The sequence below is a fragment of the Conger conger genome, chromosome 12 (genome assembly GCF_963514075.1).
Source record: "Conger conger chromosome 12, fConCon1.1, whole genome shotgun sequence".
NCBI lineage: Eukaryota > Metazoa > Chordata > Actinopteri > Anguilliformes > Congridae > Conger > Conger conger.
This window is the reverse complement of record NC_083771.1, coordinates 24411007-24469526: the sequence shown is the minus strand read 5'-3', so window position 1 is coordinate 24469526 and position 58520 is coordinate 24411007. Positions and strand designations below refer to the sequence as shown.

General features: G+C 42.7%; 1 protein-coding gene across 3 annotated transcripts; it reads right to left on the bottom strand.

Moving 5' to 3' along the window:
- Positions 1-5639: 5639 nt before the first annotated feature.
- Positions 5640-49774, bottom strand: il11ra (interleukin 11 receptor subunit alpha). Of its 3 annotated transcripts, XR_009710173.1 has the most exons (13): positions 49549-49774; positions 27520-27616; positions 25591-25657; positions 25200-25366; positions 22905-23019; positions 22151-22317; positions 21771-21934; positions 20032-20173; positions 18589-18684; positions 17165-17267; positions 15674-15753; positions 10940-11042; positions 5640-10628 (listed from the first exon to the last, which is right to left on the bottom strand). XR_009710173.1 is itself a non-coding variant. In XM_061263509.1 (12 exons), exons 2-11 carry the CDS (start codon positions 27614-27616, stop codon positions 15675-15677), a joined length of 1197 nt encoding a protein of 398 aa, XP_061119493.1. In that variant the 5' UTR covers positions 49549-49773; the 3' UTR covers positions 5640-10628; position 15674. The 3 variants fall into 3 exon arrangements, 2 of the variants coding, with proteins under 2 accessions (XP_061119493.1, XP_061119494.1); XM_061263509.1 differs by lacking the exon at positions 10940-11042 and having other exon boundaries at positions 49549-49773; XM_061263510.1 differs by lacking the exons at positions 5640-10628; positions 10940-11042 and adding an exon at positions 11062-11342.
- Between the last annotated feature and the right edge of the window lie 8746 nt (positions 49775-58520).

Below are 58520 nucleotides of genomic sequence, written 5' to 3'. Positions count from 1 at the left end.
GGTCACAAGCTTGATGCAGTTATTGCAAGCTAGGGATGTGCTGCCAAATATGAAGTGTTATTTACTTTCATTTACTTAAATATTCTCTGTTCCAATACTTTTGCTCACCAAACAATTGGGTGGTCTGATACCAAAGGTGATATGTAAACCCCAATGGGTTACCTTTCAGAAGAGATTAGGATTATGCCTGTCGTCAAAAGGGTTCTAGATTTTATTTTGGGCAAGTCATTTTCAAGCGTGTCAAGAAAAGATACTTAAGGGGTTAAGGACTTGAACTACCTACCTTGCCAGGTGGCATGTTTAAGCAGCCACACCCCATGTTGTCTCAGAGATTAAACTCAGGGGAGCAGTATTGTGTAAAACACAATGGCACAGTCTAGGACCAATGCGTGTTTCCCTGACTGCAAGTCAGGGCAAGTACCAAGCAGCTGTGAACACTAACCCAAGCAATAATTTCACCTGAAAATGACTGATGCATGACTAACTAGTACAGTTTGGAAATGTAAACCAGGGAGGGGGTAGGGGTGGGGTTTTCACATTATTTTAACATAACCGGCGGTGGAGTTTAAACCCAGAGGTGGGTAGCCACATGCATTTTGGGGGGAGTTTAAAAGCAGAGGTGGGTAGCCACATGCATTCTGGGGGGAGTTTGGACAATGTTCTCGCTCCACATGGCTGGGGGTTCAGTTCCTCTGCACTGTGACCTTCTCTGTGGACCCGCTTGCTCACGAAACAAAAGACAAATAATCACAAGGCTTTATGACAGGGACCATCAAATCACGGTCCTTGAGGTCCAAGAACTGCTGGATTTCCACCCTCCCTTTACCCAGGGGTCAGGTGCGGCACTAATTGTTCAGATAATTACCTGGGGAAAACCAGGGCTGGATTTTAATTTGGATTCTAGGTCCAGATTTGATGATTGCTGCTTCATGAGAATTTCTCAGTGTGGTGCTTACATTTTCCATTAGAGGGCAGTGTATCATCATTAATACGGTGATGGAACATAGATCTGTGGTATATACACAGATCACCAACAGTTCTCTTCAGAAAGAGGTGCCTGGCAAAGCTGCCCACTTCGTGTCATCCTGTCAGCAGTTCCCTCAGAACCCATTCCAGCTCGAAACATTTCCAAACCATTTAAGTGCCGAGTAAAAACAAAACCTAGGACACCCTGCAGCTCTCCAGGACCAGGAGTGAGGATCACTGATTTAACTCATTTCATTAAGGGCTGTTTCTTATATATTTCTTTATATGCTAGCAGCATCATTTATTTTTCTGCAGTTTCCAGGTAATTTCCCCTGACAAATGTTGACGATGTTACGACAGAAGTTACATTCACCCTGCATGGAGGGAACTCTTTCCCCTCTCCCAAATTCTGAGGCGAGAGTGATGCAATATGCAGAAAACACTAATTTCACTTGAAAGACCAGTTTTAACATAATTCAGGCAAACTACAGGTTGAGCAACCCGTGGTTCATTTAAAACGTGTTGAAGCCATTTAACACGAGTTGGAAGCAAATGTAGGGCATTTTACATAAGTGTGCCTCTGTAGACTCCCAAAAGGAAACAGACTGTGTTGACCATGTTGACACAGGGTCAGCAAGGTTTGATGAAAAGACAGTGCTCGTCAATACATGACTATTGCTCCTATCATTGTGCTATTCTGCAACCTCAGTGGAATGCTCCCAGAACTGTTGAGGTGAAATAGTACTGTATAGATCATGGGCTTTCCACATACAGTGTTTGGTGTCTTTAGATAGCTCGTGTTGTAGGAAATAGTTTGGTGTCATTGGTGGTGTAGTACACTGGTTGCTGAATAAAGATCTTGTAGGAATAAACCACAGGTAATGCAAGTTACCCGTGAGTCAGCATCCAGCTGTGATACAAAGGTTAACCAGGTTTGTTGGACGTACAGAGATAACATCAGCAGGACCATTGTTGTTACCGCCATCTTTATTTGATGATTTGTTGTTTTTCCTGAAAACCCTGGGTATTGTAGAGCGAAATGTGGAATGGTTTGAGGAGGCTCGCTAATACGATCTCCTGCGCACCATTCACGCATAGCCATTCATATTACACCTTGTAATTCTTATAACACATTGTCATTCTATTTCTGCAATGCACATTGTTTAATAAATTGTATTCATCCTCTTGACTCGCACCACTATACACTTAGCAGTTTAGAGTCCTCACAGACATAGACAATCTAGGATACCTGCACCCCATAGTCACTCGCCTATACACCAGTGCCGTCACAAGATACATACTAAGTGTATCATTGTAGGCTATACAGGCCACAGGCACGTCCGCATCTATACAAATAGATAGCGATCATATAGAGCCACACTATTGGCGGACATTTGCAGTTCCTTTTGGTGAACTGTTAGAATAGAGGGGCAGTTGAACTTATCTTTCGGAGTCAGATAAAAGAGAACAAAATTAAATGAACCCTGTTCCAGTAGCATTGGTCAGACTACACGGGTTTCCTTCCCCTCTCAAATACTTCCGCCTTTTGATGTATTTGGGGGGTTTCTTACACAAACCACTAAAAAAAGTTTTTACCCATCATCACCCATTTCCAGTACCGATTGTAGACACAGCTATGGTAATTTGTAATGCTTCAGGTACACATCCCTGATCTTCATGGCTCTCTGATTTCAGTGTTTGTAAACAGATAAGAACAGAGTGTAGAGGCATTATCACACACATCACACAGTTTAGCTGTATTCCTAGGGGAACTGGAATATAAAGCACTCTACTCCTTTAGTTGACAGTCCTCAAGTTTAACCAGTTTAACCAAATGTTTAGGTTTACCATTTCACTTTACTGAGTTATAGGTATACTGGTTACACAGTGCAATGTAAGTTAGTCATGTCCAGTGATAATTAACAGAGCACAACTCTATTTAACACTGAACATTTCACTGTGTACAGACAACACAATCTGTATCCATTCAACATAGTCATTTATCTGTATTTGTGTCCAGTGTGAGGGAAGGGGGATTTGTTTGTCTAGCACCATTATCTAATTAATAAATGCATTTGTCTAATGTAATATTGTAACAAGCAATTTCCATTGCTTAATTGAGTTTAATTTGATGCAAGCTCACTTTTTCCAGTGGTCTCATTTCCTGAGTATCATAGGGAGACTTCTGGAACAATAACATGACTGTGCAACACATTATTGTACACTTCAAATGAGGGAATTTTGGTTTGGAAACACCCCAACGATATTTAGCTGTTTGCTGGGCACCGCTCTTCAGGGTGGTTAAATTCGGATCTATCATGTGGATTAGGAAGCGTATTTTCAACTCAGAAAACTACACACATTTTTCCCAATTAATTGGTCCAAATGGAAGGGCCTTCAAAAACAGAGATCGCATGCCATTTATCTGCACAGCTGGATTAATTTCCCAAATCAGCAAATTACATATGGTCTAGAATGCTGTTATTTCTATTTAATATTATGTACAGTCCCCTCCAAAAGTATTGGAACAGCAAGGCAAATTCCTTTGTTTTTGCAATACACTGAATGCATTTGGAGTCGAGATAAAAAGATGAACACGAGACAGTTCTGAACTTCAGCTTTTATTTCCTGGTAGATTTCCTAGATGTGTTAAACTACTTAGCACCGTTGGTATCAGACCACCCAATTCTTTGGTGAGCAAAAGTATTATAACAGAGAGTATTTAGGTAAATGAAAGTAACACTTATTTTGGTAGCATATCCCTTGCTTGTAATAACTGCATCAAGCCTGCAACCCACTGATATCACCAACTGTTGCATTCTTCTTTTGTGATGCTTTTCCATGCTTTTACTGCAGCCTCTTTCAGTTCCCTTCAATCTCTTCTTCAGGAGGTGAAATGCATGCTCAATGGGGTTAAGGTCTGATGATTGACTTGGCCAGTCTAAAACCTTCCACCTTTTCACTCTAATTAAGTCCTTTGTGTTGTGTTGGAAGTGTGTTTTGGGTCATTGTCTTGCTGCATGATGAAGTTCCTCCCAATTAGTTTGGACACATTTCTCCATAGGAAGGCAGACAGAATGTTTTTGTAGACTTCATCCTGCTGCTACCATCATGAGTTAAATCATCAATACAGCTTAGTGAGCCCACTCCAGAAGCAGCCATGCAAGCCCAAGTCATGATACTTCCTCCACCATGCTTGACTGATCAGCTTGTATGTTTTGGATCATGAGAAGATCCCTTCTTTCTCCACACTTTGGCCTTTCTATCACTTTGGTAGAGCTTAATCTTGGTCTCATCAGTCTTTGTTTCTCACAAATGCTCTGTTTGCAGGGTGCAGGCCTACTTGTTATTCCTAGAATAACTAAAAGTACCATAGGTGGCGTGCTCATTTCCTATGGAACAAAATGCCTTCTCATGTTCGTGGGGCAGATAACTTATTTAAAGCTAGGCTAAAAATGTGTCTCTTTAGTCTGTCCTATAGTTGAGGGGCAGGAGTGGGTGGCTGGCATAAGCTATAGAGTCTCTGGTGGACTTAGCAGTCAGTGTTGTCAGTGGATCATTGTTGGTAGAGCTGTTAAGCTGAACCAATCGTGGTCTGGTGGTGACTGTATCAAGCCTGCCCTCATGGCTGTGTTGGCCACTGCCTCTGTTTCCCTTAGCCTTATACGCAGGCGCCTGGGCACCTGCCCGGAGCTCTAGCTCAACTTTTCTTGAGCACCCCCTCCTGGCCCGGAGCTCCAGCCCAAGATCAGCAGTGCAAGACAAGCAGTGCACATCCCTCCTGCCACTGCGGATTCAGCTGTAGCACCAAGCCTGTCCCCTTGCCTGACAGTGCCACCCATTGGTGTTCCTGCCATCCCTCTACCTCATATCTGCTTCAACTTTTTAATTGGACATTTAGGTACTTTTATTCATGTTTGTATTTAAAACCATTCTTCCAACAAACTAACCAGTTTTTCCTTGCCACTGTTGCTGCTCTTGGGGACCGGTTTCTCTGTAAAGCTGCTTTGTGACAAAGGCCCTTTGTTAAAAGTGCGATACAAATAAAAATTGATTGATTTGTTCCCGAACTTTTCTGGCTCATCGCTGTACTTCTTTGAAAATTGTCTCGCTTTCCAATTCTTACAACTGATGAGCGGTTTGCATCTTGTGGTATAGCCTCTATATTTCCACCTTCAATAAGTCTTCTTCGAACAGTTGATTGAGATAACTTCACCCCTGCCCTGTGGAGATTGTTTGTGATGTCACTAACTGATGTTTTGGGGGTTTTATTCACAGCTCTCACAATATTTCTGTCATCAACTGCTGTTGTTTTCCTTGGTTGACCTGTTCAATGTCTGTTGCTCAGTACACCAGTGGTTTCTTTTTTCAGGACATTCTTAGTTGTTTTTCCCTCTTTTCTTCAAAATGGCTTGCTTTTCCCCCAAAGACAGCTCTCTGGTCTTCATGTTGCATAAGCAGCAGGCCTATAATTAATCGTTGGACTGCATGGTACGGAGTTTAATTATGAGGTATCAAAATATTAAAAACTTAATGTATCGTCAAACTACAAGTCATATGGCCATGCTATAGCTGCCATCAGAACTGATCACAGACTGCAGTAGTCAGTAGACAATCATGTTTACAGTTTAAATGAAATTAAATGTACAAAAAAAACCCAATTTACAAGTACATGATAAAATAGCATTTATTTCACATAAGTACAAACACAGATAATTATAAAAGAGCTTATTTCTTATATAGTCGTACACACATAGTAAGCATACTTATTGTCATTTAATATGGGCTCATTTTCAGCTCCATTTATGAAAATAAAATGTTTCGTGCCAAAGACACACAACCAAGGGCTACCAATCATATGGAACTGATGAACTACCAGCAAAATATTCTCACAACATTACTGGAATGTTCTGCATCAACATTGTGAGAATGTTTTGTCTTAGGCTGGGTAGCTACACAATAAGATACATTTTCCTGAATTATTTATACAGCACAGACAACTGGGGGATTTTCCTTATCGGTAGTATGGATAAAATTTTATAGTAGCCCAACAAAAACTATTCAATTGAAATGAATGAAATGTATAATCCTAAAAAGAAATTTTATATATACACTGTTGACAAAACCTCTTGACCCAGTTCAAAAGACCAGACACAGCAACACACTTTTGTTCTCTCATTTCCTACTTTTAGTGTTTGGAGTGTTTATCATTCAATAACAAAGGTGAATTCTCAGTCTGACTTACTTATATTAGGTTTCTACGTGTAGTATCATTGTCAGGATAACCTGAGTGTGTTTCTTCCCTTGAGCCTTTGGCTTTGAAATCAGTTCCAACAGAAATGAAAATGGCCACCCAGAGTAACCACAGCAACCATGCCTTGCTGAGTCTGGTTCTGTACAAACAAGAGAACGTACGCAATCCGACCATTGTGGTGACTGAGTCACCTACTAGAGAGAGCTCGACACATCACAAAGAAACACGCGGCAGAAAAGGGAAAAGATCGCGTTTGTTTTGGAATTTCTCTCTGTAGTGTGTGGTATGGGCAAGCGTTTTTTCACCAAGTCGCTGCCGCTACGGAAAACGGGACGACAGCATAAACGCTATCTCTACGCGCTCCGCTGCACCACAGTCAACAGCAGCATGCCTGCACCGGCTCAACACGACCACCACAAGCGGTGTCTATTCATGGAAATTTTTTGAATAATCGCGCATTAAAACACGACTACCACGTGTCATAAATAGCACGTACTGTATCAGTCCAACACAAATTCAATGGGAAAGTTCAAGCAGAAACTCACATACCTATGCACTATGCTTAAAAACAATGTCCGTCAATTCCACAGTTATTGGCAGGTGGTTTATTCACAATTCCTTCCAAAGCTAGTTCTGACAAATTAAACGGTTGTTTCTGCTGAAATTTGAAGTGGGTGTAGCTGCCCCAGAATACCATTTTAAAACCTGAATCTTCACATTCTCCATCCTTCAACAACAACAGAAAACCCTCAAGCAACTTCTCCAGTCTAATAGCAATCAAAAGCACTTTAATGCTTAACATACACCTGCCTTAAAATATCACTGTTTGTACAAGAAATGTTCTGGACGCAAATTCTAATAACATGCAAGCATGACATGTTGCCTCAATTTCTAACAACATTGCCATTGGATAAGAAAAACAGCCGAGATAAATAGTTTAAACTTGTTGAATGTTTACATTTAATGTCCATGTTTCCAGACATTTTCCGGTAATTTATATGCAACTGTTAATGGCTTGGCAGCCTATATTTAACTCAAACTGACATTTGATACCATTGTATACCTTTAACTAAATCGAGTACTGTCGTTCTAATAGAAAATGCATCGGTTCATTTGGTGGGTATCAAAAACTTGCGCTTGCAAAGTGATACATGAATTCTATCAGTTGATTCCAAATTACAAAACAAAAGAGAAAACCCGACTCAATGGCAGCAAAAACTGAACTACAAGAAACTTCAGTGTTAAGAAACTCAACTTTCTTTTCACTGTTCTGACATGAAGTGTCAGAACCCAGGAGACTCACCAACCCAAGCACTTTCAATCATTATGCAAACTGGATTTATAATCTCAAACTTTGTTATCCAATCAGAAAGGGCAATAAAAAGCAAGCGTACACAGCGTGAGGTATGCTGAGGTGAGGCAAGCTTCAATGCTGGTTCATCCCTCCAGGAGACCACAGTCAAATGAGTTTACAGAGAATACATGTTCACAACTGCAGCTTTATCAAACATGTATGACTATATGAAAACACCTCATCAAACAAACCTTTGGGCTACTTAAATAATTAAAAGAGTACAGCATTTTACACAACCTTGCTCTACAATTTCAGAGTGAAACCATTTTTTACATTAATCTAAAATGTATTTGTTGGTATTCTTCAAAAATGCTTTTAGAAGCTCCCTGTGCACCATAAAAAACAAATGGACAAGGTGCTTCTTTCTGCGGCTAATATGAGCAGAGTCCTCAGCTAAAAATGATACTCAAGCACATTAACAAGTCATTACATTATATCTGCTATAGGGCTCTTATGCGGTCCTCACAAACCTACAAGCTCCAGAAACAGCAGGCCCACGTATTAAACTGTGTATGCTGGTCAAAATTAAATCTAGCGAGTGAAAGACGTGTTGTGTATTCATGAACCGGGAGCACATTTTATTCGCGGCTATTTGTGCCACCAATGGCATGAGTCCTGAACAGTATTTTCAGGCAACCAACTCAAAAATAAAGTTTCTTTACTTGGTTTTAAATTATTTTTTCTGCTAATATGCACAGGTTTCTATTCTGTACTTTCTTTAAATCAGAAACATGTCCAAATTAGTTTTTAAGCACAGTACATGTTTCTTAGTTCCTATTACTGATATATTTACCACATTTATCAATTTAACTTCTATCTGGGAGTTCCTAAAAGGTGGGTGCCAATCTTTCACTCGAGGGTCTTGGGTGTCGGTCATACATGGCTAGTCTAAAGATCTTCTAGGGGGCAAAAGATAGGAAAATACATTTTGAAAAGAAAGTCCTAATGGAAGAATTGCATGGTCATAAGGAAACAGCAAGAAATCATATTAGTCTTCCATTTTCTAAACTTCCTATATGTAAATTCCTAAAGCCTTATTGGCTGGTTTGATGTTTTTTTCCAATTTGAAAATAAAAGAAATGGCAGCGCTAATGCTATATAAATGGGGCAAAAAGTATTGTAAGCTTAACATTACTGCATGTGTACATGTCACAGAAGTTATATGGGGTCATCTATTCAACAGATCAGTCATTTTACACCAACAGAGAAAAAATATATACAGATATATATGTATACAAACTAAAATAACTTTTCATTTGTAGGTTAATATAATATACATAGTAAAGTTTAAAGTGATTATCATACCTATGTCTGGATGGAGAGCTCTGGCAGGAGAAACTTAATATGCTGGTTCATTTACAATGCAATAGGTATCTTTTAATGTTACAGCACCTCACTGTTTAGAGGAACTTGTAATTATTATGCCAAATTAAATGCCTATTCCATTTCAAAATGTGAATATGTCCAAATATTTTACTACAATGATCTTGATTTTATACTTTCTGGAGTTGAAATGCACCCTCTTAATTTAAGAGACGTATGCAGAGATTCTGAAGAACAGGTCAGCACCTGGGAGGAAGACGAAGCAGTTGAACCTGCGGCAGCCATTTTAGAGTAGCTGGCTGTTGGGTCTCACTGCTCGCCTGTAATTTCCCACCACTGAAAATCAGATAGGCATTACAAAAATGCAAGGCATCATGTTTTTTGTATTGACACAAACAATGAAACAATCCCAATTACATTTTTCCCTTCACAACTTCACAATTGCGTTCTCTTGCAGAAGCATGATTGTTTTTTTCCCCCCAACAGTAATGTGATGACAGGCCCTTTGGGAATCAACTTAATGTGACCTCATCTGATCATGTGACCCTTCTCATGAGTCATACATCCAAGAGACAGTTTTGAAATGGAATCACATTCCTCTTAGTCCCTTTGTAAAAAGTCTGAATCACTCAAGTCAATGTTCAACCGAAGAACTGAAAATGAAGTTCCTGGTTTTGATGCAATGTGAAATGAACAGGAAGGCCCACGGTGACGTGTTCTCTCCCCTATCCTACGGTCAAGCAGTCCATTGGGGCGGAAAGACGATGAGCTTCACTTCATCCAAACTGGGGCTTCCACAAGCCAGGACGGAAGGAGCACAAGGAGGTAGAGAAAAAAAAGACTTCCCCAACCCAACCCAACCTTCCGTCAGTCACACAAGCTACATCCATGTGGGGGGTTAAGGTAACCCAACCCAATCCAACCCAACCCAACTTTCCGTCAGTCGCACAAACTACATCCATGTGGGGGGTTAGGGTAACCCAACCCAATCCAACCCAACCTTCCATCTGTAACACAAACTACATCCATGTGGGGGGTCAGGGTTAGGGTAACCCAACCCAACCTTCCATGGGTTGGCATGCGTGTAGGGGTTAAGGTGTCCTGTGGCACATTAAAATCAGCCCTGGTTCTGCTTGCGCATGCACCATGGTGACGCTGACAGCACACCTCCTCTCTCCATAACAGATAGCAGCAGCCTCCCGGCAAGCATTCTTCTCCATCCATCTTCTCTTTTTACTCCGATACAAAAATAAAAGTGTGTCAGTCAGTAATGCCCAAAACACTGCTCTCCGTTGACAGAGTGAACTTCATCCTTTCTCAGCGGTCCACTAGGACCACAAGCAGGACCAGTAGTCACAAAGCTGAAATGCCAAACAAACCTTTTTCTATAAATGTGTATTCAGATAAAAAATAATAATAAAGATACAAAAAATAATCGAGAACCAAGAGCGATATTCTTTTTTTTTTGGTTCAGGTCAGTTTGTGAAGTGAATCCATGAATGTGATCATTTTCCTTATCGGCTGTTTGTGCTAAAGAGGTTGTACAAGTTAAAAGTTCACAGTAAAAAAAAAAATCCACTGGAAGGACGTGGACCCAGGAATAGCAGCCAGAAGGCACAGGAGCCAGGTGGGTTGTGGGTAATGTCTGCCCTGATTGCTGGCAGTGGTAGCGCTCCCCTTTCAGGACACCCAAAGGGGGGGCTTGCGTTGGGAGTGCACCAATCCGGCCATCTGGGAGGAGGAGAAGAAAAGGTATAAATCATTGTTAATTACAACCTGCGGCCGGCAGAGGAAGATTACAGACTCACAGACAGTTGGAAGGATTCAGAAACATGGCCTGCACATCCTACTCTGGCACAAACTCAAACAGAGTTTATATCCTTGGGCTGTTCCTATTGGCCAAGGAATGGCTACTCCCTGGCCACTGGCAATCGCCCCAAACTCCCTGTCTGCAGTTGATGAGTAGCATGAGTTAAGTTAAACAGCACATGACATAAAATGGCGGACGATAGGAATCTGGTTTGTGTCCAAACAATTCCCACCTAATCATCGGCGTGAGGAATGTGAGGAAAACGGCCAAACCCGTCTGGGAATGACCTCAGAGCTCAGGCTCCCTCATTGGCCAAGGCATGGCACGAAAATAAACTGCAATCAAAGAAAATGAAAAGGGGAGCCCATGAAAAACAGGGCGACGGCGACCACATGCGCCCCCGGGATTAAAGCGAGCGAGCGGTTCGTTCTGGGCTCTGAGAACGGCGTCGCGACCTCTGACCCCCAGGCCCGGTGCGTGTCGCCGGAGCAACTGAAGAAGAAAAGGTTGAAGGTGCTCCCGCCGGCTGTGGGACTGAGAGCTGCCACCGCTCCGGCGAACATGAGTCATCGAAATGCCATCCCAGATCCAGAGGGTCAAAGGCCGATGTGACGGGGGACGGCCAGAAACCTGATCTATGGGACACACAAAGAGCTCATCTGAATACCAGCTCTGAGTCAGACTGTGCCCCCCGAGACTTCCACAGAGACAGCTGATGTAGCCTTGCTGAGGAAACACTAAAGCTTTACACATGAAAGACATGAGAAACCACCCAGGGGACAAAAAGACTTGCGATTAAGTGACCATCTGTGAACTGTGAGGAAAATGCGTGCGGCGTGCGCTATGCAGTGTAAAAGGCCACCTTGGTAGTGAGCAGCCTGGTCTGACTGAAGATGGAGGCTGTGTTAAATCACTGTGTACAACACAGGGTTAAAGCACTGTGTACATCACAGGGGTAAAGCGCAGTGTACAACACAGGGGTAAAGCACAGTGTACAACACAGGGGTAAAGCACTGTGTACATCACAGGGTTAAAGCACTGTGTACATCACAGGGTTAAAGCACTGTGTACAACACAGGGGTAAAGAACAGTGTACATCACAGGGGTAAAGCACTGTGTACATCACAGGGTTAAATCACTGTGTACACATCACAGGGTTAAATCACTGTGTACATATCACAGGGTTAAAGCACAGGGTACTCATCACAGGGTTAAATTACTGTGTACATATCACAGGGTTAAATCACTGTGTACATATCACAGGGTTAAATCACTGTGTACACATCACAAGGGTAGAGCACTGTGTGCATCACAGGGGTAAAGCACTGTGTACAACACAGGGGTAAAGCACTGTGTACAACACAGGGTTAAAGCACTGTGTACAACACAGGGGTAAAGCACTGTGTATACATCACAGGGGTAAAGCACTGTGTACAACACAGGGGTAAAGCACTGTGTACAACACAGGGGTAAAGCACTGTGTATACATCACAGGGGTAAAGCACTGTGTACAACACAGGGGTAAAGCACTGTGTACAACACAGGGGTAAAGCACTGTGTACACATCACAGGGGTCAAGCACTGTGTACACATCACAGGGGTCAAGCACTGTGTACACATCACAGGGGTAAAGCACTAGACCTCGGTTGTTATAACTACCCGGTAGGAGGGAGGCCAGAAACTCCCCAGTGACCAGTGTAAACAGCAGCATAGCAGCCACCGTCAGCTGCACAGAGACTAAACACGCCGAGCAAGGGGAGAAAAACACCCAGCTGCACCCAGCTCACTAATGTCTACGCTCCGGCACCAGAGGGAGCAGAGCAGCCCAAACAGGGCCTTCCTGGCAGGAGCTCATTTCTCAGACAGCTCACAGGCACATCAGCAGAGGGGCGTTCAGACTTTTTTTGGGTTTCTCAGACAGAGGCACATCAGTGAGGCGGTATGAGTAATCAAACCTTCACAGTGTTGGCACCCTTGCTGTTAAAATGGAGCCATCATCAAGCTAGCACCTTGTAGTGGAACATCGAGTGAGAGTTTTATCAGCGAGGCTTTTTTTCAGTTGTGTGCTCAGTGGCTCGCCCCCGGGACGCCGTTTCCAGGAAGCTGGACGGCTCAGGTGCGACTCCGCGGTCACATGGGTTCCACAGGCGAGGGGGGGGGGGGGGGGGGGGGGGGGACTTTTCCTGGACGCTAATGGTTCCCCAAGGGGTCGTCTAATTATTTAAGGAAGGGCCAGGATGACACATGGCCGTTTCGCCTGCCCTAGCTACAGTCCCGCACGGACAGCAGGTCACTCGCTGGTCAAATGCCACGGCTGAGGAATGAACCTACGGATGCAGGAGGAGCCCAGGGAACCCCACAGGGCCACAATCTAAGCATGGACCCACCCAGGGAACCCCACAGGGCCACAATCTCAGCATGGACCCACCCAGGGAACCCCACAGGGCCACAATCTCAGCATGGACCCACCCAGGGAACCCCACAGGGCCACAATCTCAGCATGGACCCACCCAGGGAAACCCACAGGGCCACAATCTCAGCATGGACCCATCCAGGGAACCCCACAGGGCCACAATCTCAGCATGGACCCACCCAGGGAACCCCACAGGACCACAATCTTAGCATGGACCCACCCAGGGAACCCCACAGGGTTAAAATATCAGTACGGCTCCTCAGATTCAGAAAAAAAGAAAACTGCAATTTTGCAACAGCAGAAAGGGGAGGGAACTGGCTCTTAATGAGCGGATTGGGGGAAGGCCCCCCTGTACACACAAACATCCACTGGCTGGCTCTCCAGAGAGAGGGAGGGAGGAGAGGAGAGGAAGCAGAACAGAGGGTCCAATGGGGAGAAAGGAGTATAGTGCCCCAAACGCTGAGCATTGCTGCTACAGCAAGCCTCTATTCAGGGGGCAAGCTACGTTACTGACCACAGAGCAATCAGCAGAGAGAGAAACTGTAGGCCTCATCCCAAACTTAGCACTTAGCCAACAGCCTCCTGTTCCAAACTTGTCTTTGCCAAGGTTGCATTGAAAACAACAATCCTCACATTTCAACACAGTACAAAAACAGCACAAGACACAACATAACAGTGCTTCAAGTACACCAATCACCAAAATGCAGAAGGGGGCTAGAGATTAATAGGTTCAGAGTTGGTAAGGGAAATTGTATGCAGGATAAAATAATGCCTATTGTGGCCCATGAATACTCTACATTTACATTTTATTAAACATTTTCTTTACAGGACTGTGATATGGAAACAAGGCGTGACGTGGATATGACAGATTTCATTCAGCTCCAACCACACACCATCACATCAAGAACGACTTTGTGAAACCTTTTATATATTTATTATTCTGGATAAAAGGCAGACAGCTGATGAGTGGCCAGAAAGGGAGGATATTAAAAGCATATTAATTTTGTGTAGAAGAATCCCCTGGCAGGGTTTTAAGGGTTTTTAAGGCTGTGCTTCCAGCCTCCTGCAGTTGGGCGGCCGCCTGGATGATCCTGTGGCTCTGCTTGCAGCTTGGTGTTTTTCTTTTGCGTTGGGGCTTTGAGCATGGTGGAAAGGAATGACTATATTCCACCCAGATTAAATTCTTTGGTATGAATATCATGAACAGTTTCATGATATAGGACTGCCGCACACGCTTGGCTTCAGCGTTCCGCGGTAAGAGGAACGTATATTTTTCTGTCCGATTCCGCCAACGCTGCGAGTTTCACTGCCGACCTTTCATTGCAGACCTTTTCAAAGTGACATTTTTCCTCTCTAGCAATCAAACAATCAGCAATAAAAGCTATTTTAGACAGTAGTCCTTTTTTAACATAAAAAAGAATACTCTAAAAATGCTCTCTAATAATGGACATGTCTGTCAGCAAAGCTTTGAGTCATTGAGAGAGAGTGTTAGTGGCTATTATGTCACTGTGGTAAGGAAATGTACGTGTCAGACCGGCAACACGTTTGTCAATCTGCAGTGAATAAATGATTGTAATCACAGCGTGGCATATTAGCTACCTGCTCCAATGGATTCTGCACTAGGTTTAACAATAATGCTGTAATAAAATGTGTAAGCACATGTCTCTCTGATTAAAACAACCCACCAGAAGCAGCAGTAGAAGTGTAATCATATAAAACTTATCTCTAGAATAAGACCAAGCCCTTTTTGCCCGGTTACTCAGTTTGGCCAGACGGCCAACTCTAGGAAGAGTCCTGGAGGTCCCAAATTATTTCCATTTCACAATTATTGAGGCCACTGTGCTCCTCATAGGTTATCAAGTGTAGATTGATGGGCAAAAATGGCAATTGTATCCATTTAAAATTAAAATCTACAACTCAAAGTGTGCAAAAAGTGCATGGGTCTGAATACTTTTTGAAGTACATATACATTTCTTGGCAAGTTGTTGGATGATTTTTCCACAGTTCAGTAATAAGAAATAATGTCCTGAAGGACACATGTTTGTGCCCGCGGCGCACCAGCTAGCCTCACACCCCTGGCCAGGAGGTATATCTGGGTATCTTGGTATTTGATCCACTGGCACAACTTTGGGGAGCACTGTGATGATTGTAATTTCCCCTTAAACTGGATCATCAACCCATGCTGATATTTCTAATTCCAATAAATAGCTAGCTGACCGAGAATAACCAGGGGGAAATTGTGTGTGAATATTCTTTGATCAAATTTAAAAATAAATATAATTTGTCTTTATGGTTCAGCTGGTTCCAAACGTGATGAACTGTGGGAACTAACTGGAACTAAAGTACATGAACTCTACACTGGAACTGAACCATGCACTCAGTTCAGAAACCTTCCCGTCATCTGTAATCATCAATCACAAACTGTAATCATTTAAACTTCTAGAACTCTCTAGAAGTTCAATACACTCAGAACACTGCACTCATAGCACTCATACAGAGCCCTGAGCCAGAACCACACAACACTTACTGAACAGAGAAACAGGCCTCACTCACCTTATAACGGCAGGGACTTCATCTTCACCATTGAGGTCAGTTCTTGCTTTGTTATCCCACCCCGTTGCCTCTGCCTAACCCTGTATTTACAGAAAGAAAGTCCTGGTTTTAAACTGTGCTCAAAATAAAGAGTTACACAGTAATTAATAAGCATGTCATCACAGCCCTCAGAATACTAAAACAGAATTAAACAATGCACAACTGGAAACGACAGTGGATCTGGGGCTCGTTTGATGAAAGTTGGGAGCTGAGATCTGCCAGAAGCGACTGATTTCTCCAGCACATTTTAGAGTGCTTCAGGTAAAAATCGCAAGCCTCAAACGCATGTCGCAAACGCGTTCATGTAGGCATTCAGTAAATGGGCTACCCTTCTCATCCGCCTGCTTCCTTTTGCTTTTCTATCAAGGTTTTGCATTTGTGCACAGCATTAGCCCTCCTCAGCAAAGCGGGCTGGCCGTGTCAGACGCCGATAAAGGCTATCCAAAGGGTGGGGACCAATCAGATAAAAAAATTATCAAAGTTATTTCAACGGTTTGTTTGTTTTATGTGAACAACTACGTCTACCTGGTTCAGCTAATATCATATAGCCCACACTTTATAGTAACGTTAGGTATTTTTAAAATTTGTAATATCGAATGTAAACCCAAGATTGTCACCTAGACGCTATCCATCATAACATCTCCTGTGACGAATCGGTGACCCAAATCACAGTTGTTTCAACAGTAGCTGATGTGTGTTTTCCCAGTTTATTAACCGTAGCATCTAATACTCTGTGAGAGGCATCACATAGGCTACGACTTCTTACCGATTTTTACAGAGTGGTAGCCTCTCCATTTCTACACACACCCAGGTGTGCATTCTCAATCAGTGCATTGATGGGAATTTGTAAACTACCATTTGCACAAACTGAATCACCTTTATACATGTTGGCGTTTTACGGATGCATCTGGACAGAAGGTGCTTACTCCATAGTCTGAAAATCCCCCAAAAACTCGCAGCAGTCACCGGTTGCTTGGTGGGAGTGTAAGAGGGGGTGGAGCAGGAGGTGGGAGTGTAAGGGGGGTGGAGCAGGAGGTGTGAGTGTAAGGCGGGTGGAGCAGGAGGTGGGAGTGTAAGGGGGGTGGAGCAGGAGTTGTGTGAGTGTAAGGCGGGTGGAGCAGGAGGTGGGAGTGTAAGGGGGGTGGAGCAGGAGGTGGGAGTGTAAGGGGGGTGGAGCAGGAGGTGTGAGTGTAAGGGGGGTGGAGCAGGAGGTGGGAGTGTAAGGGGGGTGGAGCAGGAGTTGTGTGAGTGTAAGGGGGGTGGAGCAGGAGTTATGTGAGTGTAAGGGGGGTGGAGCAGGAGGTGTGAGTGTAAGGGGGGTGGAGCAGGAGGTGGGAGTGTAAGGGGGGCGGAGCAGGAGTTGTGTGAGTGTAAGGGGGGTGGAGCAGGAGTTGTGTGAGTGTAAGGGGGGTGAAGGTGTGTTTAAATCAGCCGACAGGCGGAGGTCCTCACCAGAGAAAGACGATGAGAGCGGAGAGGATGGACAGGAAGACCCCCGCAAACAGGCCGAGAGAGATGAGCACCCCGAGGCTCCTGTACGCCACTCCGTCTGCGTCTGTCAACAGGAAGAGGGGTCATATAGCAGCTGCAGGAGTCAGAGCGTGGGATCAAATCCGCAACCCTTACCTGAGCCAGTGTCTCCCCATTAAGACACACACAAACATAATGCACAGGTAGTAGGAGACCACAACAGCAAACCACAGTAGGATCAAGAATCTCTTTCATAGACATAACACTTCAATTGTAACTGTGCATGGTATACTTGTATTTATTTTACTAGCCTATCCATATTCTTTTCCCAATTTGCAACATTCAACTAAAGTATATAAAACAACTAAAACACACAGATAGCAAATAATTATTAATGAATAGTAGCTTAAAGAACAAATGGAAATATTAATGGTATCCATGGCATGACTTCGGGCTACACGATATGAGGAAAATATGCAATAACATTGTTGAATATTGCGATGAAGATATGGCTTGCAATAAATAAACAAATGTGTGGACAGTTCTAATGACTTTCTGGTATAGTTACACTGCTCACATACACCCCAGACAATGAATAGCCTATGCCCACTGAATAAAAAAAAAATAAAAAAATTATTTCCAACATTGGAAATTGCACATGAACAACTATTTGTTGCTGTTCAAGCAGTCTTTTGCGATGTGTTTATCTCATATGCTCGTATCTTGTTGACGATAAATATACGATATATCGTGCAGCCCAAGCATAAATCCTCAACAGAAATATTTCACCAAAAAATATCCCTTACATTTAAAAACGACAGGCCGTCAGCTAGACAGCCAAACTGTGGGAAGGAACTTAAATGGATGTGATGCTTTAACTTGTGGAAGAACCTATGCACTTGTAAGTTGCTTTGGATTAAAAGCATCTGCCAAATGACTAAAATGTAAATGTAAATGTAAAGGAAAGCATAGCAGTGGGTCGCTGATCCTTATTATCAGTTATCTCTACCTTGTCCTAGTACACTGATCTTCCGGTACAGGCACAAATTAGCTTCCTGAGTGCACACTCTAACAAATACCATTCACTTTAGATCCCCCAGTAACAAGAGTAAGCTTGCCACAGTGCTATATGCAGTATATAACCAACACCCAACACTTTGATTTGCTGCAGTTTGTTTCAGTTTGTTTCAAAACCCTGAACTTTCTGGACACATCTAAACAGGATATATAAAACATACTCCTTAACCCAATCAAGTCCTTGTCTCATGCCGAGCTGCTGCTTTCACCGAGGGGCTGGAGTTGTGTATAGTACACCTGGCAGCCCGGCACACTGTTGTGTGTTGTTGTGTCAGCACCAGCGGTAACTACGGTTCCCCCTGTACTGGTGAATAACACATTCCACGCACCTGGTGATCTGGTAGTGGAGCTCTCCATTTCTGTATAATCCGGAATGGTAGGAATTTCATCAGGAGGTTCGGACACTTCAGGATCGGGCTTGGGTTCTACGAAGATAAAACAAAACAGTGCTTAAACAACGTCCATAGTGAGTGTCGTGTGTGTAAACATGTACATACATCATATACATGTATACTCAGTGACCACATTACTAGGTAGACCTGTACACCAGCTTGTTATTGCAAATATTTAATCTGCCAATCATGTGGCAGCAACTAAATGCATAAAAGCATGTTTTTCAGACCAAATGTTAAAATGTGATCTAAGTGACTTTGACCGTGGAATGGTTGTTGGTGCCAGGCAGGTTGGTTTCTCAGAAACTGCTCATCTTCTGGGATTTTCACACACATTCTCTAGAGTTTACAAAGAATGGTGCAAAAAAACAAAAAACATCCAGGGAGTAGTAGTTCTGCAACAAAAGCTGACTCAAGACTCAAGACTCATCATGAAGAAGGATACCTTGCTGTGGGCCAGATTGAAATGAAAAATCCCACCCAGTCTAATTGTACCTAAATATCATTATGCTCATGATTTAACATTACATTAGTGGCATTTTGCAGATGCTCTTATCCAGAGCGACATACAGTTGATTAGACTAAGCAGGAAACAATTCTCCCCTGGAGCAATGCGGGGTTAAGGGCCTTGTTCAAGGGCCCAAAGGCTGTGCAGATGTTATTGTGGCTACACTGGGGATCAAACCACCGACCTTGCGGGTCCCAGTCATGTACCTTAACCACTATGCTATAGAAGTTAATACCTAATAAATGTTTGAACTGTACAAAGCAGTGCTGAGTATTGAAGCAGAAATATCATTGCTCAGGACACAGCAGCTTTCCCAAGTTAGCCTGCCTGCAGTGGAATTATTTACCCAGTTAAGCATGGATCTCTCCAACCCACACACTCAAGGTTTAGTAAATGAAGGCAATTGGCAGATTCATTAGGCCTTCTACACACTAATGGAACTCTCTGGAAAGACAAAGAGCTGGTCTGTGGTAGGACAGGCTGAATTCAGTGCGTGTGATCAGTCTGGAGAAAACGCTGCTGGGTACACTGCAGCAGCCAACAGGGAAACAGGCCTTCAGTATTGCTCTAGAGAACACATTGTGCACGTAATACTTAAGATCTTTCAATAAGTATTAATTTTAACTGTAAAATCTGTCAAAGACATGCAGTAAAGAGGAAATGGCAGCTGCCTGTAGCCTAGTGGCAAAGGTAGATGACTAGGACCTGGAAGGTCGGTGGTTCAAGCACCGGTGTGGCCACAATAACATCAGTGCAACTGTTGGGACCTTGATCAAGGCCCTTAACCCCACACTGCACCGGGGGGATTGTCCCTGCGGTGAACTGTAAGTGGCTTTGGATAATAACCGTAAGGGTATGTAATGAAGGCTCACCCCTCCAGGGCCAGCCCTGCACCTCCCGGCTCCAGTCGCTCCAGTGGCCGTACAACAGCGCGTCCATCGCCTGCACCTGCACCTGGTGGGCGTGGGCCGCCAGCGCGTCTGTGATCACCAGGGACAGCTGGGAGCTGTTCACCTGAGGAGACCAGCACAACCAATAAACACTTATGAACACTACAGTCACCTATAAACACTACAGTCACCTATGAATACTACAGTCACCTATAAACACCACAGTCACCTAAAAACACTACAGTCACCTATGAATACTACAGTCACCTATAAACACCACAGTCACCTAAAAACACTACAGTCACCTATGAACACTACAGTCACCTATAAACACTACAGTCACCTATAAACACTACAGTCACCTAAAAACACTACAGTCACCTATGAACACTACAGTCACCTATGAACACTACAGTCAGCGATAAACACCACAGTCACCTATAAACACTACAGTCACCTATGAACACTACAGTCACCTATGAACACTACAGTCAGCGATAAACACTACAGTCACCTAAAAACACTACAGTCACCTATGAACACTACAGTCACCTATGAACACATTACATTACATTACATTATTGGCATTTGGCAGACGCTCTTATCCAGAGCGACGTACAGACTAAGCAGGAGACAATCCTCCCCTGGAGCAATGCGGGGTTAAGGGCCTTGCTCAAGGGCCCAACGGCTGTGCGGATCTTATTGTGGCTACACCGGGATTCGAACCACCGACTTTGCGACCTTGCGTGTCCCAGTCATTTACCTTAACCACTACACTACAGGCCGCCTATAAACACTACAGTCACCTATAAACACTACAGTCACCTATGAACACTACAGTCAGCGATAAACACCACAGTCACCCATAAATACTACAGTCACCTAAAAACACTACAGTCAGCGATTAACACTACAGTCAGCAATGAACACTACAGTCACCTATAAACACTAGTCAGTGATGTACATTACAGTCACCTACAAACATTGTAGATACTGTACCAATAAACACTGCACTTATCAGCAAACACTATACTAAACAATAAACACAACAATTACCAATGAACACTAAAAAGATAGCATCCAACACAATTTCTGTCATGTCCCACTGGCTTAAATGTGTGAAAACAAGGGTATATTAGACTGAGAACAGGGAGGTACTGGCAGACAGTTTTAGTGTGATATATTAGCTAAATTTATTTTCAATTGATTTCAAATTTCAAGCGAGTTAAGATTTATAAACCAAATGTCCACCAGCCATGAACCAAAATGTTATTAACTAGGCGACTGTGGTTTATGTAAAGTTAAGGCTCCAGTACCACTGTCCAGTATGGACTCTTATTCTGCTCTAGATTTGTCATTGTCAGCAGTGTTGCTAAGGAGCGGTCAGGCAGCTGATGAAATGTATTGTGCAGCATATGGCCATTGATCAACCAAGACACATCAGTTATATTTTTTAGCTTACACACTGCGCAGCAGGATAAAATCTGTGTGGCCAATAATTATGAAAAGCAAGCTGTGTGGCCGATCCAATAGAACACTACACTGCCCTCTTGAAATAAACACCAACCAGATCAACTGAAAAACTTGAAAATTGAGTCAAATTCATTTAGAGTCTGCAAACTCAAAGGCAGTTTCCCCTGGAACTGTAGTGAAACTGTAGCGGTGTTGAAACGGAGGTTCGGAGGTCAGAGTTGGTGATTGGGTGGTGTGCACGTACGCACCAGGGACCAGTGGATGGAGCCCAGGGGCCGGTAGCGGAGCTGGAAGCAGAGCGGGTAAGAGTCGTGCAGGGGCCAGGAGGAGGGGTATCTCCATCGCACAAGCAGCCTCCTGGGGTGCCCCACCACTGCCTCTGGGGTCACCTCCTCTGGGGGGTCCGGTTTCACTGAGAGAGCACACACACACACAGAAAGAGCCTGTCACTACTGATGGATATACATACACACATACATTAACATAATTACACACATGCAGTGAAAATATACAATCCTAAAAAACATACAGTACTATTGGATCTCAATAGTACAGGCAGACATGGGACTGCTTTCAGGTAAGATGTGAAAAGCATGCAGCGGCTGTTTACAGGGGACCGCGCACATACACAGGTCATGTAGCTGCACTCGAGCTAGCGTGGTCTCCGTGCCCAGGGGGTTGAGCTCGGTGATGTTGATTGTGTGGTAGTGCTGCCACGTAGAGGGGTCCAGGATCGTGCACTTGTTCGGCCGGGAGGAGTCCTGGAGGCACGGCTCCACCCTGTTTGACCAATCCCTGCAAGGCAAGGCACAACAGTCACCGTGTTTGGACCTATCCCTGCATGGCACAACAGTCACCGTGTTTGACCTATCCCTGCATGGCACTACAGTCACCGTGTTTGACCTATCCCTGAAAGGCAAGGCACAACAGTCACCGTGTTTGACCTACCCCTGCATGGCACAACAGTCACCGTGTTATTTTCAAGGGTTCCGATTGTAACTCGCTGCACTCTGTTGTACGTCGCTCTGGATAAGAGCGTCTACTAAATGCTTTGTAATGTAATGTAATGCAATGTTTTCTACCTATCCCTGCAAGACAAGGGCACAAGTCACCGTGTTTGACCTAGGGTCATCATTACCTATTGCAAGTGATTTGCAAAAATTAGATGATTTCCAAAAAAAACCCATTTTAATTGCTTAAAAGAAACCCCCAGAAAATGTAAACATTAAAGCTTAAATATTATTATGTTTCTTACAGTGAAAATATGTAAGAATAATAACAGACTAGGGATAAGCAGTGCTCAATTTCTATAACAAACAATGGAAAACCGTAAGTTCATCCAAGAACGTGGCTAATTTGGGTCTGTCTGAGAGATAACTCACCTGTAGGAGGCCAGGTATTTGGTGGGCAGGTGTGTCTTCACTGACTGCTCCCAGAAACAGTGGAGGCTATGGTGGTTAAACATCCAACACGAGATGCTGACGAGACCAGGCAGGTCTGGAGTGGGGGGAGGGGGGCAGAAGGGTAGGTTTAAATGCCAAATCAATACTGCTGCCCAACACTCAGAAATCTCTGGCATAGCCTGATAACCGGAATCACGCTGATAAGACTGATACCTAGTGGCTAAGGTACATGACTGGGGCAGCCTGTAGCCTAGTGGCTAACATATATGACTGGGACCCAGAAGGTTGGTGGTTCAAGCCCTTCTGTAGCAACAATAAGATCAGTGCAGCTGTTGGGCCCTTGAGCAAGGCCCTTAACCCCCGCATTGCTCCAGGGTGGATTGTCCCCTGCTTAGTCAAACTGTAAGTCGCTTTAGATAAAAAGTGTCAGCTGAATAACTAATTTAGACGAGATTTGACTGTAGCTTTTGGTTCAAAACCAATAATACATTCAATGCTAAAATGTGAAGGGCCAGTGACTCAGCGTTCGGAAATAGTGCCAGTTTAAAATGGTTTAAGTAGCACCATCATACCAGACCTATGACAGTTCAAAACAGTATGTGATATGTTTTATATAGTACAGGAGCAGAAAAACATGAACCTTCCCACTCCCCTTAGACCTAGTTTACTGTCGGTATTATTGTCGTATTCTCCTTTACAAACACACATTCATGACAGGCGAAACGGGAGTTAGCTTCAGTGCGAACAGCAGCAGTAATGCTATTATTGCACTGAGAGCAAGAGTGCTAATCTAGGATCCGTTTGAGCATTTACTTGGTAATGGGCAAGGCTGAATCCTGATCCGGAGCAACCTGGCTACTCTGAGAGACTTTATAAAAATGTACGCTGTTTATGAGTCTTGAAAACGGGGGTATTGCTTGGATTAGCTGGGCAGGATTTCCTGAAGCAGGAGCCCCTGTGGCGGTCATCACTCGGGTTTGGACCACAGAGGAATGCGTTCAGACAGGCCGACGTGATGAGCTCGGACAGGTGGAAGTCCTAAATGGCTTGTTTGTGCCATAAAACATATTTTTCTTCTTCGTAGTTAAAAGTAATTAGGGAGAGGGGGCATGAGGAACTCTCACTGCAGTATCAGCACCACCTCTTCCTGACAGGAAGCTGGACGGCCGCCAGGGTCACGACTTCCTGTCACACGGAATTTTCTGCACTGCAGGGCAACGCTCTTCAGACTGCTTCTGTTTACTCCGGCCTGGTTTTCCACCACCCCCAAAGGCCACGGCCATTTTCCCCTTTCTGCTCGCCTAACTTCTTAAATCGAGAAAGGCTTGAGAGTCCTCGTAGAGCTTTGCTCCAGTTGGGTTTGGTTCTCGAAAAAAACCATCCGCTTAAGTTAACCCCACAGAGTGCCACTGAAAGGGCCAAGAAAGATGTTCAGAACGGCAGTTTCTGAACTGGAATGGGTGAAGTCCGGTTGTATAAACTGGCTGCGGCAAATTCAACAGAAACGTACACACCAGCAGCCCCACAGTAAGGCTCTGTGCAGAGCAGATGTGGAAGGTTAGGACAACTGAAAGAATGTAGCATGCAGCACCCATTGACCTGGAGAAAAACCCCCGAGGGACAGCTTTTCTGTGAAATACGTGTGTTTCCTCTGTGAAGTCATCCATCATGCACTCATTTTGATTTTGTAACTTTCAAGTCAGGAGACCACAAAAGGCATACTTCTTTTACTCATAAAAATTGGAACTCAAAGAATACTCTTAGGTATAAACTTCATTTGAATACAAGACAAACAACTTATTCTGTCTTTTAAACATAACATACATTCCAAATTTTAAATTGTAACCACAGTTCACAGTCAGACATATTTTTCAAAGTTAACATTGGGGTGGACATGTGAGCTATCCTTGGTGAAAATTCCAGTAACCAGGCTAATATGTAATCTTCCTAGAGACAGCTTTTGCATGAGGAAGATCTGGAATTTGGTGAAGGTCTGTTGTTTCACTAAGGTACATGACTGGGACCTGGAAGGTCGGTGGTTCAAGCCCCGGTGCAGTGACAATAAGATCAGAGCAGCTGTTGGGCCCTTGAGCAAGGCCCTTAAGCCCATATTGCTGCCGGGGGATTGGCCCTTGCTTGCTTTAGATAAGTAATGTAAGGTCGCTAACTCCACCATCTTGTGGAACCAAGCTGGAATTTCCACCAGGGATACCTCATTACTGAGCGTGTAACTTCCGCACGTTCTTCTGCTCGGGTAGGGGCAGTGGTACTCACGGCCCAGCCTGAGTTTGGTGGCCCAGAGCAGGTTGCCCTTCTGGTCCAGGCAGCTGTAGTTGCCCTCCATGGATAGGTCAGTGTTGATGAGCGTCAGCGTGCTATTGGACGGCAGCGTCTGCCGTGGTAACACTGCGCTGCCATTCAACCGCCATTCCACAGGATACCTGTCCCGGCCACAGAGCACAGTCACAGTCTTTCAGCAGCAGAGAGCTCAAAGTGTAATATAACTGATGTAAGCGCTAGTTTACTGCAGGGACAGGATACCTGTCCCGGCCACAGAGAGCACAGTCACAGTCTTTCAGCAGCAGAGAGCTCAAAGTGTAATATAACTGCAGGGAATTCCACTGTGCAGACACTGTAAGGGCAGAGCACATGTGACACTACGTACCCAGTCCAGGAGGGCTTACACACCAGCGTGACATTGGATCCCAGCTTCCCGTACTCCGTGTCTGAAACTGGGGGCAGAATGGGGGGTGAAACATATGCCAGAGAGATGAGATGGTTTTACAGTGACTCAGCTCCAGACCCTGCCCTGCTCTCACTCTACCCAGCCTCCAGCGTCTCTGTTCCAGTCTCCGCACCAAACCAGGTGGCCTGTATCTAGGCTTGGCATTTATATCCGTGGTATCATGTTTTTTTATTTTGCTGGGCCTTTGACTAGAACCGCCACATGCTCACTTTCACTGGAAAATAAGTCTGTCTTAACAACTGATCCTTTTTTTTTTTTTTTCTCTGAAGTAGAAAACATTAGCTTATTTTAAGTTATCGTTTGCTTGACAAGTGAAGTTTTCCCACGCCATTGGCAAATCGTGGAATGAATAAAACTGTCACTCCATTGGCATTACTTAGAAAAATATGTAAATAAATACATATAATACCTAAGAAATTTGAAGTCTAAACATGAGAATTGTTGACTTGTTGACTTGTTGAAATTTGCAGTGCAGAGGGGGCGCTGGGCTGGGCACACACTGGGTTGAGTTCAAGGTCCGAATTTAAGGCATCTTGGCACAACCATAGAAAAGCACAGCTTCTCCTTAAATCTTATGTTCAGTGCCATGTTTTCTCAGGAATGAATTTTTCCGAAACCTCTGGCAGCCTCAGTGGAAAAAAGGCTAACTGTCCGAAAGCCTGGCGCTCAGACATGGCCACGGAAAGTCGAGCGCAGAGAGAGTGCTTTTCCTCCAGCTATCACCAAACCTGCGGGCCTGTGTTTACCTGTCCTCTCCCCGGCCTACTGCTGACTGTGGACGCGTTCCAAGGGTATCGAGGTCACCGTCCCTGGCACGGACATATTCAGCTCCCCCGCCCCCCCCCATCACACACCCGCGTGATATATTCAGCCCCCCCCCCCCCCCGCCCATCATACCCAAGCAAACAGGCACAGGGAGAAGACGAAAAAACAGCCCACTAAATCCTTCACCTTTGGGCCAGGAGCAGAGTTAACAGTAAACCTTGGGGGGCTTTGAAAGGGGTAAAAAGCACATAAGCTCCTTTAACTGGGCTAATGCCGCAGGGCTAAATCCCACAGGATGGCAGGGTCCTGTTTCACTGCAGCTCCACTGCAATCCAAACTGACCTTCCAGAAAACCTTCCGGAAATTCCGGAAAGGAAAAAAGAAACCAACGCCGAAACTGAAGTCAAATATAAAAATGTTTATATCCAACCTCAAATATAGATATACACAAATAGATTTTTTCATAGACATACTACCACATGGAATTATTCATTTACCAAAGATATTTATTAATATTTATTAATAAATAAATAAATTAATAAATAGTCTAAAGATTTGTCTACATAACAGTTAAAATGACATTCACTTTCTGGGGTTCACTGATAGTTCTGGGGGTTTAATGTTTTATTTCCATTGGCCCGTACATTTTTGTATCTGATGATGGTTCTCTGAGACATTCAGATAGCAGGGGACCTGCCAGCCTGATAATGGTGGGTATAGTCTGTGTCTTAAGCAAGAGCGTACACTTCAGCTTCAACGCAATTTACACAGTGGTTCCAATAGCAAAGAACAGAACATTAGGCACATTTCTTTGGTAATCATGCAATATGCACATGCAACATAATGTCTCTGTACAAGCTGACTTGAAAAAAATGCATTTTCTTTTTTTTAGACCAACAACCCTCAAAAACTAATTTGTCATACCAGTCACTGTTAATCCAGTAAGTAGTGAAGTTACTTCTTTACATAGCTATAATATCCTTCACTGTACACAAATACTAAACAAAGCCCAGATGTTAGAGCTGAAAAGATATGACAGACATGCCGTAGAAAGAGAGGATGAGTAAAATGCCCTCTCCTTACCTTCATTGCTCCATATCTCCGAGCGGGTATGGGCAGCGCAGAGAGCCATGATGCCAATGACTATCAGACCTCCGGGACATGGCGCTTTACCGGGCATCTGAAAGTGAGAAACCAGCGGCTCAAACCACCACTTTTCAATACCGTGGACACACATTAAAAGTGTGTTACAAAATGGTCTTCACGCAGTTAAAGTGAACTTGCGTTATTGCAACACAGCAGTTCTGATTCTGTTTTCGTGGCGTTATAACACACTGTTCAGCAACAAGGGTAATCAGTAACGAAGCCGTAAACAAACGAACAAATGCAATTTATGGCTTGCTATTCTGCCATTAGTCATGTTTAACGGGAGTGTTATAAACATCAGCAGCAGCAGCTACAATGCTAATGACGCTGGCAATAACAGGTCAGAAAAATCTGAACCAAACCACATCCATCCCAGTCCAGGGTTGCCTAACAACCAGACGTCTTCAGGAGCAGCCTGGCTAAAGATGACACGGCAGAAAGGCTCCACAAGCCATCGTTTGCCAGATGGGTCCATTATTCCCGTTTGTCTTTCCTTCCTCCGTAAAAACAAATATGATCTCTATGCTGCACAAATATAGAGCAAACACCCCTTCACTTCAGATTACACACAGGTAGGGCAATACGCCTCCACTCACACACACAGTGTCTCACGCACACGCACACGCGCGCACACACACACACACACACACACACACAACTCACTCACACACTATCTATCACGCACACATTCTCTATCACACACACACACACACACACACACACACACACACTCCTGTATGGTTGTGTCTTTCCTCTGTGAAGTCATCTGGTCTATGTTGTGGTCACAGGGAAAATGTTTTTGTAATTAGCTGTGAAGCAGTGGGCCACGGCTTGATAGATTAGCTCCATTATAATAAAAAAATGACATGTTTATAGCTTTATGATATGTACTTAAATGAATTATGTACTTAGAAGAAATGATATGCAGTTTATTTCAGCGCCATACCAATAAGCAGCAAACCGTAAATTCGTTGACATTTGGGAAATGACACCTTCTTCATTCCTGTGAAACTGTTTGAAACCAAAGCTTTGAAAGGCCTCGTTTGACCCATCCTCAGAGCTGGTTTTATAGCCCTTCCGTTCTGCTAATACTCCACATTACCCACCTCCGTTCAGAAGGCAAAACTAATGATTTGCCTTCATTAGTAGTTTTTTTTATATTCTGTGATACTTTTCCATTAGTAGAGGAAGCTGCCTGCACCAATGACTTCACAATTTACAATTCAGCAGATGCTCTGAGCGAAAGAGACTTAAAAAAGAGCTTTCAACAGGGTACGCAAACTCCACAGGGACAGCCACAATTATTTAATGCCACAGTCAAGGTGAACGCCCGAGACCAACCAGAGAACGGCACAGAATCGTTCTTTTATATCGTTAAATGGATAGAATGAGGTTTGGTCTGAAAGGTGTTTTAAATGTATGCAGAAAACAGCCAGTTTATCTGACTGCAGAATGTCCTTCCACCATCTGGAACAAGGGCAGAGAGAAGCCAGGGACGCAAGCAGCTTGTTTTTGTTCGCATGTTTACACAAACGAGGCCTGTACAACATCCCTGACAAACGCGCTATCACTTCCAACACGAGGTCTCTCGTTCCTGAGCCATCAGCAGTGTTCTGACCCGCTGCAATCAAGAGAGGCCTATCTATGCGCACTTACTAACAAACCAGGCAAAAACCCAGCGCATCAGATTACACTTCAGCATTCATTTGGCATGAGATTGGATTTATTGGCCAAGCAGACAATCCTATCTGGTGCCATTTTAACACATGCATTTAATATAGTTTTGGGATGCACTGAAGGCACGTCAGCTAGCCACCATGCTAAGATTAAAGGCTGTGCTCTTCTAAGGATAGTATTTGGACCTGCAACCTACTGATAGCAAGTCCAACTGACTAACCAATTCCTGTACTGTAAAGTACACAGTACTGGCAATAGGTTATTCGCATCCAGCCAGCTCACTAAGACAGGCCTAGGGCTGGCCGATATAGCCAACGTGGCATAACTATTTTCTTTGTGTAGTAACAACTGTCTCTGGCATGCGGTGTTAGATTTCTCTCAGTCTTACCTGATGCGGTAGCACACCTGCAGTTTTCTGAGCCAAAGTGAAATGCTTCCGGGGGAAAAAAACGTCAATGTTATCTCTTCAATGTTGATATGACAGCAACAGAGCCATGCAGTTTCCATGCGGTAGATAAAAACCTGACTACAAGGATACAGAGTGTAAGCAATGTGTTTTTCAAAACTAATGGGCAAGTTAACCGAGGGTGGGAGAGACATTCCAGGTGGACGAGGCTGGAATCTGGAGTGCAGCCTGTAGCGTAGTGGTTAAGGTACATGACTGGGAGCCGCAAAGTCGGTGGTTTGATCCCTGGTGTAGCTACAATAGGATCCACACAGCCGTTGGGTCCTTGAGCAAGGCCCTTAACCCTGCATTGCTCCAGGGGAAGATTGTCTCCTGCTTAGTGTAATCAACTGTATGTCGCTCTGGTTAAAAGCGTCTGCCAAATGCCATTAATGTCATATAAATGCCAACCATATACCATTTACGAGTCACCCTGAAAAGGAGCGTGGGCTAGGTCTTCCCTTTTTGCCTTTAATGCGCTGAAGAACAGCAGGTTGGCAGGTCTTATGGGTAGAACATACTCATTCTGTGACTCAAACCATACACTTGACAAGCCCATGTAAGGGCAGACCTTTGCCTCAGAGAGATATGAATACATGATTAATTTCAGGGAATTAATCAAATGACAAAGGACTTGTTTAAACTAACGATAAAAAACTGCATTGATCATCTACAGGGCTCTACAGTGCTCCTATTTCAGGAGGATTCACGCATGAAAGTTGCAAAAACTATTTAGACGAACATCGACTGAATGGGATACATTAGTGTGCACTTGTGAGCATGGAGCGTGCTCCTTGGAGCCCTGGTTAGCACCATGAAGATGATTATGGGAGATGAGGAGCGAGCAAGACAGAGTTTGGAGAAAAACTGTGGAGGAGAAAAAAGCAAGCAAGAGAAACAAAAAAACATGCAAGCAGTCAACACTGTTTCAGATGGAGTCAACTGGCAGCAACGGGACGAGACAAGCAAAGAGCTGAAGCCCAACAATCTGAAACACAAGAATCCAGTCATCCATAGATATAACAAGGTAATATAATACCAATATATAAAAAAGGGGACCGTACCGATCGAGGAGACTACAGGCCTGTCAGTATAACTTCATACAAAGCTAGTGGGCTTAGCTAACAGTTTGGAATCTAGCTACTAAAGTAATCCAGTAAGACTTCCACAAGTAGGAAGGACCACACTTTTCACTTCCAGTCATCTTCCCATGAATATGCTTTGATACAGCACTCTGCGAACAGCCAGCCCTTTCAGCCTGACCTTCTGTGGAGGGTGTCAACGAGTGTCTTCTGGACAACTATCAAGTCAGCAGTCTTCCCCATTATTGCCCAACCAAGTATTGAGTGCATAAATGAACTTTTCAGAAGGTCGACATTTCTGTATTATAAATCCTTTTTTTGATTGGTCTTATATAATATTCTAATATTTTGAGATACTGGATTTTCATGAGCTGTAAGCCGTAATCAAGATTAAAACAAAAAAGGCTTAATATATTTCACTTTATGTGTAATGAATCTAGAATATATGAAAGTTTAACTTTTTGAACTAAATATTCTAATATTCTTCCACGATATTCTAATTTTTTGAGATTCACCAAAAGGGGCACGGGAAAAGGTTCAGAGAAGGGCAACCAGTCTGCCACTGCCAAATGACCATCTCAGCAGCTTTCCATGCTTAGACCAACACATGAAGCGCCACTGAGGCCTCTGTCTGTCTTTAAACATTCTCAGCTTCATTGGACATTAATATTCATTCCAGCTCCACCTCTGTCCTGCAGTCCTCTCCAGGTCATAGCTGAGAAGGCTGCCAGCAGTCAGGATGCAAAGGCCTCTCCAGATTACAGCCAAGAAGGCTGCCAGCAGTCAGGACGCTAGTCAACCACATTCTTACCGATTGTGCTAATTAAAACCTGCTATATTCTGCATGTGGATGTCTGTGGTTTAGGTTTATGAGACCCAAGACACTATAAAATGTGATTAATAGGGTTCTATGCTGTTCTATCAACTCTACTCATTTAAAAAAAAGTGTTTTTGAGATCTTGAATACAGTTTTTCCAGAATTCCACCCATGGAAATTGCACTGATTACTGCTGAAATATAAAGTAATTAGGTTAATAAATTCAACGATCAGGGCTGGACTGAGTGAGAACTTTACCACAGGCAGACAGCATTGCACTTAAAAGAACATATGCTCCACAAATTTAATTCAGTGCTCTGAATTTTAAGAAGGAAATGAACAGCCGGTCAGTAAGCCATGGACATGATTAATATGAAAAGAACATGAAAAGAACTGGCTGGCAATAAGAACAACACAACATAGAGAAGATTACACAGAGAACACAACACAGAGAAAATTGCACAGTGAACACAAACACAGATAAGATTACACAGAGAACACAACACAGAACATTACAGTGCGACCACAACAACACAGAGAAGATTACACAGTGAATACAACATAGAGAAGATTACACAGTTAAGATTACACAGCGAACACAACAACACAGAGAAGATTACAGAGACCACAACAACACAGAAGATTACACAGTGAACACAACAACACAGAGAAGATTACACAACGACCACAACAACACAGAAGATTACATAGCGAACACAACAACAGAGAGAAGATTACACAGCGAACACAACACAGAGAAGATTACACAGAGAACCAGCAGCTTTCTACTCTCATGTTTCATAATAAAGTATGCAAATTTAAATATTTTGTTGACGTCTGAGCTTATCGGGTTCCTCCACAAATGCAGAAAGCTTGGTTGCCATTTGCATTGGAGCGATAATCTAAAGCAGGGAGGTATCGGCATGGGATGATGCAGCCAGCCAAGCGCGGGCGGTGAGCCCCAGAATTTCCATACCGCGTAACCCCAGTTCCGAAGCCTCTCCTTAAGCCCAGCCAATCTCTGGCTTCATATTCATACTGGTGCAGAAAGCAGGGAGAGTTACATTCCAATTAACCAGGGGAGCCAAAGACGGAATCGAGCAAGATGATTGCCATATGACTGAATACTGCTCGCATTACTAACAAACCCTCTGTCCAGCTTTCCGCTCTGCTATGAGGGCTTCGGCAGCACGCTCCTTTGTGTTCTGCACACATCTGCAAAGCATTTAGCCGGAAAAAACTGGAGCGATGAAGAGCAGACTGCTCTAATTTGATAGAAATTAAAAGAAAAAACAAAACAAGCGTCCCATCTCCCGGTATTGTTCTCCTCTCTGCAGCACAGTGTTCTGATGTCAAAGGAAGAGCTTAACGCCGACTGAACACGGCCTTACTGAACAAAGAGCCATGCATTTTCATCAACACATTACCTTTGAAAAAGAGGGACCAGCTGTCCAAGGTAAAGATAGGTGGTTTGAACACTGGAACAGTTAATCCTGAACTGAAGGACTCGGTCGGCTCTTTCAACCGCAAGCCTGCTGAATGACCTTTCAGCTTTCAGGTGGCATTACCATTCAGTCAGAGAGCTTTAATCCCATAACCACCAGAAACAGGAATAAAAAAACAGGGAGAGGCTCAGTCTGGTTGGATATCCAAATCAATTTAAAATAAGGTTCTATCTAGACAAATCTAGACAAAGGCGTAAAATTCTGGATGGAAAAACTTTGGTGTAACCACACAATTATTACAATTGTACAATTTTTTGGAATATATGATGTGTTTAAGATGTGTTTGTATGGTTATGAAGACTAAATATAAATTTAAAAAAAAGATTTATTTTGAGCAAAATCTAGCTACAGTGCTGAAAGTGGGTGATATTTAAAATTCACAAGTCACTCTGGCCAGTGTGTACATCATACCCTGACGTACAGAGCATGAAAGCTGAAGAACAATATGTAAACGTGATGTGGTGTTGACGCTCACTGTGATACAGTACAGTGAAAAGCGAGGTCTCTGTTTCAGATGGCTGTAGCAGGGAGCTGCTAACCACACCATCCCAAAAATGCTGCTTATCACAATTCAGTCAGGAGACTGGGCTCCAACCACAGGACTGAAGGGGGACAGAGGAGAGATGACAGGCCACATGCAGAGGGGAGGCACATTCTGCCATTTTCACTAAACTATTACAATTAAACTTGAACCTAAAACCTGTTTTACAGCTACTTGATACGAAGGGAAAACTCAGCCGAAATTGAACCACAGCCAAGGACGGCACAGCACACAAATGTGTGTGTACACTCATCACGGCTTCACACTGTGCATCTGGTGACACTCCACGCGGGACGCAGATAGACTGTGTGGTTGGGATAACCATGGGAAACAAACATGCCCCACTGAAACGGAGAACGTCACTGGCAGCAGGGAAGGGCAGGCACTTTGGCAGATGGAAGAGGATGATTGAGAAGAATCCGCTTCACTTTATTTAGCGCTGGGAAATTAAGAGAAGATAGTGTGTTCGTCCGCTCAATGAGACAAGGAGACGCTCATTTCACAAAACCAAAATAAGGCAGAGCAGGCGAGCTCCACAACGATTTTCAGCAAGCAAACATCTCAAATAGTTTATCCAGGGGGGATCCGCACACAGCGGAAGCTGGAGACAATGCAGAGTATTGTTTTCTCCACAGGCGAGTCCTTTTACATTGTTTACTTCATTTGAACTCGCCAAAGCCAGCCAAGAGTACGCCCAGCTTTAAGAAAAGCCCACATGACAGCACTCTTTGATAAAAGCTTCAACATTTTGCTAAATATTGAAGAATCTGCTGGCGAGTATTTTGCTCAAGTAAACGATCCCAACCACAAACTGAGGTACAGGGGAACGGTTCCTCTCCACAAAATGGCCGCCAGCACGTGCTCTCGTGGGGCTCTGGCTCCAGGCCGCAGTGGTCCCTGGGTCACGGCCCTGCCCCGGGAGCAAGCGCCAGAGCAGGAAGCAGTACCAGGAAAGGCTGTGAGCCGAAGCGAAAGCGGCCCAGTCAGGGCCACACAGGCCCGGGCCCCAGGGCCTGGGCACGGAGCCTGGAAAGCTGTAAACGGTTCAGCTGAAGGATTTACTGACTAGAGCAGGAGCTGCAGCTGTATGGAGATGGCTGCTGCGCTGACGTCGTACAGGAGAAATGTCACATGCTATCAAAACCCAGCACACAAAGCTAAAACAGTCAAGGGATGGTGAGATGGGACACTCAGTGTAAAAAATAAATAAAAGGGCAATGGCAGCAGAATACCAAACCTAACATGCATGTCCTAGAGTGCGGAAGGGAACCCAGAGTAAACCCACGCAAAAACAGCTTTAACATAAGTCCCAAACGGTCAGAATTCTTGTGACTGAAGTTGCTAATTAATGGTGTTAAATTGTTTTTTTTGTGGTTGTTTTTTCTAACTATAAATTGCTGTAAAAAGTCATTTTAAATAGATTTGTGTCCCCAGAGTACCTGAGTTACCGTCGTGGCACTGAACCCACCCAGTGTGCAGTGCAGGCACAGCGTGTTCAATCCTGCCCGGCATGTGCCTGTAAACCAAACACTGTGCTCCCCTCCCCACCCCTCCCCACCCGACCCCACCCCACGCCGCACCGCACCACAGGAGCGCCCGGAATGCTGGGAATGCCAGCGTAGCCTGAGGAACCCCAAAACGAGCGGGTCGAGCCCATCGGAGCTGCAGGCTCAAAGGGACCCGGCAGGGCATGGTAACAGTGAGCATCAGCCAGCATCACATCTGGACCTCCAATCCAAATCTGGCCCCGTTTCCTTTCTCCCAGGTAATAAGCTGAACAATTAGTTCCACAGATTGGCCAGACTGTCTCCACACCTGACTCCCAGGTAAAGGGTGGAAAACCAGCAACCTCGAGGGCTGCGATTTGATGATCCCTGACCTACATGATCAGGACTGCATGTTGTTTTCTAAAGATTACATTAGGTTTCAATTCAATCAGAAAGCATAAGAAAATGAAAAATCTCATGAGCTATTAATGCATTCAGTCCTACTTCTAAAGTCAGAGGTTGAGGGCTGCGTCTCCAGGACCAAAAGTGAGAACCCCAGCACACCCTGTGGCTCTCCAGGACCAGGAGTGAGGACCCCAGCACACCCTGTGGCTCTCCAGGACCAGGAGTGAGGACCCAAGCACACCCTGTGGCTCTCCAGGACCAGGAGTGAGGACCCCAGCACACCCTGTGGCTCTCCAGGACCAGGAGTGAGGACCCAAGCACACCCTGTGGCTCTCCAGGACCAGGAGTGAGGACGACTGCTTGGGTAATCCAGTATTCAGCCTCTTATAGTGCCCTTCCCCATGGCCACTTATCTGTCAGACAACTTCACACGTCACCTTTGCCCAAAACTACACCAGCGATGACATTCCTGACATGTGGCTAAAAACATGCAAACACACAGAGGCAAGCCATTTTAGGCAAGCACTGCAGCTCCAAAACAGGGATAAAACGTCCCAGCGTTGGGCAGGTATTGAGCCACCTACACTTCCAGGAGTCACAATTCAACCAAGTTGTTCCTTTGCCTGAGCTGACAAATGACATAAGCTTTCAGGGTCTTCCTTAAGGAGGGTGAATCATTGTGTTCACTGTTCTGAACTCCAGCCCAAATACTTCTGCAGAAGAGCTGAACAGATTAACACTCCCTCGGCCTGTACACAAGCTCACTCTCGCTTACATACTCATAACTTTACCCCCACCGTCGAATGAGGAAGGGTGTAGCGAGTAGCGATGCGGGCTATCAGCTCTGCCCAGCTGTCTCAAAGGGTCAGGATGAGAATGAGCCCTTAAGTGCCATCAATAACCGCTCAAACAATACGTTTGGCAGTCCATTGTAAAGCCCAACGGGCGGGTAAAATGAGTGAGTCATCGACAGACGACGGTAGTGCTGCCTCCTGTGGGCCTCCTGGAGCCTTATTGTTCCAGCAGAACTCTCCAGGAGACCCCAAACCCCATCAGAGCCCAACACTCTACAGGAGACCCCAAACACCATCAGAGCCGAACACCCTCCAGGAGACCCCAAACACCATCACCGCCCAACACCCTCCAGGAGACCCCAAACACCATCACAGCCCAACACCCTCCAGGAGACCCCAAACACCATCAGAGCCAAACACTCTCCAGGAGACCCCAAACACCATCAGAGTCAAACACTCTCCAGGAGACCCCAAACACTGTCAGAGCCCAACACTCTCACCATCAACATCCAGCAGTCAGACCAATGCATACACGGGGTGGCTCAGCATTCAGAGCTGGTCTTCAGAAGCAGGACATCTGACTGCACAGCCCTTTCAAAGAAAGTCAAATAAATCAATAAAAATCATCTGTACTTTTGTTTTTAGTTTGAGCTGTGCCTGGTGGTCTTCCTGGGCACATAATTCTCTGTACAGAGCCACGAGTGCATACTTCACTCATGCCAGGAAATGCCTTGGCACATGGAGAAAGGAAACCAGGCTTCAAACTTTGATAGGGAGGCTATTCTAGAGCTTTCTCTGACTTTCACAGCTGCAAAGCATTCATCAGCAGTATTTAACATTAAAAAGGCATTGAACATAAAGAGGAAAGTTCAGATACGAAGTCTGAACACAGAAAAGGCTGTCCTTTTATGTAGTGAGAAATCTGCCCTTGCTTTGCAGGCCATTTTTAAATAAGTTGAAAGCACATATAAAAAGCCATAGGAAAGCAGTACGATAGAAACGCAGGTAGTCACACAGCCTATAATGGAATACTATAGTTATGCAGAGAACCTATTTAGAGAGTCTAATATTAAAAGAAAGACGCATCCATAAATTGAGCAATGGTTTGACCACATGCGGATGACGATGCAAACACTGGGGATATGATCTGAGTAACTCTCCCTCTCGCTGATGACAGAGCGAGCCAGAGCCCTGCCGCTGGGTAATATGAAAGCTGTACGTATGCACAAGAATGCTCTCACCACGTTGTCAGTAACATTCCGGAGGACTCGCATGTATATGTGCAGCTGCTTGCCCTGGTTAATGGAGCACGCAGACGTGCCATTTCAGCTTCCACCTCTGTATACATTACCTTGAAAACAGTTTACAGTCTAGTCAGTGTTTAACTAAAGCTTCCAGAATTCACTGCACACAGAAACTAGAAACATTTTTTGTAGATTTTTTGATCAAGCACAGTAACAGTAACGGGACTGTATGACACAAACAGGACCATCGTAGGTTACTTCTATAGTACTGTAACAGTAACAGGATTGTATGACACAAACAGGACCATCGTAGGTTATTTCTATAGTACTGTAACAGTAACAGGATTGTATGGCACAAACAGGACCATCGTAGGTTATTTCTATAGTACTGTAACAGTAACAGGATTGTATGACACAAACAGGACCATCGTAGGTTATTTCTATAGTACTGTAACAGTAACAGGATTGTATGGCACAAACAGGACCATCGTAGGTCATTTCTATAGTACTGTAACAGTAACGGGATTGTATGACACAAACAGGACCATCGTAGGTTATTTCTATAGTACTGTAACAGTAACGGGACTGTATGACACAAACAGGACCATCATAGGTTATTTCTATAGTACTGTAACAGTAATGGGATTGTATGACACAAACAGGACCATCGTAGGTTATTTCTATAGTACTGTAACAGTAACAGAAGATTGTAAGACACAAACAGGACCATCATATTTCCCTTTGATGTCAGTGCCTTCTATGAAGAGGCTAAATCATTTCTAAGAAGCACACTACCGGCATTATGCAGACTGTTTTTCTATAGCAGAGAACTCACTGACATCAAAACGATGTGTGCCTGTTATATTCCTATTACATTTACTGCACCATAAATACAAACTTTATCTGTTATCTAGTTTCTGTTTGCAATGAATTATGGCGTCTGGAGTAGCCTCATTGAATCAGCATAGAATTCCAGGAGGCTACTGTGCAAAAGTACACAGTCCACTGAGAATGTTTCCTGTAAAAGAAAATGGGCTGCGCTCTCCATTAAACAAAAACCTAAAGTCATGTATGTTATGGAGAAGGGACAGACCAAAGGTAATGAATCTCTGGATTTCCGCATAAAAAAGACCACCATGACTGAGTGATTAGATAATACATTTTGACTTTGAATTCTGAAAACTTGCATTTTACCAGAGGATAAAATAATAAGAGTAATAATGATATCTAGTTCGTTTAGGAACTGCAATCAATAAAAGCCGAACGCTACCCAACTCTAGTGCTACTGTACTTAATAAATTAGGCTTGTCGTTCAATGTTCTTCCACACAAACAGAATGAGGGGATGGTACTGAGTCATTCTGCATGTTAGACGCCAATTGATCAGTTCTACCACACATATAAATATACTGAGATCTTGGGTTGGCAACAACTTTGCAAATGAAATGCAAAATGCCAAATTTTGTGGTATTGTGCAAGAGGCAGAAGGCAGACTGGAAAGTTCTGTACTACTGAGGCAGACTGGAAAGTACTGTACTACTGAGTCTTCTCTGGAAGGGGGTTCACAGCCGGGCAATCGGGGGGGAATTAGCCACTTCCCCGAGGCCCCGGCCTAATGACTGTGCTTCCAGACTTGTCTTTTCCTCGCTTCTGCAGAACACAATGGCCCGTTTGTACTTCCTCTGTTGGACTTATCAGCGTCTAAATACAGTGCTTCAAAAACCTATTACCAATTTGGAATTTTAAAAATGAAGTTTTTAAAGGACACTAAACAACTGGCAGAGGATTTCAGTACAGGATTCAGACATACCGTACCGAATGATTCTAAAACAATGCTTTAATCATTCCACATTGGGGAATTCAGTTGGACAGAAAAAACACACACACACGCACACACACACACACACACACACAGCCGTTCAGCACACCCTGGATTCTGCAGAAAACCAGAGAGGCTGTAAATCAGACAGGCAGAGCAATGCGAGGTAAATAAACCTGCCTGGAGAATGAGCTCAGAGCCACACACGTGTAGGCAACACAGCCTGAAACCATTACAGGTGGGCAGGCTGGTATGCAGGGCCTTTTTTAGCCTACACTAAACACAAAACACATTGGACAATTACAGAGCACAAGTGCATTCACCTTTAAGAGCATTGGTTTCCATTACAGGCACTTTGCCCTCAGGTTACCACTCAACTCTTACTGAGGCCATTTCTCACTTCTGCATCATATAAACAAAAGCAATTCAAATAAACTCATATGGTAATGAGCATATGACCCCGGGTCTTAAAATACTCTTAACATTTTGGGAAATATACCTTTTTTCCGACTTACCCAGACTTAAGACGAGATTTCATTTAAATTTTTGTGCGTTCATTGGCTCAGTTTCCATGCTAGCATAAAATGTTCACATGAAGCCTATTAGTTAGTAGCCTCCCTCCTTCAAAGTGAAGAGAAATACACCTTACAGCAACTCTGAAGCAGTCTTAGTTAGTGGTTATAGTTCCAACCGCCTAACATCTCTGAAAACGTCTCGTTTTTACAATTTCTTTCCCGCAAGTATCAAATAAGTCTAATAAATATCTAATAAAGTGCTCAGTGAGTGTATATGCATGAGATCCAAGGAGTGATATTCATTCAACCGAACATTTAGGAAGAAGATGCAAAGTATAACACTACTTCTCTGTACCCCAAATCTATGCTCTGTAGGACTTTTTAAGAAATCTCTTTGTTTCTTAACCCAGCCCTAAAGACATAAACCCTTCCAAACAGCCATGTGGAAATACTTAGTCTGGATATCTGACAAAATTACAGCTTTCCATGCACTTTGGATACACAACAAACATGGAAGGTCATAAAAATCATCACAATTCTGAGTTAAATATAGAGGGAAAAATGTCCAATGGATACACCATGGAAAATGTTAAATGGCTGTGCATTTGTTCTACAGTTTTCCTGTGCAATAATGTCTCAGCTATCAGTTTTACAAATACAGCTTTTCGAACATAGGCTTACAACTGTAGGTTTTAGTTTTAGACTACACATTTAAAAACTCATTACTGGTCAATAACATTCTGAAACAGTCAATGCCACTGACACAATACAGTTCTCCCACAACACACTGTACCTTAAAGGTACAATAGGTAATTTTGGACTCCTAACTGACAAGAGAGGAATTACAACAACAAACACCGTCAAACCACTGTTTATCCTCCCCACAGTCTATGAATATAATATGTAATATAAAGCGTTATACAGTTCAGTGTTTTGGAAAGCCGACAGTGACAGAAACGACAGAGCCTGCCATCTTTTCGTAGTGTTCTCGAAGGAAAATGTTCGAACAGGTGACTTTAGTGTGCTACACAACACTATTTATATTTTTTGTCTTTTTGAAGTTTTCACTTTAGATAACCAACTATATTATGAGCAAGCAACTTATTTAGCTATGTAACTAGCAGGCTACATAACTACCACAAACAATGCAACTGCAACTTAGTTTGAGAGAAATAAAGGTTTAGCTAAACATGGATGATTGAACATGTAAAGAGATACAAGGAACGTATAGCTGCCCACACAATTATCACTCTCTCAGTTTTGAACGTGTGTGTCCTGTCAGGTGAGTGTTCTGTCAGGTGTGTGTCTGGTCAGGTGTGTGTGAGATACAGGGCTCCATCGGAGAAGGCTAAATTAGCCGTAATACAGCTTCCAGGAGAGTGGACTGACATGCTGACATGTGTCGCAGAGAGGAGGAAGGAAGTTTGTGGTGGGTTCATATTTCCAGACTTTTTTACAACAGTCAACATATCGTTAAATGGCCAATTCCAGCGTTATAGATGTGACATTTGGACAAAAAATGACAAACAAAATCCCCCCCCCCCCCCCCCCCCCAAAAAAAGACTCTTCTAACATGATAAGAAATGTGAATGCATATTATCATAACACCCACTTGGCTGAGGGGAAGGGCCAAAACAATTATTTAATTATTTAAATAATATTGTTAAGCCAGAACAAATGTGAGAAATAACTGGTAAGATGTGACACATAAAAGACATAAAGAGACTATACTATCTAAAAACTGTGAATTTTAAAGTCTAATACAGAAAGCTTGATATCCATGTAATGCAGGAGGCTTGGCTGAACATGACAATAGCAATTTGGAAAATATTTGTATCTTGATATTGATTTCAATGTCAATGGGAGTAATACATCATTTTTTAAGCATTTTTGTTAGCCAACATTATCAGATTTCAAAATGGTGACAATCAAGTGTTTGGGACATAATAAGTTTAATAAGATTTTTTCATACTCAGGTTGTGGAATTGCCCATATACAAGTTGTCCTTTCCCGGACAACTTCACGGAGACTAGCCCGAAATAAGAAATGTTGGAGCAAAACATACCATTTAATAGACGGGGGAGACTGCCATTTCGACGTCTACGACTTCTTCCCAAAAACGACTTCTACGACTTCAGTACAAACTGGGCTGGATATAGAAATATGAACCTGCCACAAACATCAATAGAGCCAAAATCATCCAAATAACAATATCATATTTAAGTCGATCATAGAGAAACACGATCCTGATATATACACATTAATTCCACAACTGTTTTTCCATGTTATATCAACAAAGAAAAGGTATAGGCCAACCTGCAAATACACAATTGAAAATACAGGACAAAAATAACACTAATGGATCGATGTAGTATCACCAGGTAATTTCTATCCCGCACCTCGCGGAAAACAAAACCAGGCCCTAGCCAAATGTGGATCTGCATGAAAGCAAACAATATTATTATTTCAAAACCGCTGCCCTTTCAACACTTCTATGGATACGTAAAAAAGAAGACAACCTCGACAGCCACTTTATAAATAAGTTATCCAAGTAGTCACAAATCAATATAACTGATCCCACACAAACGCCTCTTTTCCCTATAACTGTTCACCGCACCCATCTTCACTGAACCACAGTCCAAACCGAAGCACTGCCTTATCGCACCATGCACTGGCACTGCACTTAGTGACTTTAACACAGCAAAACTGATTAGACTGTTTTTGACTGATTTGAAGTGAATGTTCTGGTTATCCTGTGCACCAGTTCACCCTAAGTTTGAACGATGCAGAACTTATATCAGAGCAATTCTACTGGAAGAGGCCAAGAGTAACTCGAGACAACTCTCCCTTCTCCTGCCATGGTGAAAAAAATGTTTCATTCAATATACAGCGGTGCAAGAAAGTTCACTAACCCTTTAGAATTTTCTGTATGTCTGCATGAATTTGATCTAAAATGTGATCTCTTCATCTTCATCTCAGTCCTAAAACTTGATGAAGTGAACCCAGTACAACAGAAAACACAAACAATATTATTATTTTATAATTTATTTATTGAGCAAAATTATCTAACATTAAATGCTTTGTTGAAAAAAGATGATGCCTTTTATCAGTGTCCCAGGGTATCAGCACACTCCTGAGATGTGTACTCCTAAAGGGCGTGTGTGTGGGACACTCCTGAGATGTGTACTCGTAAAGGGCACGTGCGTGTGTGTGTGTGTGTGTGTGTGTGTGTGTGTGTGTGTGTGTGTGTGAGACACTCCTGAGATGGGTACTCGTAAAGGACGTGTGTGGGACACTCCTGAGATGTGTACTCGTAAAGGACGTGTGTGGGACACTCCTGAGATGTGTACTCCTAAAGGGTGTGTGTGTGTAGGACAGGGCTGGGCACTATATTCATATTATATTGATATCATGACGTGAGATTAGATATAGCCTTAGATTTTAGTCATTGTAATATAGTGATATGGCATAAGCGTTGTCTTTTCCTGGTTTTAACGGCAGCATCACAGTGAAGTGACGTAGGCGAGGCTTTGCATTAAAGTTCCTAATAAAATGAGAAAATACTCAGTACTTTTCATTTGCCAAGTAATTCATTCACACAGGAGTATACAAAAATAGGCTTTACCGTGTGGTTATTTTATACAGACTACTTATTTATTGAATTACCAGAAAACATGCTATATCGATATTAAATGATCTATATCAGGATAGATTTTGGCAGCCCTAGAGTAGGGTACACTTGGAAGGGTCCAGCACTGACAGGAAGTGGCTCAGATCGGCAAGCAGTGACAGGAAGTGGCTCAGATCGGCGAGCAGTGACAGGAAGTGGCTCAGATCAGCGAGCAGTGACAGGAAGTGGCTCAGATTGGCGAGCAGTGACAGGAAGTGGCTCAGATCGGCGAGCAGTTCCAGCTCCCGCCCTCAGGCTGTGTGTCGGGCTGTTTATAGAAACTGCAGCATGGCCTCGCGTCTGGGGAGAAGGAGGGGCAGGAGCAGCGTGCCGAACGAGCGCCTGGATGTTATCGGCTCTGCGGCTCCTTAAACGCCAGCGTTGGGAAAACATCAAACGAGCAACGTGGATACCAGGCGTAATCCCAAAATCCTGCCCGACCAGCGTAGCGGGGAAACCAGGCGGCAGGGATTCACCGTCGCCCCGTTTCCCCGGGCCCAAACTTTCTGCAGCCAGTCTGTAAACATTTGGCCCCCATTCGGCGCAGAGATAAATAAAGAACAGCCCCATCCAGGCTGATTAATTGTCTCGCTCCGCAGGCTGCCAACTTGGTTCTGAACACAGGGCAGGGCCTGGCAGCCTGGGAGGAGAACAATGAGGAGCGAAAGGCTTTGGGAGAATCTGCTGTGCCCAAACAGGGCTGCAGTGATTTACACACCATGCAGCAGACTGCTGTATGCCGGAGGAATGAGTCACAGTTGTGTGGAGCCTTAAACCCTCTGTGGGCCAAACACATCTCTACCCAATTACCCAACACACTACCCCAACACAGCTCCTCACCAAACACATCTCTACCCAATTTCCCTACACACTACCCCAACACAGCTCCTCACCAAACACATCTCTACCCAATTACCCAACACACCCCAACACAGCTCCTCACCAAACACATCTCAACCCAATTACCCAACACACTACCCAAACACAGCTCCTCACCAAACACATCTCTGCCCAATTACCCAACACACTACCCCAACACAGCTCCTACACATGTATATGCAATTACCCAAAAACATTGTTACATACATTACATTAAAGCCATTTAGCAGACACTCTTATCCAGAGCGAAATACAACAAGGTGCAGAACCAGTGTGAAGAGGACCCGAGAGGACAGAACAGTTCTGAGCCCTAGCGTGACCATACAGATACAATCGGAACCCTTGAATACATTAACTTACAAACTAGCATACCACGGTCGGCAGCTAGAATACCCCAAGTACAACAAAACAATATCTAATACAATACAACAATATCTATATCTGCATATAAGTGCCATTATAATATATGGTATACACAAGTCTAATCATGGTATCAACATCATCTACCCAATTACCCCAAATCACACCAGCCAAACTCAGCTCCTCACCAAAAACAGCTCTCTCTCTCTCTGCAGGGCTTGCGAGAAAATATCACCCACCTCAGAATGTTTTGGGCCGTGCTGTGAGTGAGTGTAATTACAAGGAAAGCGAGCGGAGACAAGCTGGGATCAGTCTCAGGCCTACTCAACAAACACTTATACAGAACACGTCATTACGTACAAACAAACAAAAACACTCTGTCACAACAAGAGGTTTTGGTCAGCAAGTCTTCTAAAAAAATAAAATAAAATAAAACAGTCTCTCACAGCTAGGATAGGTAAAATACATGATTTTTCCAGCTCCCCATCTGGATTTGCATTTTATAAATGACACAGTAGCACATTTATCTCTGTTATTTCTGAGAGTGAAATCAGACATTGTAGGACATTGGCAGTTGTGGACTATTAAGGCTATTCACCCACTGAGACCAGGTCATAGAGTATGGTGGCTTCCATCTTTGTGCAAGCATCTTTTTAGCTGCAGTGAGGCATCGAACAATACGCATTTTTGAGATAAATCAGATTGACTTTCAAAATCAGTACGAGATATGATGAACTGGTACTTGAATCTAGCCTATACGATAGATATGAATTACTCAACATTGCCCGGAATAAAAAAAGTCAATAAATGATTTCTTCCCGCATCCATGCAGGGGTGGCACACGTGGCTTTGCGTGGCAGAGATTTCTGCACTCATTGCTGGCCATCCTGGGACCCATGCTGCGCTCGCCGCGCGTGTATGCCTGGGTCTCCTCCACCCCCGGTGCGTTTGTGGCTGTGAAGAGCAGCAGCTGGCTGCCACCGCACGTTTTGGAAAACAGCGACTTGTCTTTACCCAAGCCCACAGCATGGGCCTTTTATGTGCATGCTTTGACATGGTTTGTCAAAAATAAATTCTTCCAGATTTAAGTTTAACAGAATAGTGTAAATATAGCATACCCATGTTTAAATGAGGTGAGTTTAGTGAATGAAGGACAAGAGAATATAAACTTTAGCTAAAAATATGCTAAAAGAAGTAGCAAAAATATACCCAAAATGTGAAAATACACAAGTTGCATGAGATTTATACCAAATTCTACTACCTTTGCAGTGATAATCATGAAAACCCATAAAATAAATATAGAAAGCAAACTTACCACAGGCCATAGTACCTCAAGAAAATAAGAGGTGGTTTGGAAACTAGCCTAAATCAGATTAAATTCAGCCACAACTGGACCACATTCCTATACCGATTTCTCAAAGCAAAAGTACAGCTAAAATGTCACGGGTGATTTGTACAAGGTAAGCATTGATGCACAAAATAAAAAATAAATAAACAAGTTTAAAAACTAAGAAGAAATATATGCATGCAAACTTAAATTATTTTTACCTTTGAAAATAACTCTCAAGACTTTCCCCCATTAAGACTAATCTTACACGTTTACTTAAAAGTGACTTAGCATAATAACAGCGAACAATAAAAACAGCAACAACAACCAGGACTGTACACTGGGAGTGTTGCCGTCAGGTTTTGGCAAGCAGCTGCTTTTGCAATCACCAGGCATATCTCCTGCATGCCAGCACAGGCAGCCATTTTAAGATAACGTTCTAAACATAAACTTTAAAGGTAAGCCATGCATACAAGGCCTGTTTAACAGGCTGTGAAAAATACAGCCCATTCATCCCATGCCAACTCAATCATGGCACCTACCTGGCCCTCTCAGCAAAAAAAAATGCTATTTATAGACAAGAAACATTCTGCAAACTGCAGTGCAACAGTTTTTTTTTTTTTTAACTTATAAGGAGGGTTCATATGGAACTAAGAATCCCTACTGAAATGATCGTTCACTCAGCAAAATTGTCATTCAAACCAAAAATAGGTTATTTCCATCCGTTAAATGAGAAAATAATAACACACTTTCCCTCCAGTCCATATATTTTAAATGTACTCTGGGAGAAAATCCAGAATAAAAACTGCACTGGAAACTGGTATTTTCCACATCTGAACCAGGTCAGGACTAATATCCTAAGTCAGGGTGGGTGCTATAAACTAAAAGTAAGACCACAACATAGGCACATATGATTTTTGACCCATTACAGTACATACTATCTTGCAATATAAGCCTATCCTAGGCTGGTAGGTTCTAGAAGACCCCAGCCGATCTCTTCTTCAATAAGGTTGCGGTGATAAATCCTTTCATACCTTTCCCTTAAACTTGAAAACACAATGCAATCTTATCATTTGTTTGGTCTTTGAATTCTTAATTTTCTACCAAATGGTTAGTTTTAGTGGACATATATCCACATTTCACCACTTAGAAGGCTATTGATTCACCTCAGTCTTTCATTTGGTCCGTCTGTAATTGGATGTACTGCATCTGCTTGCAATGTAGCGCAACGTGAATATGGGACTTTTATTCTTCAGGACACACAAAACCATACCGGACAGAATGAGGCTTAAGAGGGAAGACAATCCCTCAAAACATAAAAAGAAAAAAAATGAATAGTGCTAAAATTCTGGGATTGGCATTGTGGTTGGAACAAAACCAAGCATACACACACACAGAGGTCCCCCAGGACCGAGTCTGAAAACCACTGGCCAAGGCACACCGGCACAGAGGCTGACAGGCACAGAGGCCACACACCACTACATGCACCCTGGGTTCTCTCATCTGTGTACAATACTCAAGCAAGTAATAAAATACGTACAATCCTCAAGCAAATAATAAAATGTGTACAATCCTCAAGCAAGCAAGAAGAGGTTGGGTTTAAATAAAACAACATAGGCTATATATTTTCGTTTGTAATATTTTACATGCGTAGACATCTGCATGTTGTTCATTGTTGCTGCCCATCCCTAATTTACAGTGCACAGTCACGGCATCAGGTAGAGGTGCTGAGCGTACAGTATGAGAAATGTCCACAGCCCTGTGGAACACTGATCAACAACAACAGGTAGCAAGACACTTCGTAAAAGGATTTAATGTAAAACAAAACCTAAATCGTTTCACTTTTCACCTGCTGCAACAATTATACATTGTTCAAACAAATTACGCATAATCACAGATAAAATGTTGTGCAATGGTGGTATTAGATAGGATAACCAAGGGAAGAGTGCAAATTTGGTCTTGACAACGGAGATAAATATGGATTCAAATGAGTTTTAGGCGCACCGTGTAAATTACGTTTCATTACAGGCTACATTTCTAGGAAAAAACATCTGTGCCTCGGATTGCCTGAAACAACCCAATTAATCTCAAGAAGGCAGCACAAAACTAATGAAGACCAGAGGGGAAGAGACGCACTTCATAGCTGCATCTCGATAAGAACAGCAGCCAATTTTCACATGAAGACATGCACATGACATACATTTATTAGTCAAATTATGTTCAGCATTCTGGTATAAAGAAAGCGACGGAACTTTCTAACAACTGAACATCGAATGGTCACCTTAATTTAACTGAACTTCAGCAACGACCTGTGAAAATAACATCATTAGCTAGCTAGCGAGTTAATTCTAGCTAGCCAACTTATTTTAATTTGCTTGTGCTCCGTAAGGAATGAACTTGTATATTGTATCGTCAACTCCAACAGCAGCTGCCAGATGCTCGCGCTCGCTAGCTAGCTATATGACTGGTATACCCTATAACACACAGTACATGTTCAGTTAACAGCATATGCATTCATTAACAATTAACTTGTCTGGTTAGCTTATTCTATGTTAGCCTGATAGCTAACGTTATGAAGTCCTATGCTAGCTAGCTGGACAGCCAAGTTAGATTGGCTAATTAAACATTGAGCGAATTCTGCCACAACATAAATCAATATCGGCCGGTAGCTAAAGTTAGTAACTTAGGCTCGCTAACGTTAGCGATTATATTCCAACTAACCGTAGCTAGTTAATCCGATGTTCTTGTCAACTAAGTTAAGTATACACCATAGCGTTATTATTATTATTGTTATTATCGTTATTGTTAGCTCGGATATAACGTTAAGATTCACGAAATGAAAATGACGTTTAGGTAGTTAGCTAATATTGGCTACTTTCACTTAAAGTTAGATAAGTTTCGCCAACGTTCGCTAGATATCTTAAGTTAACGGTTAGGGGGATATAGATAGCTACTGAGGGCAAGGTATTTATACTGGCTTAAGTAGCCTTGGATATCTGCTGCTAGCTACCATTCGGGTAATGAGTTTAGCTCGCTACTGTAATGTTAATTTAGCTAGTACAGTAACTATCTAACGTTGGTGCCAGGAAAGAACCTGACTAGCTACACTTCTACGGTTGACTAAGGCTTAACTTACTCTAAAATAAGTGCAATTTTGAATAGGTTGTATAAATATAGCTTACTTTTTTTTTTTAAATAACATGCATAATTTATCATAATGTTAGTTAGCTAGCCAACTAAGCACTGGTATGTTGCAAACGATGTCCTTGCTAACGTTGGCTAGCTGAATGGAAACTTTTCCACGATTCCGATCGTGACACCCTGACGCTCGGCGTTTCTCCACATTAGCTAAAAACAACTTTTAGCCAGCCACTAAGAGTTATCCACAAACATCTCTTACCGTACTAAATCTGGGTCGAATACACCCCTTGGTTAAAGAAGTATTTTCTTCGTATATCCGTCCATAGTATTTGTTTATCCAAGTTTTGTCCTCGTACTCAGAAACCCCACGGCAGGATACGATGAGATCCGAAAGAGAAAAAAATATATTGGAACGGCCTCCTGTCAAGTACGGGAGTAGGATTCCAGGGTATGGGGGAGGGGCGCTGGCAGTGTTTGCAGTAACTGTTATGTCCTCTCAGAAAGCCCTGATCCAACATCGCTCACCAGGCACCTAAACTTTGTTTTGCATACACTAGCCAATGTAGCCTGCTGCTACCTCCTGAACTGAAGACAACATTCTGGCTATTTAAGACAACTCTTGATGAAAGTTGAAACCCACCCAGACCCCACTGACCTAATCCCTGGCTGAAACGAAGCAAGCAGTACTTAGGTCAAGTAAAAGAGCAATAGCACTCATATTCTCACCTGTATTGTAAACTCTTCTTCACTCAAAATGTCATTAAGCTATTGCCTGCAATACAAAAGATAACTTCAGTATTATTATGCCATAATCCCAATGTTAAGAAAACATGGGGTTATGATATCTGCAGTAAATTATTAAAGAAACTAAATCAATCAAAACACATTTTCTATATCTTTATAGGTTTTGCATGTTATGTATTGTATCGTTTTATTGTATACTGATACTGTGTTGGCAGCTGTACGTTGGCCTTCTTGAAAAAGAGATTCTGGATCTCAATGACATTTACTGGTTAAATAATGGCTAATTAATAATAATGATGAGATCTAATAATGTTTAATCAGTCCGACAATTAAATTAAACATGCTGCCAATTCCGGCATGGATGGTGCAATGGGTAGCACTGCCATCAAACAGCAAGGAGGTCCTGGGTTTGAATCCTGGTTGGCCAGGGCCTCTCTGTGCGGAGTTTGCATGTTCTCCCCATGTCGTGTGGGTTTCCTCCCACAGTCCAAAGATATGAGTACCAGTCCTCCTGGTACTCCGGTTTCCTCCCACAGTCCAAAGACATGCAGGTTAGGCTGATTGGAGAGTCTAAATTGCCCATAGGTTTGAGTGTGTGAGTGAATGGTGTGTGTGCCCTGCGATGGACTGCCAACCTGCCTTTTTCCCAATGTATGCTTGGATAGGCTCCAGCCCCCCAGCGACCCTGTTCAAACAAGTGGGTTAAGATAATGGATGGATGCTGCCAATGTATAGATCATGATTAACAAGCTATCTGGTTTCAAAGATATTCCATTCCAGACAAAAAGTACTTTTTATAAGAACAAGCACTGACAAATGTGAAATGTCAGAGAAATCAATGTAAGAATAAAGTTTAATGGGTGCCAGCAAAAAATGAAAATGATCAGTTCTAACCAATGGTCTAACCAAACTAGTCAAGATATGCAACAGATAAAGCTGGCAGGCTGATATTGCACTGGTGATGCTTGCCAGGCCAGGATCCATCTCACCTAGAAGCCCTTAGAGACAGCTACTATTCATATGAGCAGTGTGTTATTGACACAGCTTTGCAGAGTAGGGAGACAGGGCTACATACTTATGGAAATGTAATATTCTGCAAATGTGTGGACTTTTTGGAAAATATAATGAGAATATAAAACTATAATAACCAGAGTTATCTTGAATGTTTTCCTATTAGTAATAATCAGTAAGAAATAGAAAGAATCATTTCATTGCAATTAAAAAATGAAAGATGTGTGTTCTTCAGCTGGGGTACCCACCTTCCCCCAGTAGTAATAGTCTGTGGTAGGTTAGTGTGCCTTCTGGCTGTTCAGGGCACTGTGCAACAGCAACCATCTCCACAGTCAGGCATCCACAGTCTGGATGCCCAAACCACGCATGAAATGTACTCCTCAGTCTGAAAGCTTCTGTGAGTTCAACCAGAAGATTGCAGCTTGAATAGAAGTGGCAGCTGCCAGCTTGTGTTTTAGGAAGAGTGTGAGACTGACTCTGCTCTCCTGAGCTGCCAGAACAGGTCGAAGAGATGAGTAGGATATACACGCACAATTGGGCACTCCAAATTGTGAGAAAAATGGAACAAAACCTGATGAATTTGTCTGCTGTTTTACTGCCTATCTAGAAGAACTCAAGTAAAAACCCAACTGCATAAAAGCTTGACAATTTAATATAAGCAATACAAAGCAAATGAATGAATTTGATGTGAGACATATGTAAGGATACACTACTGATGTTTTACAGATGAATAGCCATCAGTGCTGTGATCTTCATGCCTACCTGCCCTGACTACCTGCTCAGCACCTGTGGTCAAAAAACCAAAAGCCAGATGTGGAAAATACAGGTTCAGAAAGTAAAAGTCCACCCCAGGATTTTTATACAATCACCCGGTTTGGGAAATTAGCAGGAGTTCTACCAAGAGGTACTGTATAATTAATTAGTGAAAGCAGCTGACTGAGTTAATGGGTGGAAGAAGCACACAGCAGGACTTTCTGACCCCTGGGCTTTCTGCTCTTCCTGGTTGTGTGCATGTTTTCTAGCGAAAGACAGAAATAGATTCAGTAGGGGAAAAAAATCTTTTCCATGTGACATATTCTAAAATTTCAATATTTACTATTCGAAATGGCAAAGTCAGTGTTTCTGAGCAGGAAGTGTGGACAAGGGAAATGTTTTGTTCGCTTACTTCCAGTGTTCAAGCTCTTGGAAAAAAGTCAGCACATTTGATGTCTTTTCAGTTTAAATGTTTTTTCACACGCAGGCAGGAGAGTGTATGGACATCTGCCTGCATGGATTCAAAGGACGAGGCAGGTACAGCTTCTGTTTATCCTCCTTTTTTTGGCCGACATTGGCTCAGGCGGTGAGAGTAATCGTCTCATTGGTTCAGGCGGTGAGAGCAGTCGTCTCATTGGCTCAGGCTGTGAGAACAGTCGTTTCATTGACTCAGGCGGTGAGAGCAGTCGTCTCATTGGCTCAGGCGGTGAGAGCAGTCATCTCATTGGCTCAGGTGGTGAGAGCAGTCGAATGGCAGTCGGAGGGTTGCAGGTTCAATCCCGCCCTGGGTGTGTCAATGTGTTCCTGAGCAAGACACCTAATCCCCAAATGCTCCTGACAAGCTGGATGGTGCCTTGCCTGGCAGCCAATCGCCATTGGTGTGTGTATGAATGGGTAAATGAGAAGTATCAATTGCTCCGCCCTTCGGATGAAGGCGCAATATAAATGCCAACCATTTACCATGTTGATGTCAGGACAAGCACATGTGATGCTGTTTTACATTTCCAGTAATGGCATTTCAGCCTTGTTCCCAGTCATCATTCCCTTAATAAGCTGCAAAAAAACACCACATTTTTAAACATTTCGCAGAACACAGTCCTGATAAGAAGCCCCCTTAACCAAATATTTGAGAGTGAAACATGGACATAGATACATTTTTCAGTCTTCCTATTAAATGGTAACATTCACGGCAAGTTGTCAGCCTCAAAGACAATATACTCCTTTAGATACCAGACATTTTAACCCATAGAGGTATCCCTGTCACAAAAGACTATATTCCATCATAAACATTACAGAATGGCCTTGTCTGAGGGATGTTGATTCAACTGGAATCAATGATAGCGCTGTGCTAATGATTTATATTAATGTGTGAAAGTCACAGGGCCCATGAAGGCAATGTACCACATGTCCTAAAATCTCTCCTCGGATGGGTGGTCAGTGATCCACTCCAAAATACTGTCCTGGATACAGATAGCCTTCACTGTGTGTGCCAACAGAATCTCAATCACAAGTTTAGAAGGGCTGCTGTTGGAGTAGTATATGGGACAACATTAAATCAAAAAGGGCAAAATGTCCCTGGAGGATGAGCAATTCATGAAAATTGTATGCTGCGCTGCAACATTGAAAGGTCAATATCGCTAGCTGAAGCTACCCTTTCAGCAGGAAATATAATGTGAGAGTGCCACATATTCCCTAGATGCTGGAGCAGCAAGCATTGCTGAATCAGTCTTATGGTCAAATAGCATGTCAGCCCTAAAGTATAGTGTATCATGCGTGTTATTTTCATTCAAAGTTATCATTTTCAACCATCTGCTACAGTGCCACCATTTTACTAAATTGCCATTGTGAACAGGGCATGGTCTTACATCCACAATCCTGCCAAGATTGAGTTTATGAGCATCCCTGAATTTTACAGATATGGTAGTGGACCCACTTGTTACTTGTATCCTGAAAAAGAAAATAATAAAAACATATATAATAATAATGATAATGATAATTCATAGAGAACATGCAAAAACCTGATTTAAATAATTCTACTCTAAACTTAAATAGTTTAAATATTGAAACTCCAGCAGCATTAAAGACACAGCCTTCACTGAGCAGTGCTTAGTTACAGCACTATGAGGACATCTACTGTCTGATCTCAGAGACACAGCCATGGATCCACTGGTCATTACATTACATTACAGGCATTTGGCAGACGCTCTTATCCAGAGCGACATACAACAAAGTGCAAAGTGCATACCCATAACCAGGGGTAAGTGCACGGAAAGACCGTAGAGGGAAGTACAATTTCAACTGCTATCAGTACAACAAAGATAAGGACTAAGGCCTATTTGATCATCAGAATGTTTAATACTGCATCATGCAAATGTATGAATAAACTGCTTACCTAGCCAAACAAAACTAGCAAAGGTATCATCCCAATAACACAAATAAATGACATAGGTAAAGACAACAGTTTTATGTTTGCAGGGAAGTAGGGAGGGGCAGGGAGAGGTGCATGTATCATGTTGGCGGTCATGTTGAGGTGGAGCTAAAGCAGCTCTCTGAAATCACGGCTGTCTGGGTATGGATTATGAATATGTATACAGTAACAAACAGGCTGTCACATGCCTCATCTGAACCAAATATAAGATAAATAATACATTTCATTTTAATCTCTATGTATAGCAAAAATATAATCAATACACGCTGCATTTTTTATAATTATATAGCTGTGTATTTTTACAAATTCAACATACCTTGCTTGGCAGGTGAGCAGGAGAGAATTGAACCTGCACATTTTTTAACGTTGCACTTAAAATTAAATTCATTGCTAAACCTAGCTCCATCGTGGTAAGTTCCCTACAACTTGGATAAAATTGTCAATGGGTCTGATTATTATGGGTTTCTCTATAGCACACTGGCTGCTACAGTGTATCTTGCTCACAGTGGACAGGACATGCTTGGCTAACTTTGTTTTCACACTTAAATAATGAGCTAATAGTCATACAACCAGGCCCAAGCTAATACGGTCATACAACCAGACTGTAATGTACTGCTCAGGAGACCCAAACACAGACAAGGGGATATTCAGAAATTGTTGTTTATTCAGTCCAGGGTCAAAAATCCAGATAAGCAGAAAGGCAAAAGTACAAAATGGCAAAGCAAGAGAGTTGTCAAAAAAGGCAAAAAAGGCAAAAATTTTGATTAAAAAAACAAAAATCAGAAATGCAAACAAATAAAAGGGGATGGGCAAACTCAGAAAACAGGCAAAGGGGTATCTCAAGAATCTCTAATAAACAGGCTTGCAAGTAATTGGCTCTGAGTATGTATATCAACCTTCTGACAAAGAACGCAACTGAGACCAGTGTTTAAATACACATGGGGATGAGACAAAGTGGCGGGGCAAGGGAGTGAAGATGATCTAACAAATAAACATCAGGTAAGAAACAGGAACGGGTAATTAATACAATGATGAGGGAGGAACAAAAACACGGCCTGGACACACATGTAATACAAATGGCTCTGGACTAGGGAGTAGACAATTGCACAGAGTTAAGGAAGGTAGTGATAGGGGAGAGCAGGTGCAAACATTTCGCTGAATCGAGGCAAGCAATTAGAGATAAATAGATTAAATTACCATTACCCAAAACTAGTGACTGTTAGTTTGTTAAACAATTAGTGTGTTAATATAATTTAGTACTGTACAAAAATCTATGTTAGTAGTTGTTAGTAGATTAGTGCTATCTACAAACATGAATGGAGAAAAAGCAGGAAGTAAGCGAAATGAGACTGAGAAGGTATTGTGGGAAACACAATAGTGAATCACGAATAGTGAATCACGCAGACAGTAAATATACAAGAATAACAATATAAACTAACAGACAGAACTCAGAAACATAACACTGACACATGCTAATACAGTCTTACAACCAGAACCCTTTTCAACACTTACCCTTTCTGAAGGCTTATATTTTGATTTCAGCACCACTTAACTGCTTTTACTTCACATGCGTGACACATGGTCTCTCTTGAAAGTGATATATTTTATATACTAACCTGGATAAATAAACATTAAATAAAAAATAAGACAAGATTATTCATCTGTAGAGCCTGGTTCTTCAGCAATAGTGAGTGTTTACTGTTTCCTGATGCTCTGTGAAGATCTATGCAAATTTCAGTTAAATAAGCTCCAGCAGCTGTATGGCATTGCCTGCCTCAAAACCTACAACACGCCACTGATATGAACTACAGCTAACTTTCAAAATGTTTATACATTCAAATGCTGGTAGAAATGAGAATGTATAAACAACACTGATCTCTCTGAGGAATAACCTTACCTTGAATTCTCCCTTCCTCTCCTCCCCTCACTGATGTTAACAAACAGCAAAATATGAGCTCTGAGTAAAGGGTTGAATTTAGTCAAAATTCAATGTAATAATCCTGAATATTTGTACACACATTCCTACAAAATAAATAAATAAACAGCACGATTTAGTAACAACATTTCTTTAAGAATCAATGAATGCCTACATCAATTAATTCTGTTTACAGCTAAACTGGTCAATGAGTGGTCACGGTTGCAGTGAATTTCTTGTGTGTGTTTTTTGGGATTTTTGAAACAGCTTCTGTTTTGATAAGGAGTGGGTATCTAATAAAACATCATCTTAAAAACACTGTCAAGCTTTGCACTTCATTATAATCCTCACACCTGAACACAGGGAGCTTGGACTGTGTTTCCACAAGGTGAGAAGAATCGCCTCATATCACTGTATACAGAGCACTGAAGACTTATGGGACCCGCCTACACATTTTTTATTCCTTACGTGGTCTGTTCCTCACCCCTATCACAGCCAGAGTAATGGAGGTAGAGAAAACTCTGGAAAATATTTCAACTGCACATTATATGAAGAGTTTATCTGGGAAGCAAAACCTTGGAGTGACCCGAACAGCAAATTACTCATCAGATTGCATGTCAGTGAGCATGTCAAGTTCAATTTCATGTTGCGAAAAACATTTATTTGGAACTTAAACTGTGTTATGCTGTCTTATCTTTTTTTGCAGCACCGTATTGCTACAACATTTCATTTCATAGCTTTCTCCAACACACTTGACTCTGTAAAGATTTTTTCTCCATGTTTTTTTCTCCATGTTTCTTTCTTATTGATTCTCAGTGATGTCACTCCAGTGTTTTTCTTCTCTTTCTTTTGTTAGTCTTATCTGTATGTCTTTGTTTGCTGTATTTAGCCACATTAGTTATTTTGGTTTAAAAAAGAAATATTCTTGACCCCAATTTGACAATACTGTGTCCAATATTGTTCTAAATACAACAGGATTGATCACATTAAAATGTGATTTGTCAGAAGAATTATACAACTGTTAAACCATGAGATGAATGTGTCATTTTCACTATCTGACCAGCAGATGTCAGTCTGGAATCATTAACCATCAGAACATTCTACACTCATTTAAAGGTACAATAGGTCAATTCGGACTTCTAACGGTCAACAGAGGAATAGCAGCAACAAAGACCCTCAAACCACAACACTGTTTATCCCACCCCTTCTCTGTGAATGCGCTGACATTGAAATCCACCTTTGAAATTGTTGTTTTGGTCCTGTATTCCAGAACATTTTAATTATATCTATATCTGGTGATCCAGGAATCACAGTGTAGGAATTACAGCCTTATGTATGCAAAAGTGGAACATTCCACCTTTTGAATGTGTTTCATCCTGAAAAGTTCAAAATTGTTGTTTTAGCAGTGTCGTTGCGGTCATTGTCCTGCTGCAATGTGAATGAACTTTGGGGCATTTTGTTGGATCTAGGGCTGATTAGATGTTTCTATGCACTTCAGAATTAATCATGGATGAACACAAGTGAGCCAGCTCCAGTGGCAGCCATACATGCCCAGGCCATAACACCCCCTCCACCATGTTTCAAAGATAATCAAAAACTTTGGATCATGAGCAGTTTCTTTCTTTCTCTATACTTTCCTTCCATCACTTTTAGTGCAGGTTAAAACTCTGTCCATTAGACCTTGTTCCTGGATTCTACAGGTTTTTAATGTACTGCTTAACACACTGGCCATTCTCTTCTTGAATTTTATCTGCAGTTTGCATCTTCTGGTATCTGGTCGTCTTCCAACACATCTATGCCCACATCCTGGAGGGTGTTCTTGATCTCTTCTACAGTTGAACAGGGTTTTCTTATCCACAATTGAAAGTATTTCTTGGTCATCTGAACTCAGCAGTGTTTCTTAACAATGCATCAAGCAGTCAGGGCATGTTTCTTATCAATTTATTCAGATTTATTTGCCTCATGATGGACTGCTTTACTGGCCTTGATAATCATTGTGTCCTTATTTTGAAAGACAACATCTTCAAATGCCATGCCTAGAATCAGCATGGACCTTTTTTTAGCATTCTTATCCACAAAGTAATGAGGCAAAAACACACAGCTGGCCAAGAACAGCTGAGCAGCCAATTATCCCATTTCCTTTGCTCCTCTAAAATGGTGGCACTATGTATAAAAAGGCCTGTAATTCCGATATGGATGTAAATCCCTTCAAATGAAAGCTGGCAGTCGGCACTTTATCCACATATTCACGATTTCATATTTTTATTTTTTTAATTGTTCCAGCACTTGCATTAACTGTATGTATAGATGTATAACCATTGTCAGTAAACACGAAATCAACAATAAATGAAACATTACCACCATTCAAATGTTTTCTTAT

Bases quoted from the DNA above. Each gene is read 5' to 3' on its own strand.
- il11ra (XM_061263510.1), bottom strand. From the start codon at position 27,616: ATGCCCGGTAAAGCGCCATGTCCCGGAGGTCTGATAGTCATTGGCATC. The intron at 18,685-20,031 runs GTGAGCCTTCAT...TTATCTTCGTAG, and splicing joins GCAGGGCTGGCCCTGGAGGG to AACCCAAGCCCGATCCTGAA. The intron at 17,268-18,588 runs GTGCGTGGAATG...TCCTGTTGACAG, and splicing joins CTCCACTACCAGATCACCAG to ACGCAGACGGAGTGGCGTAC.